The 72,089-nt window shown below is 34.0% G+C and overlaps 3 protein-coding genes and 1 long non-coding RNA gene across 6 annotated transcripts in view; 2 read left to right on the forward strand and 2 right to left on the reverse strand.

The window, feature by feature from the left end:
- Positions 1–7,080, reverse strand: part of LOC130635942 (uncharacterized) — a 9,563-nt gene extending 2,483 nt beyond the window's left edge. The window contains exons 1-7 of one of the 2 annotated variants that reach the window (XM_057445476.1): positions 2,258–7,080; positions 1,883–2,001; positions 1,424–1,594; positions 1,160–1,296; positions 934–1,045; positions 753–836; positions 6–680 (exon numbers count right to left, since the gene is read on the reverse strand). In XM_057445476.1, coding sequence (XP_057301459.1) covers positions 486–680; positions 753–836; positions 934–1,045; positions 1,160–1,296; positions 1,424–1,594; positions 1,883–2,001; positions 2,258–2,297 — 858 coding nt within the window. In that variant the 5' untranslated portion in view covers positions 2,298–7,080 and the 3' untranslated portion in view covers positions 6–485. Of the gene's footprint in view, positions 1–5; positions 681–752; positions 837–933; positions 1,046–1,159; positions 1,297–1,423; positions 1,595–1,882; positions 2,140–2,257 lie in introns of both variants that reach the window. The other variant, XM_057445475.1, reaches the window with a different exon arrangement.
- Positions 7,081–9,553: 2,473 nt separating this feature from the next.
- LOC130636870 (uncharacterized) lies at positions 9,554–10,906 on the reverse strand. The gene is made up of 2 exons (XM_057446719.1): positions 10,857–10,906; positions 9,554–10,802 (listed from the first exon to the last, which is right to left on the reverse strand). The coding sequence occupies exons 1-2, from the start codon at positions 10,904–10,906 to the stop codon at positions 9,554–9,556; spliced, it is 1,299 nt and encodes a 432-aa protein (XP_057302702.1).
- A 907-nt stretch (positions 10,907–11,813) lies between these two features.
- Positions 11,814–50,765, forward strand: LOC130635943 (uncharacterized). Of its 2 annotated transcripts, XM_057445478.1 has the most exons (5): positions 11,814–12,156; positions 30,932–31,314; positions 48,368–48,655; positions 48,727–49,841; positions 50,343–50,765. In XM_057445478.1, the coding sequence occupies exons 2-4, from the start codon at positions 31,062–31,064 to the stop codon at positions 49,089–49,091; spliced, it is 906 nt and encodes a 301-aa protein (XP_057301461.1). In that variant the 5' UTR covers positions 11,814–12,156; positions 30,932–31,061; the 3' UTR covers positions 49,092–49,841; positions 50,343–50,765. The 2 variants fall into 2 exon arrangements, with proteins under 2 accessions (XP_057301461.1, XP_057301460.1); XM_057445477.1 differs by lacking the exon at positions 11,814–12,156 and having other exon boundaries at positions 30,503–31,314.
- A 2,629-nt stretch (positions 50,766–53,394) lies between these two features.
- Positions 53,395–58,522, forward strand: LOC130635944 (uncharacterized). The gene is made up of 3 exons (XR_008982201.1): positions 53,395–54,554; positions 54,661–55,024; positions 56,349–58,522. It is a non-coding gene; the product is annotated as an uncharacterized LOC130635944 (long non-coding RNA).
- The last annotated feature ends 13,567 nt before the right edge of the window (positions 58,523–72,089 follow it).

The raw sequence follows: 72,089 nt of genomic DNA on the forward strand, positions 1-72,089 counted from the left end.
ATTACCTTTCGCATTTGAAGGCTGTTTTGTTACCGCTTCATCCTCCTCGCTTTTCCACGCATTCAACACGTCTGATGTGATACTTACTAAGAATACAACTGACAAACAAATTATATATAGGCTTTAAAAAGTACTTTTTCTAATTAAAGTTCTCTGCCCTCGATGTTTAAACAAAAAAAGTTTTTGAAATAACTTTCTGCGTTCGTAAGTTTAACGGAGAAGTATTCGATAACGATTTAAAATATGCACATGCGTAAAAAAAAACTCTGAGAAAAATACACTTAGTATTCCCGGTCTTAAGGTTGTAGAACATCTTCACTACTTAACATACCTTGAAAGTTTGAGCATATTGCATCAAGTTCATCACAGCACGACTTAATCGTTTTATTGGCTGTTTCATAAAGATTTACCAATGTATTTCCTTAATTAATAAACCTTTTATAAATACTACATGATTTAATCATGTTTACCTCTTTTGCTTTATTCTACCTATGTATACCTATATTGCCCATTTTGATTGATCCAAAATGCATTAAAGCGTCACCCAGTAAATCCATGCGATGAGCGGGGGTCATCTCTTTAGTAATTTTGGAAAACGAGCGCAAGTATGACCAAAGTCTTTCCATTAATTCTCCGTCCATGAGACCAAATGACTCTAGTCTTCGAATGGAGTTCTTTATCTAGGTACACACTACATTGAAGTAACAATATTATGATCTTAAGCACTTAAACAAGTGATAATAATTACCTACCTGGCAATTAACGTTGTGACCATATGAAGGAAACAAAGGTATACCGAAATTGAAATGGTTGTACTTCGTCATGGTTTGTTTTTTCTGTATAAAAATTGTATTATAAAACATTGTTTTATCACTCTGCTGTTAAAGAACCGCTTTCTCATACACTTGATATTTGAAAGTTTTTGTAACTAACCTCTAAGTGTCGTTTTAAAACACATGCTATATCGTATACTATATGCACATTTAATTCTTTTCCATTAGATTCCTGCAAAATCTTATCTAACAGCATAACAGCATAACCCAACCTAAAAAATGTCAGTCACCCTTTTTCCTTATATGAAAAAAACAAAATTTCCCATCATATAAAAATCATGAACATCTACACAATTTAACCAAAAATAAGTATATGCTTAACCCACCTTTCCCCATGGCACATATTTAAAAATAATTTTGAATATTCATGTCGACACGACATGCCAAACACACCAGTAACACTGAGCTTATTTGTCTTCCGCTTAGAACGGATGTTGTTGCCAGCTTGAAAATTACTGCAATCCTAAAAAATATATCACATATACAAATATATATATATATATATATGCACATAATGCCACATACATAAATAACATTTTTTTGATTAAAGTTAAGTGTTTTTGTATAAATATTTTAAATATATTACTCACTTTCCTTGTTTCCCCTGATGAATCGTCGTATTTCTCCATCAAATTAACAACTTCAGTATCTGCAACAAACAACTGCTCTGACCGTATTGGCATCTTTTTTGATTTAGAAGAAGATTTTTTCAAGACCAACCCAAAATTGGCATCCATACAATAAAACAAGCTTCCATTTTTCTAAATTTATTCACAATTAGATATATATATAAACTATTCTAACAAGATCCTAAAGTTGATAGTAAAGTTAATAATTGCTTCATAAGCTTTTTCCTACATTGGGGCAAGCTGCACATTTCCTAAATCCAGAATAATTCGGACTTACTGTCTTCAAATTAAGTTAGCCATAGCGAAATTGTCTAAATTGGTCAATTGCATCTATTTTCAAAAAGCGATAAAGACATTTTCTCTAGAAAAATGATTAAAATTACACAAGCTCTAATTACTATAAAGGTTCCTTTGACTCACATTTGACTCGCACACACAATATTGCAACCGACTAACCAACTGGTGATCAAGAATTCCACTTTTACAAGAAAGTGCATCACAAAAAGATAATAGTGATATTTTCCCTTCTAATTGCAAAGCTATGAAAGTGAAAAGTAGTTCCATAGATACAGCTGTTAGTGGCTTTGTAGGAGTTGCAGGCCATACATTGTACTGCACAAGAGAATTCAGTTCTTTATTGCATGAACAAAAATACACACAACATTCATGCAAATACCCTAAATGAGAAAATTTATGTTTTCATTTTAATAACATATATATATATATATGCTACAAATACGGTTGCTTAGTCTTGTATATATATACAAATTGTTGCAAATATATGTATATACTAACCAATAATTGTCATATTACGAGTATATCTTGACGAACACATTTGTACATGTTTGCTGCACAACGTTCGGTAGTATTTGTACTCTTTTACTTCAAAATGATTCTAAAACCCAATGAAAAGAATCAGTAGATGTTTTGTTACACACAATGCCACAAAGTTGCATCCATACCAAAAATATAAACCTATTATATCAGCCCTAAAATAAAGTTTTAGTTTTGCATGTAAAAGGCTGAGAGTGAACACTGTGTAATAAATCATAGAAATAACTCACAGTAATTTCTTTCATGCAATGAAATGGAATACTGCTATGAAATTCTTTGCAACAACTGCTGCAATGATTGACACCATACACAAGCTGTATTTGAAAAATCTACACCACATTTTACACAATTGGTTGAAAGCATAAGATGATACTTATTTCCATATGCCAATATAGTATCTTCAGTTTTTAATTTCCTTCAATTTTCTTTTCTTTGGACTTTTAGTACAGTCCAGTTTTAACAACAGCTTCGCCACTTATTAGAAACTCACAGACATGGTGAAGTTCTGCATCAAAAATATTGTTGCTAGATGATGAAGGTTGACTTATTGTGATATCATTGTTGGTAGATGACTGATATGGTGCACTCTTATAAACTTTTTTAACTCTGCTATTATGCAACCGACTGCTAACTATTCTAGCACCCTTACGTTTGGTTTTTGCAAATGGCATTGTTAATAATGTATATATATTATATTTAACATAGATCGTTACGAAAAAAAAAGGTATTTTTTATTCATAATGTCAGCCAACATCAATTTTTTATACTGCACACTATTAAAGAATATGTTTTTCGCCAAGTTCACAATCATAATAATTATACTCTCCTCATGTATAACCTCCTTTGCTTTGAATAAACTATCACTTTAGGAGTAGGTGACAAAAAATTTTCGTAATGATTATGAGGGTGCTAATAAGCCCCAAATGCCCGCATAAGAGAGAGTTTGGGCAACATTTTGACTAAAATTCATGATTTCACCGAAAATTCTCCAAATATATCCACACATTCCTAAATTATTCCCGAAATTCAAAATGGCGCTTTCAATCCCGTTGAGCTAGCCACAATAAAAGACAACCCTTGGAGTAAACAGAGTTCCTTTTTTTATATAATTTTTGCTGATAAATCTAGCTAGCTAGCTGCTACCTAAAATATGCCACTCATTTTCCGAAAGTTTCTTGTTTCCATTTGTAAAAATTTAATGTCAATCCGCTACTGAGTATTGAACATCACAGTACTAGACCTAAAGAAATGGTAATTTAGAACTTGCCTAAGCACATTAGTAAACATCCACTTCACATTAGATAAGAAGTAATAAGCACCTAATATGTTGTAGCAGAGGGAGGGGAGAATCCAAACCAAACCTACTAAACCAACTTTGCAAAACCTGTGGAAAACCTATGGAAAAAAGTTCTTAAAGAGTTATAGTCTAACTAGCTAGCTAGCATCGAGCTATTCTATAGTTGTGATGATAAAGCGAATCCGTAAAGTAAATTAAGGCAGATAAATGTGGAAAATAAAACTAAACACGCTCGTTGGGAATGGGTTCGTTCGTAGCATTGCTGTCATCTTTTTTTACTTTACTTTTCTTAGATGTATAATTTCCGGAATCAAGCTTGTTCGGTAAACTTGGCTCAACTGTAAAGCGATTGGGAGCGGTATCAGTTGTCTCCAGAGATACAGACATACAGCTGTAAGCGATGACCATCGTATCACAGTACGCAACTGTTACCGATGTCTATAGATCACACAATACTCAATCGTTATCAAAATACAAACAATTATAAGGTCAATTTTAGTATAGGCTGTTAAATATCAGTAATTCTTGATTAGGACACCTAAATATACTTTAAAGTTCTTTAATCAAGAAGCACCAAATTTAAAATTTATTTAGTGATATAAATATTATATATATATATAAAATTGAATGTATTTGAAAATAAGTTAAAAGTACATAACTGTCAGTTTCACGCTGAACGATTATCAAATGTACAGTGATAAACTACTTCAACAAATTTTAAAGAACTGTGTAAATCCGGTGGGGATATGTACAAGTTATAGACATAAAAGAGCAATACAATTGATAAAAACAGTTAAAAGAAAGACGTATTAAATTATTTGTCCGGAGGCACAGATTTAAAATTGTTCAAATAAAACTTGTTACTATGACGACACTTCGATATTAATTCTGTTCTTTTGTTTAGCAATTTCAGTTTGGATGTTATTATATGGTATTAAAACTTTTGTTCCATGACAAAAGACTTAAATCGAATCAATATTTGCTTTGGTTTAACAATAAATTTCTTTTTGCACTTACTTGAGATATAAGACAAAGTTTTTTGTTCACTTACTCACCAAATTATACACCAACATTAATAAGGTAACATACTGGAGAATGCAAATAAAAAGAAAACCTAAAATTTTGCAACTTAATTGTCTGTAACAAATAGATATATACATGTCTTGCACGCTATGAATTAAATAAGGTAAACTTCTTTTGTTACGGGAGCTTTGAACAGATGGATGAAAGATGCTTTTAGTTGTTTTTAACATGATATATATATATAGTTGGCTTTGTAGGGACGCTAAGCTACAGCTGTAGCTAGCTTAAATGGGAGCTTTAAACACATACTCTAGAACCGTATTTAAGGTCTCTCTGGAAGCATTTGAGAGAAGGTAGATAGGTAGTTAGGTAGCTAGCTAGCCTATCCCTTCAAAAGGGGAGAACCTAAAGAAGCCAGCTAGCTAGCTATATATACATCACACCACCACTACCTAGGCCATTTGCCAACAATTTGATGCTTAGGTCGTAGAATAAGGAACTCGCAAATTAAGTTAATCTTCCATCATAAAGATAAAGGTCCATATCAACCTGAAAAATTACTTTCCAAGAAGTTTGTTGGATCACTTGCATCTACAGTCGCCATTTTGTTTTTAGCCTAACAGGCTGCGACCGATAGCCAGCGTTATCAGCTATCTCCAGAGATACAGACATACGGCTGTATCTGATAACCAACGCGTCACAGTGCACAAGTGTTGCCGATCTATATCACATACAGTTAACAGAAACGGGTGTGCTAACCCGAGGAGAAACAGCGGGGTCGCCCGTTCTTTATATATCGCATATTTCGTGTTTCCGTAGCACGATGTTTTTTTCGCGCGCAAAAAGGCAGACGGAATACGGCTATTATTAAAGAGATTTGAATTAGAACGCACACTTGCAATACAGTTACTGTTGTTGTTGTTAGCATTCGCCGCGGTAGATAACATAAATAAATATTCACATTTTCAGCACCAGAGTTAGAGGATCAGAAGTAGCCATTTTGTTGTTCACTGAGCGCCGAACCCCTAGCACTACTTTTGCAGCAACATGCAAAATGATCGATCTTGTGGCATTTATTACATTTTTTCCCTTCGGCCGGACATGCCTGAGAATGTGGGTAGTTGTTCCCACATCTATAACACGTTTTATGGTTATCTTTTCGGCTACTGCTATTTCCTCTGCTGGACAAGTTCTTACCTCTGAGTGTTTCCAGTTTCTTTGTAAGTCGGTTAATTTCTTTCTGTGGATTCATCAAACGCTCTACATCACCGGCTTGTTGAGCTACATCCTCCAAATGTTTTCCATAAATTATTAAGTCTGCTAAACTAATTGCTGTATTCTTAAATGCGTGTTTACGAATTTTGGTGTAACACAATTTGTTGTTTAAGCTCTTTGTCCAAATTTGTTCCAAAGTCACATTTGTTCGCCTTCTGTTTTAACCGTTATGAAAAACTGATGAATGTTTTCGTCGGGATGTTGATTTAATTTTCCAAATGTATACACTTCATAATCGATGTTTTTCTTAGGTGAAAAATATCCATCAAATATTGTAATGGCGTTTGCAAACGTTTCATCTGTACCTGGTACTAAAAGATCGTATATGTCATACGCCAATGTAAATAAGCAATAAGGCTAATTTCTGCTCGTCTTCTTCAACGCTCAGAGCGACACACAATTTCAAAAAACGTTTCTTATATTCTTCCCTTCGAGATAAGATTGCAGTAAAATCATCCGCATCGAACTTCGGAAAAGTTGAAAGGTTAAAAGTTGAAATAGCCATAGCTTGTAATAAACAGAATACAAAGGAATTACACCAAGATTATTGTCTTCTGAAAATGAAATAAATTTCTGCTGTTGCTTATGATCTTTCGTTAAAAATATAATTTCTCGTCGCCAATGTTAAACGCTAAGGACACGTGTGTTCAACATAATCTATTCTCAAAAATAATTATATTTACAGTACTTTTTTCGTACTTGTTTTCGATATGCTCTCCATCGTATAGGGCTTACTCCATTGTAGTGTATACTCACTATAACAGTTTCTGGAAAAAAATGAACACATTGGTGAATCTTTTACGCGGAGCCAATTCATGTGCGAGATTACATGAGAAACTAAGCCAAGGCGGTAAAGATTTTATTTATAAAGCGGGTCGACATTGAATTTTAAAAGAATATCCTAAGATCTAGTGCTTATAATGTTGTATTTATTATAGTGTAGTAAAGTTTAGCTTAAGATAAACCTATTTCATATTCCTGTGCAAGTATTGCCTCACACCTCAAGTAGCCAGTGTTTGAAACGCGACTTCAGGAACGAAAACTTGTTTGATGGCGCGCCGTATATTCATTTTTGCTCAAAAAGTGCCTTTTTGCTTTCCGTACAAAAGTTTGGTTGATTTTTTGCCATTTTGAGTCATATTACACATGTGTTGGATGTTATACACCGATTACTGGTTACTTATTGTGGATTTTCATGTATGTTTTTGGTCCTCATCTTAGTCTTTCCATTATGGTTTTACATTGATTTCATATCATTTTGCAGCTTAAAACATTTTAATTGCATCATTTAAGGAACTTTTAGCTACCTACTCATTACGCAGACTTACACACTTTGATTCTATTTTTTTATTCTCTATCATTTTATCTTTAAAATTTATACCAGTGTTGAAAATGGTTTTGTATCTTCATTATGATGATACAATCATCTTGAAATTTGTCATTTCAGATGATTCTTCGGCCCAGTATTGACATCAATCAAATACAATTGTAAACAGAGGGTTTCACTTTATTATAGACAACAACATTGTTGGTTACATCACCAATTTATAGCCAATGAAGTCCAGAGTTTTGCATTTGTTATGTTATTGAGATTTTTCAAATCGAAGTGAAATAACCTGCGCATCTACTTTTATATTATTTAGTAGACTCTAGCGTATGTACCGAACAAACAAACAAACAGCTCTAGCGTATAACATCCGTATTAGATCATTAATAAAATAGACATAATTCAGTGTTTCTCACATTGGAAAAACACATCACGGAATTAAGACGTATGTCACAAAATTAGGACGTGTCAGCAGATCCCTTTTTTGCTTAACACGGGGAAATGTCCACCTCTTGTTTACCTGCATTTTTACGTTTATTGTTGTATTAAATAACACATTTTTTGAGAATTAAAGTCCAAAGTACCTGTTTTCAACTTCCTGCCACTACTTCTATTCCGATATATCTTTGTAAAGATTTTTGAGAATCACATCAAAAATTTTTTTATAAATTCCTTGCCTTTCATAAGTTATATTTTTTTCCTCATTCACAAATTTGTTAATTAAAATAGCAGTAATATGATATGGTGATGATACAAACAGGTCTAGCCAATTGGGTTTTGCAGGAATCAATTTTTTCCCTTACCCAGTGTTGTATCTTTGTTTATATCATATACTGTATAGTCATTTGGGTATATTCTTTTGTTATTCATGGTTTTTGAAAATAATTGATTGAAAAAAAAATAAAAATATTATTGATATCTTTTTAAAATTGTATTGTGTGTTCAAACCAACAGGATTTCTTGTTTTGTAGATTTTTAATCAACATCAAATCGCAATTCTAAATACACTCTTTTACGGTCTCAGTTCCGGTCCGCTTTTTACACACTTGTTTCTACGCAACGGAAGAATTTCGAGCAAAACTTAAGGACAGTTGCGGTTAGTAGGTGAGAGAAGTAGGTCGAAAAGTAAACATTGATAAAAAAAAGTTAAAAAAGGATATTATATCCACAAAAAAACAAACAGTATTTTTAAATACTAAACCCACAAATTATTTTGATAAACTCTTTGGTGATTAAAGAAGATGGATGGCGAAATTCCAAGCTGTATCAGCGCCAGTGGAACAGACAATTCTGAAGTTCCAGAACTTGGAGAACTCAGTCTTGAGGATTTCAAGCTGTGGAGTTCTAAGGCATTAAAATCCTTTCTTTCCCTTCGAAATAAATCTGTTGCTGGTTCAATCGAAGTTTTGACAGACCGGTGAGTAAGCATTGAATAACTTAAACTTCAGAGCCAGCCTGTGGCTGTGTCAGTGCAGTGGCTTCTGTGTTGCTTACAGAGCTAGGGCTTTTTTGTGATTATGGATATCAACTTTATGCTTTACTTGTTTTATTTTTAGCGCTTTCGCAGCGTATGAAGAACGTGTACCAGTCGACCAAGAGAGGGAGCATATTGAGAAAACTTTACTCCAGGAATATGTAAATAAACTTTTAGTTGAGGGAGAAAACATTCCAGATCCTTCAGATTTGAAAGCAGGTTGGATAAAAGAGGAAAATGGAATTTCGCAATGGCCACCATTATACCTCAGTGACATTTCAAGATATTAACATGAAGTTTCAAATAAACATGATCTGGTTCAAAGGATCGAATGCGAATATAAGCAGGGAAAGGCATATCGATACTTTTCAAACAATTTTATTGGTGAAGTACAAATTAATTTATTGGATGATGAATTAAAATTTTGGCAAAACGTGCTGAAAAATCTGGTTTGGTTTTGGAAAAAGTTTACTGCAGCAGAAATTTTATCGCAAAAATTGAAAAAACGATTTAATGTTATTCATGAAGAGCGAGATTTGGTACATATTGTGCGAGTGATTCCGAATGTTGATTGTGAGATATCAAGTGACAATATGATACCAGATTTACTTTCCCAGGATAGCTTTGATTTAATAGTGGATTAGTTTATATATACATGTTGTATTTGTAAATCGTTTAGTGATTCAAATTATTCAGAAGGGTTTTTGCGAATAAATTTTTTCTCAAAAACATTTTATATATACAATATATACCTTGAGGAAAAAATATTGCATTACTTTTATTTTTGCAGAAGACAAGTTAAATTCCAAAAATTTTTGTATGACAAAAATTTTATTCTTCAATGTATATATTGTATATTGCTCAGTCAGTATATATGGGATCTTTGAAATTGCACAATGCAGAGCACACAATTAAAATATCATCTATATGACCCAACATAGATATCGGTAGTTCGGTCGCCAAAATGCGAAATGTTTTTAATCGTCTGATAACCTGTTCAACCAGAATTCGTACTTTTGCGATTGAACTTGTTTTGCTAACTTCAGCGGGAGTCATTTGCGATGCTCCTCTACGTCCAGGTGGTACTAGAAAATATAAACATCTTGCAGCACATTCGTCGAATAAGTTAAAACCTTTGTCTGCCATAATAGAACTATATTTCGGAATTTTGTCCAAGAATTCACTATCCAGTGTTATTTGCTTATCGCTAATTCTTCCTGTGTATGCTTTTGATATGAATGTTATAGCTGAATTGGGTGCAACACATACAAGAAATTTCAGTGTATTATGATGCTTGTAATCTGACCATGTTGCACTTTGTAATTCTAGGTCTCTTGGTGTCTCTATAAAAATTTCGGAACAGTCTATAATACCATTTAAGTTTTTAAATTGGTGAAAGCGTCTGAGAGATGACAAAAAAAGTGTGCCAGGATCTGGAATATAAACAAATGACTTCAAATATTCAGCCATGCCTCTAAACCAACAATCAAAAATGTTCACACACAAACTTTCAGAAATTTCAAACCGCTGTGATAAATCGAGTGTTAACAGACCAAGTCTCAATTTCATCAGACACAATATAAATTCATCGCATGAAGTCAATTTTCTATCTGGACCCATTTTTTCAGGGGTAACTTTGAACTGTCTTGTCCCTTCAAGATCATTCTTACTTCTATAACGCCTTCTGACTGACGGTGCAATTTTTTCATGAAGTTTGTAGAATAACCCCAAGTTAGCAATGTTCGTGTAAAAGTTACAATTTTTATCTGTCAATACTGTCTCACAGTGTGTTTTTTTATCATTGGCTTTTAATATTTTAATTTCCTCTTGTAATTTTCTAATGTGTTGTAGAAGAGTGTGCAATAATGATACTAACATCACTTTTAAAACTAAAATGCTTATTTCCTCTTTTTCTTCCCTGGGTACATATTCAAAAAACATGTCTTCAACTTCATCATTAACTACCAGTGAATTCTCAATTACGTCAAAGTTCGATGATGTGGACAAATCACTTGAAAAAAGTTTTTTTTGATTTTGTTTACTACTACTGCTACTAGAGTCTCTAGCTTTCCTCTTTTCGATTGGAGGTGATAAAAGAGTGGCCTTTTGCCTGAATCGTAACCCATATTTTTAGTTGGATTGGGATTTAAAATCGTTGTTTTGCCATCCATAAAATGGAGAGAGCAAATACGAGTATCTTTGCTGGGTTGTCATTACTTTTTACCACTGTAATCAGTTCTGTTCACTAACTTGATCCAGGCATCTCTTTTGTCTGGTTGTTTTCTTTCGGTTGGAAATGGATATAACCTAAAATGAAAATACATATGCAAATTATTATATTAAAGCTAGCCTATATTATATTTTATATTAAGAGTCTTCAAGTTGGCTAAGAAAAAACATATAAAAATCGCCTTAACCAGAATAATACTTAAATAAAAGGTTCCTCACATGAACATGATGATGAAGATCTTAAGCAGTTATGTATTTCACATTCCACTGTCCTCCATTTTCCCAACTTTCTAATGCTATTTGAGCAGTCTTTCACAACACATGTATACGCCATATTTTTGATTTGCTCGAAATTTTCCGTTCGGTATAAAAAAGTGTATAAAAAGCGGAACGGAACTGAGACCGTAAAACCGTGTATTGTGTTTGTGAAAAAAAACAAGTACTGTTCAGAACATTATTCACTTAGTAAAAATAACAAAACTTTAACTAAGCCGTTCATTATCTGCTCTTTTTTTCTTAACAATAGAAATTGTTTCAACCGTTAATCCCAGACCGGTATTTTAAGCATATTCTTAAAATCGCGTGTAGAATTTTTTTTTTCACAAATTTTTATGCCCCTGAAGTATATAGAATTGAGTTCCGTTAATAAAGTTATCAATCTAATAATTCAGTGGAATTTTTAATGTGTTTGAAAGAAAATCAATTCAAACATTTTTCTCAGTGTTTTGTGACTATTAAAAAAATTGTGTAAATAACATAGAACTAGACGACCTTTATTATTTGTTTCTCTATTGACTGTGTATCAGGTCTCCTAAATTTAAAGTGTATTTAAACGCCTGCTTTTTACACGTTTGGATAAAATGTCTAGTATAAGATGGAGTAATCGCCCGTTCAAAGTCAAAAGAGACAAAAAATTGAATGGAACCTTAGCTTATATATACGTATTTTACACAGGAAGTGATGTCTTAAATATCTATTTAATCGTACGGAACTGAAAGTTAATAAGGTCACTCTTAATGAGGTAGCCCACTTATATTAGACAATAACGATATGTAATTAAGAGATAAATTACACATTTAATTTGTGAATTTATTGAAAGATTTTTTTATATGTTTGCTATTTTCATTAACTTAAAGTTTCATATTTGATTATGATGGCGCAAAATAAAATAAAATATAGAAGTTGTATTCATATTTTAGCATCAATATATGTTGTCATACTTAACAGCAAAACAGGTACTACAAATTTTTTTTCATTTTGTTTGTATTTTAAAAATTTGACTCCTTTTTTATTTATCAAATGGACAATATGATATATAAAAGAATCTTTCATAGTCCTATAACTGTAGTTAAATATCTGTACCTTAAAACCGTTGGTTTGGTGGCGTTATATTGATGACATATTGATCATTTGGCAGCATGGAGAGAAAAATGTTAAGCAGTGTGTAGAACTTCTAAATCTTGTCACCCTCCAATTAAGTCTACCGCTACGTATTCTAAAGAAGGAGTAAATTTTTAAGATATCCAGGTTGTTATTAAAGGCAACCAAACTTATCGCTGATCCGTACCAAATGAAACCAACAGATACTCACCAGTATCTGGAGGCAACGTATTTCATTCCAAAAGTTCTAATCCCTATAGCCAAGCTTTACGTCTGAATCGAATTTCTTCAGATTTTTTTGATAAGAGATATAACGAACTGGAGACTTGGCTTATAAAGCGAGGTTACAGTGATAGATTAGTAAGACAGAGAATATTAAAAGCGAGAAAATTTAAACAGAATGACTTAAATAGAGAAATCTTCTGTCGAAAAAGACCCTGGCATTACCTTTAATATAGCTTATCATGCCCAAACCTTTAGTTGTCAGATTTAAACGAGGGAAAAGCTAGAAAGATTTTCTTGTTGAATAAAGCGGTCGTAAGCGGTGTAAGGCACGACGTTGCGATGTCTGCAATTACAGTAAGAATTGTCAAAGCTTTAAAAGTGGCAGTAAAATTTATAACATCCAAAAGAGTTTGAACTGTAATTCCAGTATGACGGTTTATTTGGTACAATGTCGAGAGTGTAAGTAGAAGTATGTCGGAAGTGAAAGTACCAAGTTGCGTCTCCGTTTTACCAGCAAAGATGGAAGCAAGGAGTTTGTTTTATGTTTGTTAACTCGTGATGTTCTATTGCGCGCATGGTGATTGTGCAAGGTATAAAGATAACATGTGAATAATAAATGTCCTAGACTGTAAGTGCTAGAATAACAATAATGGCGGACGAGCCGCGAAGCCGTGATAATATATACAAGTCCTATTTTTTTTTTTTTTTTGAGAATATAGCTAAACATATCTTAAAAAACAACCATATCACTTCAGCTGTCTGTTCAGTTTAATACATAGTCCTGGAATCGCACTGGCATCTGCCTCAATCGTCTTGATCTGCGAGGAGGAGTTTCACCAGCGGTAGCAGTAGTCGGCGGTGCTTCGTGTTGCTCGGTATCGTTATGCTAAATGTCAGCAGAGTCTGGCACAGGATTGATCGCAGATGGATTGAATTTTGGCTGTTTCGTTGGGAGTGTCTGTCAGTGGTGGTGAAGGCTCAACGATATCTGTTTGTCGACACTCAGGCAGGATTTTCCTCAAAAATTGGCAGTTTCTGAGTGTTGTACAACGACTTCCATCCACTACAACCCGGTATTGTCGATGGGGCAGTGCTTCAGCTACGATTCCGGTCCTTTGCCATCGTAGTGATTGGTTAACAGTTGGCTTGTTTTCGATAGACTGTGTGTATCGTTTGCGGAAAGTAGCTCCCTCACATTTGCGAAATCTATCCACTGTTGTCAAAACCGCGTGAGAGGTGGGAGATGATCTTTCAAATGACGTCTAAAGAGGAGATCCGCAGGCGACACGCCCATATCAGGTGCAGGAGTGTTCCGGTATAATAACAGAGCTTTGCTGACTTCATCTGTGTCGAGTGATCCAGACGGACTAACATTAGTCGTGAAAATACGCTTGGTGATTTTTACGGCTACTTCAGCACGTCCGTTACGCTGTGAATATCCAACAGATGATGTATGGTGGGATACATGCCAGAATTGCACGTCGTGTGAATTGAAGGGCGGGCCAACATCTGTCGAAATTTCTTCTGGTACATCGAAACTTGTGAAATATTGTCTGAGTATTGTAATGAGCATTGACGCTGATGCATCCGGTTTGGTTGCAGCAACTTCGGCCCATCCGGATAATCGGTACATTCACCCGACCATATGGAAGAGGTCGGCGACAGTATGTTAGAATGGATACACTGGAAAATTGGGCTCTGTCGGCATATCCTTTCTGTTTGACGGGGAAATTTCGTTGCATCGCTTGCACTGATCCCGTCTATTTTGAATCTGAGCTGACATTCCCGGCATGTCGCGTGATGGGAGATATTGGGGATGAATAAGTTATCGTCGAATCGGGCGTGAATTGCAGCGACTATATCTTCTTCGATTGCATTGTGGCTTGAGGGTAATTGTTATGAGGTTGTCGGTGCGCGTGACATCGCATCAGCGCCGTTGTTATTTTAACCAGGTATGGCGATGACATGAAACTGGAACATTAGTGCCTTCTTTCTACCAAACTGCTCCTGCAGACTATGTAAAAAATACATCCCACAAATTGGTTTTATATGACTCGCGGATGTACTGTCGCTAATTTCATATTTGCTTATACACTCACTTAATTTATACAACCACAAATGTTAAAAAATTGTATATATCTAAAAATATTTTATGCCTTATATTTATACTGTATATTTTAAAATCTTTCTTTTCAAGTTGACATTAACTAGCTTTTATTAGCTATATATGCATTTATACTTAGTCAACTATAAATAAATGAATAATAATAATAATAATAATTCTAATTTTCAGGAGTCTCGGGTTAGATATTTCATTCAGGCTACGGTTGTTGAAGATGCAAACCAAAGGTTCGTGGTCGACTGCGACAATTAGATTATGACATCCCATCATGTATATTTTGCAGCATTCCAATGCAAAGAGAGGAGCATGGGTGTCACCTTCAATTGGTGCGTAGCGGGCCTCTGCGGGGGTTGTAAGTCGGGATCCAGCATAACATATCTTCCAATGTCCATCGCCACATTTTGGGTCGACAGATAGACATTCACAATGTTTTTGGGACAACGTGAACCCTATTCCATTCTTGCTCCAGTCTGTATTAATGCACGTTCGTCGGTTGACTTGAAATGTGTGTACACCGTTTCGAATGCTATCTAAGTTTTCTGATTTAGAGGACTGAAATAATTGTTTGAGTTGATCGTCCCAATAAAATTTCCCATCATGTTTTAGCAGATCACGAAATGGTGACATTATAAGGGTTTGAGCGAATGAATACGACGTTTGATTGACAAGTCCGAACCAGCATCTAAGACCTGTAATATTCTTTGGAGATGGAAAATTCCTAATAACATGCATAAGTTTAAGATTAGGTTGGTATCCCTCCTGGGAGATGTCAATCCAGCAAACTCAAACGTATCTTTGGCAAATGCAAACTTCTTTGGGTTGAAAACTACACCATTATCTGCACACAATTTTATATAGCGAATTGTGTGCCAAAAAGCAGAAGCGATATCCTTGTCCCACAGAAGAGAATCATCGATGATTCGTTTTACTCTAGGGATGTCCTTAGTAATGTCATCAAACCTCTTTGTGTGACCATCATTGAATGCATGGAATCCCTGAGGAGCAGGAAGGTAGCGGCACCTTCCCCATTCTGTGATGTACGTGGTAGCGTCGCGTGTACTTTTGTCGAGCATTAAACTATGGTAACCATTCCATGCATCTAGGGTGGTTTTCTTGGTATTAGTTGGAACAACACTGACAACATCGAAAGGTGACTGGGTGTGGTGGATTTCCCTTCTGGTTGCTGCCTTTTAAATGTTGAAGGTCAACTGTTCTTCTAGTAGTGCCATTTTTCTTTAGTACTGTGATCATACGAGAGCATCATGTAGTTAGAGTGCCGGTAGGGACAGGCTTGATGATTTTCAGGGCGATGTCCTCGTCTAGCTGCCGTTTCACTGCTTCTTTCCAATGATGTGGCAATGGTATTGGCTTGTGGCAAGCAACAGGGGTGGTATTGGGCAAAAACGATTTCTTCAGAGGATCTCCAGTCATTACTTGTAGGCTTTGATGACAGCATGTATTAAATACTCTGCTTGCGAAGTATTTTTTTATCCATCACTCAGTGTCTTCCCTGTATTCCCGTGCTGCAGGGTTTGGTATCTGGTCCGGAATAGGTGGACACGATGAGCGAGCGGGACAACCACATGCGGCAGTTGACTCTTCGTGTGGAACGATGACATTGTGGGTGTTGACACTACTCACTACATGCTGGTTAGGAAACTCCCATTGGATGATGTTTAATTTCCTTAGAGCAGATTGAGATAAGAACATACCGTTGACGTCCTCGCATTTGTAGACGAGCTCAGTCGCGGTTTTGTTGTTAACAGAAATGTCCGGATTCCGCCCGCCACCTTCAATAACTTTTCATAGGGTTGTTCAAATTGAATGAAACTTGGCACACTTATAGTACGTCATAAAAGGAACAAAATGACGGCAATAAATTTTTGCTTGCATCAGCATATTTTCTGTGACGTCATCAGAAGCTTGAAATTTGTTAAAAATGGCACTATCTGCTTAAAATTTAATTACCTTTGTTCTGGAGTGAATTTTTACATTCTGTTTGAAGTTTCCGGAAGCTAAATAAAAGTTACTTAACATATCTTCCGGTTTTTATATGGATCCCATAAACAATTGCCAAAACTTGTCCGAAACTCTGGTTTTTCCCTATTTTCGGGTAAAACCCGACAAAATCGGGAAATTGGATTAGTCACGTGTCTAAATTATGCAAAATGATTCTTCTTGATAAAACAAAGTTGTGTTGAAAGTTTCAAGTTCTAAGGATAATTCTAACAGGAGTTATTATATTTTCCCCATTATAAGGACTTCATAGAGATTTTTATGGGTAGTTTCGAGTAATGGCCAATATCAAGGCCTCTGAAAGGTATGGGACCTAAAAATTTAGCATACACGTGTCTAATAGATAAATATTGAAACTCAGTAAGTATCATAGACATAAAAAAAGCAATAAGGAGTTTTTTAAAAAAAACCGTCAGGGGGGGGGGGGGGGGGGGGGACGGTCAGTCAATCGTGGTAAGGATGGTATTGCTGCCATTTCGCCAAGGATTTTGTTGCGGTGTAAGGAGTTGTATAGTCCTGCTATAACTTGAGACATGATTATATTTTTAGAGTATGATGTCCTGCATTGGGCATCAGCACAGTCACAATTGCGCACAAAATCACAGAGCATGGCCTGTGACTTAAGGCGGGAAATGAAATACGTGATTGATTCTCCGTCGCTTTGACGTATGGTAAAGAATTGTTGACGATAAACCTCTGGGTGTACGGTTTTTACAGCAACGGACTTGATGTGTGCCAGCAATTCTTCTTCGTTGACAATGTTGAGGGCGTCGGGTCCAACAAAGTTGAATAGCATCTTGTTCACATTCGCATCGTATGCCGATCTTAATTCATTGCGTATACTCTGTCCATCGATCAAACGTGTCATTTGCTTGTATCGGTTCCACTCGTCGATAAATATGTGCCATTTGATATCGGTGCTATCAGCAGATATTGTGGGGCGACTTGGTTTTAAGCAGCGACCGGTTGCATTGGGTACAGGAGGTGATTCTGGGATGAGCGTAGACATTAGCTGTGCCATCTGTTCCTGCATTGCTATTTGTTGTCTTTGCATTTGGATTACAGCAGTCATGGCAGCGGTCGTTGCGTCTGCTTAGTCGCGGTGGTCTGCCTTGTGTCCATATTGGCAGCCGTACGAACTAGTAACGTTGTTCGGAAAACAAAAAACAAAGATGGCGGCTTCTAACGATGTGTATATATTGAGGTGGAAATGTTTAAGACAAAAATGTGGGGAAAAACAGTGTTTTGTATTGTAGAAATCCCAGAACTCATGTGACAGTGATAAATAACGTCCAGGGAATACAAAAGCAGCCAGCAGTATTTCTGGAATGTATGTAGGCAAAATGTGGACTGACCACCTTGTTCAGTTAGCAGAAATGTCAATGATGCAATGTACACGAAAATTGTGAATATGTTTGCTGAAAATGTTTGTAAATTGTTGCTTTACCTTTCTGGACTGGTTCGTCTGTATTGAGCGTCGTAAAGGTAATAAATAGTTATAAGAACTAACAAACTCGCAGCGCCATGTACAAGGTATAAAGATAACACGTGTGTCGTTCGTGAAGTATCTGCGTGAATAATAAATGTCCTAGACCGTTAGGGCTAGAATAACAATAATGGCGGACGAGCCGAGAAGCCGTGATAATATATAAAGTGATAATTTATCTAAAATTTATTAATCGTTTACTGCTACATCGACCGTTAGAATTGTGCTTTTGTTCTATTCTCTTTGGACTCTGCTTTGGACTAAGTGTACTACAATAATTATAGTACACTTAAACAATGTGTTACTTTTGTTTCTATAATACACACTCATGACCGAATTGGCTCAAATGTATGTAATTGTGGAATTTTTTTTCACAAAACTAATACAGCGTTCTCAAACTTTTCTTGCTCAACCCAGTAGGACCTAGACCTCTTTTAAAGCAACTTAGGTTTATTTATAGACCATTTCTTGAAATACTTGACCTTTCTTAATAATGTTGTTGTGATAAAATATTTGACAGGTAGTATTGCTAGACCAAGAACCTCTTTTTAGTATTTTTGTAAGTAGCACACCACTCACACTTGGCTAAGAACGGAATGCTAGTTTAGATGAGTGTGCCTCGAAAACTGATCTATTTATTCCAGAATTGCTTAGTAATTTCTTGAGCCAGTGGGAAACAGTTGAAGAAATCATTGCGTAAAGTGGACTGGGAGTTCCTAGCCGCAACTATAGGGATCTATTTGTCTTTTTCCAATCCAACCTGCGTTCATCCAAAGTCTTAACAACACGCTACGTTTAATCCTGTAAAGGCCTAATAAGTTGCAGAAGGAGGAGTTTTTCCTGTTTTCAAACTTTTATGTAACTTAACAAAGAAAAACTATAGAAAGTATCTGTCCTAGCCAGAAATTTTACATTAAGGTGTTAAACTGTGACAACACGTAGGTTACTGACAATGCTAACAAACCAGTTAACTTATACTAAACATCAAAGTTACTTAATTTCTCATTAGCAAATAGTATGTCTATGTAGCTTAAAACTTTGTCAACATTCCTTACAAAAGTAAATTTAAGTTGTGGCGCTCTCAAGTTGAAAACACCTGTGCCCCTTCTGCAGGACATGCAGAGGAACCATAGCGGTGACGTATGATAGTTCTATGCTTCTATACATTCGTCAAATAACAAGGACAAGTAATTTAGTATGATACTTACAGCAGATGTTCCAGACTAAATTGTTGCCTAACCTAGTTGCCTAACACCTGGTTTCTAGAATGTGGGATTTCTTGTTTGAAATTTTTCACGCTATAACACGTAGAGAATTTTCACAATGGATGGAAATTTACCTGGGAATCTTGCAACATATTGGAAAAAGTAAAAACCTTTTACACTGAGATATTTATTCATATTTTTTAAGTGAGCATACCACGGTTATGTTGAAATTAAAATTATGTTGGCATTACCTAAAAAACCTAGGGCAAACGTTTTCAATCGTTAGACTCTATCATTTCTGCTTGAATGGCATTCTACTAGAACATTCAGCTTGCTTGGTACAAATTCTGTAGTAATTGTGATTTGCTTGGAACGATACAGTGTCCATTACCTTGCTGATATCTAACAAAGACTTCTGTGTGTCGACCCCACATTTCTAACAGGTATGACAAAGCTGCTTGTTGTCTATTTGCAAATAAATCGCAATTTTGTAACATGTTTTGGTGAATGTCAGAATTGCAAATTTCATTAGCTTTAGGATGTTGAAATGCAACAGTTTTCCTTTCTAGGACCATCTTTCTCATGTAACTGTTCCCAGAAGGTATGTTTTCTAGCCTTAGGATGATGCATCGCGCTGTATGATTAAATTCAGGGTTTGTGTTAAAATATATCTTTTCATGTATAACGTTACATTTTCAATCCATTAAGCGAATTTTACCATCGTATGGTTTGTCAAATTCATCATTTCCTTCTAAGACCCTTGTCTGAGGGAATACTGAACTTTATTTATACTGTAGTTGTTAATTTTACTATGGGGTGATATTGAAGTGTGTCCTGGCCCTGAGGACAACCTTATGGCATTATGTAAACAAAAAGGACTCAGATTAGTTCACCAGAATATTTGGGATTACTAAGTAACATGACTAACTTCAGAAATTGACATTATTGGGCTATCAGAAACACATAAAGTTAGCAACGACCACACAGATACCGATGGTTTATATGGTCTACAAGGATATTCATTTTTAAAACGGAACCGAAGTACTGGGATATGCGTGGGAATTGCGATTTATATTAAAGATGGATTAAACTTTAAGAGACGACCTGACTTAGAAAATTCCTCAACTGAGTCTCTATGGATATAAGCTTTTATACAAAAATCAATATCACTTTTAGTTGGACTTTTTTATCGTCCTTCTGAGGGATCGAAGTATTTGCAGAGTAACTTTAACGAATTATTAAATTATCATCTAGAATCATTACGAGTAGCAATTGCACTGAAATTGCAATTATGGGAGATTCTAATATGAATTATAAAACAAAAAACACCGACTAAAATTTTAAGTCAATCAATGATGCTTATGGTTTCAAACAATTAGTTAAAAAACCTACACGTATAACAGATACATAGCAATATTAATTGATCTGATTTTTACTAACTATCCACTAAACGTTTCGTTTGTAGAAGTATTACCGACGTCACTATGACATGGTTGGCTGCGTCAGAAAAATGAGCCACATGAAACAGTCGATGCGCACAATCAAATGTTGTAATTACAAGAATTATGATCCAGAAAAAATGCGTAAGGATATAAATGATATTGATTGGCAACCGGTCTACCAGGCTACCGATGTTGATTACTTCAACAATAAACTTCGGAAAGTTTTTGATGAACACACACCTATGCTTGAAAAATCTGACATGAACAAACGTGATAAATTACTTTGTAAAACACGTAAAACAAACGTAAAAAAATGATTGGGCAATTTATAGAAGATTGCAAATCTGATGTAACAACAAAATCAAAAAGGCAAAAGTAACCTTTCAGAAAACCACCTTAACTGAGAATATAGGTAATCTTCAGAAATTTTGGAAAACAATTAAATCAGTGTTTCCGAACAAGACTCGTAACATAAAAATCAGTGGCGCTATTAACGATGATAAAACATCTATCGTAAATAACTTCAGTAATTACTTTAGTACAGTTGTAAAAACTTTGAAAACTGCAGCCATGCCTCTGATGAACTTTGCTCGGCGGGTAAGGAATAAAATGGTACCACGCACTGATAAATTATTTAAATTAGACCTTGTTTTTATCATTTATATGGAGAAAGAACTTCGTTCCCTTAAGCGTACAAAAGCCAAAGGTATCGACGAGTTACCACCAGGACTTCTGAAGGATTGTTCAAATTAATATCTAAACCTCTATGCCATATTGTCAATCTTTCCATTTAAACATCCACTGTGCCATCTAAATGGAAATTAGCCAAAGTTACGCCTGTATTTAAGTCTGGTGTTAGTTCCAAGCCAGAAAATTTTAGACCCATATCAGTTCTTCCCGTTGTATCAAAGGTTATTAAAAAGGCTGTTTATAACAAGTTAATGGACTTCTTAGAGGAATAAAATGATCTGAGTGATAGTACGGTTTTACAAAAAAATGATCCACCAAGTTGGCTTCCATCCTTTTATGTGATAGGGTACGCAGGGAAATAAATAATGGTAAAATGGTAGGTTGTATCTATATAGACCTATCTAAAGCTTTCGACACAATTGGTCATGGTGTTTTATTAACGAAGTTGCAGGCATATGGTATTAAAGGGAATGAATTAGCGCGATTAACAGATTACCTTTTTAACAGAACTCATATTGTGGAGATTGACAATGTCCGTTCCAATGAAGAAGCTGTATACTTCGGCGCTCCTCATGGTTCTTTTCTGGGACCACTGCTATTTTTGAACTTCTTCGACAACTTTGAAACTCAATTAAAAAAATCGAATCGAGTTATTAAATTCGCAGACGACACTGTTCTGTTCCTTTCGTGTAGCAATTTTCGTATAATTGAATCCAACCTTAATGCCGATATGGAAATTGTCACATATTAACTTCTTGAGAACGAGCTAATCATGAACTTAAACAGAGGCAAGACCGAAGTGATGCTGTTTGGTACTTCACAACGGTTAAAATACCATAAAGACTCGCTGCATGTCGTTTATGGTGATACTCCTATCAATGTTGTGTCCCAATACAAGTACCTTGGAACGATAGCAGATAACCATTTATCGTTTTCTAGTAATTTCGATAAAACGTATAAAACTTCCAGTAGTCGGTTAAGATTGTTACAACGTATGACAGCTTTCCTTACAAGTGACGCTGCGCTGAATGTCTTCATGTCGATGATAATCCCGCTCTTCACCTACAACAGCACACTTAAAGTTATGTATAATGCAAGTCAGATGAGAAAGCTGGATACATTGAATAATGGTGCCAAAAGCGGTAGTAAGACAAATAAACGGCTGCCGAAATTATTAATGTGTTGATACGTGATCAATGCATGATGTGTAAAAAGCGCTTATTAAAGGACTTCACCATTGATACTTTCAGTAATTACTTTGATGTTCTTCAACATTCTGAAAGAACTAAAAACTAACTGTTTTCCATCAAATTACAGCGAGTAAAATCCTATCCTGTATAGATATTCAGAGAATAGAAAACATAAAAAATATCGAAATTTTAAACGAACTGGTAGCATCTCTTAAGCAGTCGACGACAAAGTGCCTTTTTATGAATAAAGAGTTAAATAAGGCAATAATAACTAGATCTAGACTAAGAAATAAATACTTAAAAAACAAAAGCGATGAAAATGAAACTGCTTTTAAAAAGCAAAGAAATAAATGTGTCAAACTAGTACAAAAAAGTAAAGAAACCTACTATAACAATTTAGAGATTAAAAGTGTTACAGATAATGAAAAATTCTGGAACACAGTTAAACCTTGCTTTACTGAGAAAGTCAAAAACAAAGAGCTGATAACATTAGTTGAAAATGGAAAAACTATCACTGATGACCTTGAAATAGCATTGATTTTCAATGATTATTTTTGCAACCTTGTTCCCAATCTTAGAATCAAGCTAAATGAAAATCCACAAAATGATAATATTTTTAATGATAAATCTATTGAGAACTCGTTATCGAAATTTGCTAATCATCCAAGTGTTGTCAAAATCAAACAGTTTTATGGCGAGTCTGGTGAAAAGCTTTCTTTCAGACGAGTCAGCCTATTTGATGTTACAAAAAAAATTAAAGATTTGGATAAAAATAAAACACACAGCAGTCTGACATTCCAACGAAATTAATACAGGAAAATTCTGACATTTTTGGAAATGTTTTGTGCAATAGCATAAATTATAACATCGACCAATCCAATTTTCCAAAAAGCCTTAAGAACGCAGACGTCATTCCAGTTTTCAAAAAGGAGGACCGTACGGACAAGTGTAACTAACGCCCGGTCAGTATACTGCCTAATATCTCTAAGATATTCGAAAAATGCTTATACGAACAAATTGAAGCTTTTTTTCAACCTATTTTTAACAAGCAGCAGTGTGGTTTTCGGAGAGGTTTTAGTACGCAGCAATGCCTTATAGCAATGATCGAAAAATGTAAAAAAAGCCTAGATAATAAAGGATCTTACGCAGCGTTATTGACAGACTTATTGCTAAATTGCACGCTTATGGGTTTGACAAGGATGCTTTTAGATTAATACATAGCGATTTAACTGGCCGGAAACAAAGAGTTAAAATAAACAACTCATTTAGTACGTTACTGGACATCTTATTTAGTGTGCCACAAGGGTCTATTTTAGGCCCACTACTCTTCAACGTTTTCCTGATAGATTTATTTCTGATAACGATTGAAACTTATATAGCTAGCTACGCAGATGACAACACCCCATATACGTATGGGTCTGATAAAAATCAAGTTGTAAAAACCTTGAAAAAACAGCAAAAAGATTGTTTATATGGTTTGCTGAAAACGGTATGAAAGCCAATGAAGCAAAGAGCCATCTTCTTTCTAGCTTACCACTTGATACAAAAGCTGTCGTTGGAGACACGTACATTGAAAACAGTGACCAACAGAAACTGTTAGGGATAAAAATTGATCGGAAATTAAAATTTGATTGCATGTAACGGACTTATGTCAAAAAACCAGCCAAAAACTACATGCGTTAGCGCGTGTTGCACCTTACATGGATACTCAAAAAAGAAGAGTTATTATGAAGGCTTTTGTTACCTCTCAATTCAGTTACTGTTCTTTGATATGGATGTTCCACAATAGAACACTGAATAACAGAATTAATAATCTGTATGTAAGAGCACTTCGAATAATCTATTGTGACCATACATCAACATTTAAGGAACTGTTACATAGAGATAAATCAAAAACGATACACGAAAAAAATCTTGAAACACTAGCTATAGAAATATATAAAGCTAAAAACAAACTCTCGCCTGATATAATAAGTGATATTTTTCTGTTCCGTAGTAGCACTTATAATTTGAGAAATGAAAGAGAACTTTGCTATCGCACAGCAAAAACGTCTACTTATGGCACTGAAACTATCTCAAATTTCGCGCCAAAATTGTGGCAGATAATACCATCAAATATAAAAACATCTGAAACGTTACAAGAGTTTAAGTCAAAAATTAAGAAATGGAATCCAGAAAGTTGCCCTTGTAGGTTGTGCAAACCGTATATTAATGGATTAGGTTTTATTTGACAGGCAGACTTTTATTTAGTATTTATAGCATTTTGCGGTTTGTTTTTGTTGTTGTTTTTCCCGAATTTTCTGGCATACCACTTCCTTGCAATATATAGGATCTCAAAAATAAAAGCTATAGTCTAACCATCCTTTATTTCAGGATGATGGTATGCAAAGCAAAGAAGTCAAATTAACTAAATTAATTGCCTTCTTCATTGATTTTAATTAGCGACTTTTCCCGAGAAGCTAGAATTTTTTATATTTTTTTTACACGTCAATGTAAAAGAAATTGTTAATAATATTAATAATAATAATAATTTAGTTTGAAGTGAGGTATGTTTTTGCTGATATATAGTTCTATGCACTGTTTAATTTTGTTCACCGTTTCCTTTTTTTCATCCCAAGAAGTTTTATCCTCTTCAATGTTTCTAACACTGTTTTTTGAGATTGAAAGCCCAGGGTGTCAAGAAGTCAAAATTTTCTTTTACCATGCGTCACATCCGATGCATATCGTCCATGTAGATGGTTGGCCCGAATAGTTATACGCCGTAACAAGGCTGTGGGAACCTTGAACAATTTTGTAAATATTTTCAGTGTAGGTGGCAGACCAAAACAAAGACAAAGATATATTCGTACAAGTTTCCTGACTATAACTTGACAAAATCACATATTTTCCAGATTTTTTTAAAATGGAATCATCTTTGAGTATTATTTTGTACACATAATCGCCTTGCCTTAAAACAAATTTCATGAAAATTAATTTTGTCATCTTAAAGTGGCTATATGGAATAAATTTAATTTAATCTTTTTTATATTAAACACAGATCGGTTTCACCCGCCCTTCTTTGGAATTAAAAACCGATTACTTAAGAATTCCCCATCAACATGATTTACATTATGGATGACTCCCTTCTTTGACATTTTCGCTATTTCTTGATCCACTAATAATTACCGATCCTGAGGTTGTACCTGAATTGGTGTCTCATGGAGAGGAATATGATAGCCTTGTTCAATAGACAAAGTTTTCTTACCGTGGGTCAGTTTTCCCGGAGATCTGAAATACTTTAGCCTTCCTGCTAATGGCAAGTTTTGGATGTACCATGGGAGCATAAATATTATGATTAGACTCACAACTTTCAGTACGGATAGAGAAACTAGTTCCGGAAATCTGTTGGAACAGGAAGTCTAATTTGCAATAGATCAGGATTTCATACCATCTCCATTTGTTGAGCTTCGACGCTCTTCTGATATCTTCCACTACGCCCGTTGTTTTGGTTTTGATTGGTTAAATGACTCTGTATTCGCGCCTAATAAAACATCCCCTTCATTCTGCCGTCTATTGAATGGAAGATTTCAGTGGAAGGGCTTTTTTGGTTATTGTGACCTTTGAACACCTTTAAAAGTCTATTTCATGAATTCTTAGTAACAATATGAGAAATATAAGAACGGAACATTTTACCGAATAGATTTTCCTCATTTCGTTGAAGTAAGGAAGCATTTACCTTGAGAAATTTAGAATTCTTTAGGAAGGGTTTAGAAACATCAGGCCGTCTTAAATACGTAACTGGTCGACACATAACGTAGCAAAGCGGTTCATTGCGTCAGTAAAATGGCTACCTTCTCAATCAAAGCGTTCTATGGTTTTTCACAATTCTGAATATTATCCACTCATTTCCGCAATCTGAAAAGCGGGCCCATAACCTGCAGTAATTACTGCTAAATATTTTCCATAGAGCTGCTTATGTACAAGGTACTCTGATTTAAAGTAAGCGCTTCGACAATATCCTCCAATTTCTTAGCTGCATTTAAATTAGTGGGTATTTGATTGATAGAACTCAATCCTCCTCAATGTCCTTGTCAGAGATACAGTTTTTAAAATGGCGATTTGCATAATGTGCCATACCTCTACGAAGCTTTCATTTATATTCCTCAGCTTTGGAATTGACTAAAGTGAGGAGGAAGAAGAGGAAAAGGCAAAGAAGATTTACTGTTTCTACACTTACTCTTCCTTTTTATCTTTTCATTTACCCGCTTCGTTTTTAGCATGATTATTAAAGACAATGCCTTCGATTTTTCGGCTAGCTCTACTAGTTCCTGGAACATCAGTAGCTGAGACTGCGAGGTGGGTGCCTCTGGCTTCATCTTTAGAACTTCATTTTAGGAGGATTGAGCCTTTGAATTTGGAACTGGAATACTGCTTCCACAGCAAATCTTTCGTTTCATTTGTTGGTTGTGTTCAGATATAATTATGTAAAACAGCTCGGTTATTCATAGATAAGAAAATTTTGTTTCTCATCGTCGAGAACTATGACCGTTTGCTTCGCGTAGGAAAGTTGTAAGAGAAAGAAAGAACAGGGCCTTAGTCGCTTAAGCAAGACATTTTTGAGGACGCAAATAGTTCTGGAAATTTTCAAAAGGTTGTCTGACGAAAGTTTTTTTGGTTAAAGCTGCAATCCTTGTTGGCAATTTTTCTCCCTAGCTATATAATAAACAGAAGACAAAACATTTACTAAAACCCATCACACTTTCAGAAAATAATCATAATGCTAACTATAGTCTCCTAACAAAATTGAGATTTTCCTTACGAAAAGAAAGGAAGATGCAAGATTTTTCTTTTTTCTCTTAGCATAAATGATACGCAAGAACATATATCTATCTAGCGTTGACTAGGAGCAACTTAGTCCTTAAAAAAGTTAGGCAAAATATTATCGAAGCCTCAAATTCATATCTCACCTTTTCCTCCAAATCAACTATCAAATATAGGAAAGGTACCTGGCGAAAAATAATAACCAAAAATAATAGCAACTGTCTTCAGCACAACTCCAAACGCAATCCACTTATATAATGATTATAGAAGAATGGGATATAATAGTATTTTTACCTTTTACCGCCAGTAGATCCCATTCTTTTTAAACTAACTCATTCTCAGTGTGCCATATTTTCCCACGGTATGGCAATTTTAAAGATTTTTTCTTATGTAACTGGCAAAGTGATTGTGTTTATTACCTGTTGATGTAGCCGAAAAACGCATGTCTTCGTTAAAAAGTGCCTAGATTTTATGGGACAACGTCAATGCATCAGTAAAGCAATTACATTTTACTTCCAAGTGTAAGGCTTAATAACTCGAAAACGGGTGGAAATAATTGACGTCATGTCCTTCGTGGGTAAGTAGGGACCACCTCAGACCATATCTGGACAAATTTCTGAACAATACTTCAATCCACTTGTTTCAGACTGGACGGGTTGATGATGACATTAAGAAATTGTTAAACCCCAATGTCTCTGTAACCGTTCGTCAAAAACACATGACCCGATACATTTTCTTCATCAGCATTTCTAGCTCCGCACAATACGGGCAACGGGTTACTGAATTTCTAAACAAACTTTTTGTCAGTTTTTGCCTATGTAAGCGAACTTATATCTTCTATACTGCTAATTAAAACTATGTGATTCTATACTTGGGTCAGCATTTCCAGATCTACGCAGTACAGGTAACAGCTAATGAAAAATTGCGAAAACAAATTTCTTTGTACATCAATGGGTCATTTTTAGCATTTAAATTCTTAAGGCGAAATAACTTGTAAACGGAGACGAAGGAGAGTCCATAACATGTTGCAATACAGCAGTAGGTTGCGAAACCTTAACCTCTCTACCCGTCAGTGGCGAAAATCCCATGTGTTCGGACATGCGAACCCTAAAATGGCGAATAGACTTGCCATAATAAGTGACATTGCAGTCACTACACGTAAACATATAAGCAAGTCCGGAGCATAGAAGTTTCGGAATGCAATGTTTAAATGAAAATAATTACTCAGGCACATATTAGAGGTAAATACTACTTTAAGTCTGCAATGAGGTAAAAACGAACTAAGTAGTTTAGATAATCCGGTCCGCATTTGTAAAGACACAGGCCCTAAAAATGGTAGCACAATACACATCTCTTTTTTAGGAACAGTGGTAACCTTTCTTTACGTTGAAACATGTTGTTGAGAAAGTTACGTATGCAGAAATCGACAACATTATCAGGGTAACCATTTTTCCGAAAAATGTTTTTAAGTTTGTCCACTTCGACATGAAATAATTTAAAACTAGAGCTTAACCTCAAACTACGATACAATAAAGTAGAAATGAGACCATGTTTATATTGCATAGGAATAAAGCTAGTAAAATTGGTTCAAACACCACTAAATGGGGGTTTCCGATAAACATTAGTAACAAATCTGTTTTAATTTCTAGAAATGAAAACGTCTAAGAAAGAGAGTTTGTCATCTGCCTCTACTTCATAAGTAAAAGAAATAGACTTATGGCAAGAATTTAAATAATCACAAAATGGTTGAATATCATATTTGGAATTAAACAAAACAATAATATCATTAACGTAACATTTAGAATACTTGGGTTTGAATTCAACTGGACATTGGTTAAGCCAAATATTTTCATAGTGACACATGAACGCATTAGCTAGGGTTGGTCCCAATGGTGATCCCATTGCAACACCATCAACTTGCTTGTAGAACGAGTCATTAATTTAATTCTTAATTTTTATTTTATTTTATAACGGTATGAATTTGTATAACGCAATGTCTGTGATCATGCTCGCATGAAGCGGGCGAAAGCTAACATAAAATTGTCGAAAAAAATACTCGTTTTTCTTCTTTCTTCAAGATACTTATGTTGTAACAATGATATATTCAAAATGGTAAATATTAGCCTCTGTTGGGAGAATTTGTTTACAATCAGAAGACTATTATTAAATGAAATACTGGGATTATAAATAGCCTTTCTTTGATTTTCTTCACAAAAGTCAGCTAATAATTAGGACTTGAAAGTTGCTAGTTATTAGTATTAGGATTTTTCTGTTACACACATGATATATAAAAAACTTGAGAAAGAAACTATAAAATTGATAACGTACTTGGCTCTAATAGCTGGTCTGTATTTTCTCAAATTCCGTCTGCAAAATATACCACCTGTTTTTTTTTCACCAAATAATAAATACAATACTTCATATATATACTCTATATAAATGGCATATAAGAAGCAAATCTCAGATTCTTTACCCACTGCAAAAATTACTTACCCCCGTCATAATGACTAATATTTTTCCAAACATTTTGTACATCTCCGTAATACCAGATAAAAGTTAGAAAAAGTCACGGAAGGGCAAGGAATATAAAGCATTCGAAAAAAAGTTACAGCACATTGAATATGCCGCGGGTCATTATGCCCCTCCCACCCCCCGGGCTTAATAGAGTTAACCGTTTTTTTGAAACCACATGTTCTTTTATATACATTTTTATCAGCGTTTAAAGCAGTAGAGGCAACGGGTAAACAAAATTTAAAAAAATATTTTGTATCAAGGGTCCCTGCTCTGCATTTTAAACGTGCTGATTACGTAAGGAAAATCTTAATGTAGGTTCTAAACTATTACTGAAGACGTTGTCTTGTTAGTTGCTGTTGTGACAATTTTACTCCGGATATTTATTAACACAATTAATTTCTTTAAGACTGTTTACTATGTTACTTGTAAATTTTGCTCCAATGAAGAATGTTTCAGTCTTAGCGTTCATGTAATATATTTTAACTAATGAGAATTAAAAATTGTTTTTACTTAATTCGTTTTTTTGTCCTAAAAATGCTATGGTAGCTCGTCGTAGTGATGTTGTCACAACGTTGCAGCAAATTAGTTGGCGCATCGTAACACAACTTTGTCGCGATAATAATTCGCAACGTTTAGCAAAGTTGGTGGAATGTCACAGGTTCATGTTGTTGATACGTTGTAGCAATGTTGCTGTCCTTCTCGCGCTGTAGGCCTTTGCTTGTTGTGAGGAATGTTTTCTACCGCTTTTTCATGTTATGAAATATATGATATGTATAACAGTTGTATTTTTCCAAAGATTTTGTTTGGCATGTAACAAGACACTGACTACAATAAATTCAAGTTCAAGACAACCTTCCAAGATCTTTATAAAATCTATCCTTACAAAATCAACTTGTATTTTTTTGCGAAAGATTAGTGGTTCTTATATTATTATTTACAGTTTCCACCGGAGATATTACTGCCACAAGTCAAAGTGTTGAAGAAGCAATAATTAACACTACTGTAGTAATGAAATGGCAAGTAACACCTGGGCGAAATCAAAAAGTTCTTTAATGTAAAAGTTTTCTTTAATGCTGTATGTTTTACCGGATTATGTAATGGTGATTGCAGGTAAACATTTGCCAACAGTAGCTGCAGAAGGTAAATCTTTATTTCAAGACAGATTAACCGCTACCTTCAATACAGCTGGTAAAAATGAATATATAGCAACTTTGGAAGGAATTCAGTTCAAAGACAATCACACATATCGGTTGATAGCCTTCTTTGACGATACAATAAATATTGAAAGAAAACATGGTGATATTCAAATAAAAAAAGTTGTTGGTACGTTCTGTTTTTCCGTGTTTATTTTTTATTGTTTATAAGTAGAGATAGCGGATCGCAAATCCGCACTAATAAAACAAAGCGAATTAAAACAAATGATATCTATAGCTATTCTGTACCATATCGAATTCGTTTTAAAGAACTGTCCATTGTGAAAACCCGGTGAAATCTCTTATTTAAACGAGTAAGAATTTCTCTTTATTAAATGTGCATGAGCATTGACAGTGGAAATATGGTAAAAACAAAACACCACAGTGTAAACAGTTTATCTTACCCATCCACGATGTTTCACTCACCTGCGCATATGCAGCAGTGCAACAAAACAAAAACACCACTTAACCCTATTCGGTCCGCGGGGGATGGATAACTCCTTATTGCTATATTATATGGCTTTGGTACTTACTGAATTTCAATATTTATCTATTAGACATCAGCATGTCAATTGTTTAGGTCCCATGCCTTTTAGGTGCTTTGATATTGGACATTGACTAAAACTATTCCTAAAAATATTTATGAAATCCTAACTAGAAATTAAAAAAAAGGTTGCGAAGCATTTCGCAAGTTGCAAGCAAAATAAATCTTACCAATACTTTGTCCCTAGCGCTTCTCGTTTCTCTGGCGCTAACATCTCCCGAAATACATCAAATTTGAATATCATAGGGTAGAAGAACCCTGAGGACTAGGCAGGGAAATGAACGCTCTGCAGAATAATTCGTTGCACAAAAACAGTTTTTTTTTGCGAATAGACTGCGCGAGTTTTTGATGTGCCTGAGATATATCTTTTCAAAATGTGCGAGAAAATTAGATTACGCGAAACTAACAAAAACGAAAAACGCGTATTAAAATTTTGTATGACCTTTTCCCACAAAATGATAACAGTAAAGAGCGCAATACAAAATTACACTTCTAGCAGTTTTCTGAAAGATATGTAATACATCGAATTGTACAACCCGCAGAAGTTGGTCTTAACGTTAACGATTTCGTAGATGACCTTACAAGAAAACAGTATTTTTCACGTAAAAGTACCGGTACTCTAGAAGCCATAGAATCTGCTGGAAAGAATTTTGAAACCTCACGGGAAACAATTAAAACAAAAACAAACAAATCAAAACAGTTTTTTAACTTTATCAAGATTTATTAAATAGCTTCAATTTTAGGCAGAAAAAACACTAACGGTTTCGTTTTCTTTTCACCACACGCATTGGAAGATTACATCACTCACTCCCATTGTACACAATCTAAAAGAAAAAGAAAACATTTTCATATAGTGAAGCTTCCAGTGCCTTCAAGGGATGGCCAAGTCAATGGAATTAAAAGCGCTGTTTTTTATCTCGTAAGGCTAGTTCGGTAAAGTGTAAAAGAAAAAACTAAACAATTTGGCGACTTTACTAATATTAGATGCAAAGTTTCAACCATACCAACAGTTTGCAAATCTGACAAAACATTATAAAAGTTTTTTTTTTTTCAAGATTTAATTGATGCAAGGCCAGGGAAATTAATTAATTTATTGTCCTAGACACATTCCAAAACACATGCTTCTTATCTTTCCTTTTTTTTTTCAACCAACATTAATGCAATCACCCAGAGGAAATTATAATGTCTCTTGCCTGTGTTTTAGAAGCTAAGCACACAAATACAAAAATATTACAAGTGCTGAACTTTGGCAATCATATTTTTCAATCAGACCCTTTTGAAAACTATGCTGAATCATGTCAATTAGTAAACTCATCACTATAGAGTAGCACCTTGGATAAGATTCTTTGTTGGATGAATAAAATGACTGACAAATGGTTTATCGTAAATAAAATGTGGGTTGTTCTCAAACACACGTGGGCGGTGGACAGAAAACTGTGATGTAAATTTTCTTCGTGTATTATTCTTGAGAATATTCTAAAATTACAAGCAGTTTCAAAAATGCCGACGACTTTTAAAGAACGTGTGCGGCTTGGGCATCCTTGGAGTTCTGTTTAACCGAGGGTGCCGACTCGACGGAAACGTCGCAAAAACCACGGGGGCTGTCGGACGACTTCCGGCGAATTAGAAAAAACTAATTTTCGCCCGGAGAAACCCGAATCAACCCGAAACAAAATTTTTTTAAACATTTATTTCCATGTTTCATTTATTCTTTTAACGTCAAGCAGTGGTAGTGAAAGACTGTTTTTTATATCATTTATTCGCTAAATAAACTGTACGTACAACTACAAAATGGCACATTCCTTCTTCTCGACAAAATTTAAATGAGAACAATGAGCTCTCCCCACATTGCATTACGGGCGCAATTTGGGCACTTTTGTCCAAAAGTTCAAAGTCCAAAAGGGTCCAGTCTTTTCCGGGCGGTTACAGACGAAAACCCTGAAAAAAATACCCGAAAAAACGCTTGCGGTTGCCCTCACATATACATTGTTTTCGGCGAGTTGCCAACCCTCGTCTACTGAAATGACAGTTTTAATGTCGTTCTAAACCTTGTTCTCAGGGAGGGCGTACGGACAACTAATTCCTATTGAGTATTACATTGCTGTTGGTTTGATAGCAAAATAGGATATTTTCTTAATTACTGTAACAGGTTACTTAATAAATAAAAAATTGTGATGAAAAACAGTTGGTTGGCCCACTCTAACACCCAAAGCTATTTGTTTTTTCTGCTGCCTACCAACAGGTTTTGCTTTATCTGGCTATCAGTCAGGTAGTAATACACAGCTTCTCCACATGTATTTTACAAATTACGTTCAATTATTTTATACAAAACAGAGCTAAAAATCTCTATGAATTATCTTTAGAACTTGAAACTTATAACGCAACTTTGTTTCATCAAGAAGAATCATTTTGCTTGTTTTAGTCACGTAAGTAATCCAATTTCCCAATTTTTTTGCGTTTTAACTGAAAATTGGAATAAACGGATTTTCGAATGACTTTTACTTAGCTTTCAAAAGCTTCAAACAGAACGCAAAAATGAATTTTAAGCAGATAGTAGTATTTCAATGAATTTAAAGCTTTTGATGACGTCACAGAAAATGTGCTGACGCAAGCAAAAACTTATTGCTTCCATTTTGTTCCTTTTGTGACGTACTATATGTGTGCTAAGTTCGATTACCGACTGATAGCCTTGTGGTAGAGCGTTCGCTTTCAGTGCGGGAGGTCTTGGGTTCAAACCCCGGCCGAGTCATGCCAGAGACTATAAAAGTGTAAATCTATCCTTTCTGCTTAGCGCTCAGCATGAGAATAGGATTGATATCTTAGGCGGTTGTCTAGTTGAGCGATTGCTGTGCTTCCACGACCTTCGTAGCTCAAATGGGAGCTTTAAATGCGCTAGGACCCCCTTCGCAGGACCCTCGTTGATAGCAGTACCAATAGGAACTGAAGAGGCTATCCTGGGTAAATAAGAGTAATAATAATAATAATAATAATAATAATTCAATTTTGACAATCCTATGAAAAGTTATTAAGGGGTGGGGGGGTCGGATTCCACCACTCCCCCCTGGTCATAATATGTTCGAAAAACCCCGGACCTAATAGGGTTAAGCCTTACCTTGATTTGGATAAAACCAATTAAAATGGATAATATTGTTTTTACATCTTCTTAGAAACAATAAAATAAAACACAGCTCGGCGCGTTATAATTGTACAAATTACTTCAATCTTTCTGTAGAAAAGGTAGCTTACACAGGAGCTTTCCGTTCCAACTCAAATCTCCAGAAAAAGCACAGCAACAAAAAAGCTTAAAATATACAAGTAAAGTTGATTAGAAACAGGGCTAGCAATAAATTATTTCAAAATAAGAAAACAGTTGCAATAATATTATTTTTCATTAAAATACAGCTATAATAGTATTAAAAGCAAAATTGACAAATAATTTATTTATTCAATGACTAGCTATAATACGAAGAACTAAGGCATATTTCAGGTCTGTAAAATATAGTGTCTAATATGCCGACTACCGTTTCTTGTTCACATTATATTCCTCTCTGCGTGTTTCAGTTCGGCGGACGTTTAATTTGGACCAAAAGACGGGGAGAGGAGGGGGGGGGGTTAAAATCCGGGGTTCGAAATCCCCGGACCGTTTAATGTTGCCAATTTCGTTCTCTTGTGATTAAACAATTTTTTTAAATTTAAATATGTACAAGCATTTAAAGCGTGAATGGACCGTCCGCGCTCAAAATTACGTCTTTTTTTAACTTAACGATCAAGCAGTGATATCAGGGGTTTTTTAAAAAACATCATTTAAAACATCATTTTATTGCTATAGTATTCAGTAAAATTTCTTACTCCGCTTACGCAGTAACAATTGACTATATTTTAAGACTAATATTTAAGTTAACAAACGAGTAAATTATGTCATATAACTGCTGGAATGGAAATACTATGGTTAAGAGGACAAATGATACAAAACCAGCATGAAGTCGATAATAAGATTATGTTACTTCACTGGTTTTGTATCCAGGAAGATGTTTTTTTTACCTGTGCAAACAAAGTCACCCTTATTTCTGTTCAATCCACGTGAAATTGGCGCCAAGAAAACAGATCTATTTTTTCAAAAATGTTGATGTCCATGCAATTAAACTTGGTACATGCTTAGAGATTTGCAGATGTGAGAGGCCAGAAAGACCATATGCTTGCTTGATTGTTGAGTTAAAAAAAGTAATTGAAGTAAAAAGAAATAAGCACGGACAGTCCATTTTAACCGAAAAGCAAAGAAATCGGTACAATTGATTTAAGAAAATAAGTCTGTGGCTTTGCTAAGAAACCTTTAGATAAATTAGCGTGTAATTAACTCTTTATTCCAAATGTTGATGAAACTTGACCAGACACATATGCATATTCTACAAAACGATGTAAATAGAATTAACTCCTGGTATTATACCATCATTTAATTTATCGTGGCCATTACTCTTTAAAAGATAACAGTTGTTGTCTCTAAAACAAACAGTTAATCAATCATACGACACTTACAGTTAGCCCTGATACATACACAACAGACAAAATATAGGATTACTTGAAACTTAGTTCTGCGAAAACGGCGAACTGATTCTCTAGCGTAATTTTTTTTTTAAGAAATACAATTTTGCTACACTAGAATTTAATTTCGAGGGGCCATCCAGATTCAGGAAAATTGTAAGAACTAATTAAGCAATTCAAACCACCTGCTCTGGTATATCTTATAAGAATTTCTAGGGAATGTGACAGGACTACGCGCTTTTTTATGTAAGAACAACTGTATAAGGACAGGACCCAAATATTTTCAGATGAATAGAAACAAAACTGTTTTTACAACTAACAACCTGAGACTGAAATTTTTTCAGAAAAAAAGAACAAACCAGAATCTAAATTTTCTTGTACTTCTTTTTTAACTATCGTAAAGTCTCATAAGTGAGAACAAAGTAGGACTGAATTCGGAAGTTGTGTAGGCATTAAAACAACGAAAGAACAAATCAGACGAAAAGGGGTGCAAAAAATTATAAAACAAAATTTATCTTCAGGAAATTTTAATTGGGTGGGTTTCGAACATTTCTGAAAGCATTCTAACAGTACAAAACATTTAAAATTAACTTCCATTTTTTGTAAATAACAAACGTGATTTTGAATCCAATCTCTTAAATCTAAAAATTTACAAAATAATAATGACAACATCATATAAGGTTTAAATTGTTTGTTTAATCACGTCTCGTACGTAGTTAAATTACATTCTTGTCTATACATTAAACTTCCAGCCTTCCGGGGTGTACCTACATGGCCTAAAAAAAACAAAAAAAACGTAAGAACCCATAAGAAAACGACAAAAACTATTTTAAAACATCATCCATGTTACAGGCATCATCACAGAGATATTTTACAAGTTACAACAATCCTTTTTATACATGGATGTAAACACACAAGGTCTAGTGTCATTCTAATAAATATCAGTTTGTCTGACTTAATGCAAATAAAACAAGATGCAGGGGCTGCATAAACTATCTCGCATGTCAATGTCAATTGCACATCACTGCAACAATATATTTTTAATTTATTAACGGGGTCATTTTAAAAAACCTAAAAATTGATTTACAGCAGTTCCTGGCGTGAGGTATATGATGCATGGCTAAGATTCCTATGAAATCTCTATAATGGAGGAATTAATTAGGATTATTCTTAGAATTTAAAAGTCACAACACAACTTTATTTCATTGAGAGGTATCATTTCCCCCAAAAAATTCTTAAAAACTTTTTTAGAATTCACAAGCTGTTAAATCGTCAAATTAAATATATTTACTCAAGGCGTGATGGCTCAGTTGGCTAACGCGTCGGGACGTGAACGCAGAGGTTGTGGGTTCGGACTCACTCGTTGGTAGTTTTTCTAACAAAAAAAGTAGTATGGGTGGCAAGTACCATTCTTCTTATAAATTCATTAATAAGTATGTTTGTAGGTTAGATATGTAAAGAAAATGATGAAGCCTGAATTTTTTACCTTTTAGAACAGAGATATATATTTTTTTTTCACAGAGATATATATACATTTTTTTTTTTAAATAAATAAATACAATCTAAAAATTGTTACTTCAATACAAAAGCGTTTAACAAACATAATAAACAAAATTTTTTTACCTTTTTAAGTATTTTTATATATGTCCAAACTTAATCTCCCAAAAACAATAATTACATTAACCGTCGCCGCCCTTATCGAACAAATGTTCACTTCACACGTCGTACATAGCTCACTTCTTGAAAAAATTATTGTGAGATTTGAATATTGAATAATTTAACAACATGCAAAAGTAGGTAAACAAAGTAAAAGTTCTACAAAAAGGCACCGTTTGATAAAATAGTTCAGATTAGGAACATATATCATTAAAAAGACGCTAGTAGCAACAGTACAAATGTTTTTTAACCACAAATGAGCAAATACCTTAAAGAATGAAGAGGTATATTTTCCCCTGTTAGTTTTGGATTTATTTCCACGATGCAACAAAAAAAGAAGCAACTTGAGTTTTGGGAAATATTTAAAAATAGTATAATAAAATTTAAAAAGAAAGAGTTTTGTTAATACTTGTGGATTGAATTTTCTTCTTCTGATAGCTAGATGTAGCTATCTAATGATTCCATTGAAGGATGACAGCAAAAAATATATTATCCATAGTGGCCTCAGGCACCAAAAAGTAATTTAGTTATCTAGCTACATCAAATCAAGGAAAAAATGTAAAAATAACTTTTAAATAATCCATACCACAAACATGCCAATTCAAGTTGATAATTTGGTACGTTTAAATCTTCTTTTTAATGACGCCAAAAATATAACACGTTTTTGCGCATTATAAATGTTCAAAATAATATAGTGTGCCTTCAAAGAAAAGGTACAAGCTTTCCAACTCAAAATATTAAGAGAAAAAACATGCCAGCTAAGCCATTTATTGTCAGCGCCTGGTATAAACTATGTATTTGCGTTAGGTCTGTAAAATACACGATAATTCAAATTAGCTGATAGCCGTTTTCTGATTGCTTGAGTGTACTTCCCAGTCTTTCCCTTGGGGCAAACGAAAAATCGAGAGGGGGTAGGTAAGACAGGGGTAGGTGGGTACAAAGCCAACTTATTGTCATTTTTAGCTGACTTTTATTACATCTGCTCGGTCTGAACTTATTTTTTTTAGTAGAGAGAAAAATAACCTACTCCTTTGTAAGAAAATATCAGTCATATTTCCTTAATCTGATTTTATATGATTTTTTTTCAATCAAAATTTTAGGAATTTCAATAATTCCTTTGGTATACCTCGCGTCTAGCAAACATGCTCCACAATTTCGCAATAATAACTTTACTGTCCTTCATTACTGCTGTTCTAATGTGGTGATTTTTCGGGAATAAATAGTAGCATAGCACGTAGTTATCTTCCAAGGATTAGCAATGCTGGACTCAGGTTCGTTGTGATATGAGGCGTGTTTATGTATGTGATTATTGTTTCGTTCAGTGCAGTTTTCTAGTGCTTTCCTTGTATAAGGGCGTTTCGAAATATTTTCCCAAATATTTTCATAAATGATTCAACATTTCCATTCCTTCGGGGCTATAACGGAGTTATTCGAGCATGTTTGCTTGTGAAGTAATGTTTTACTCGCGCGCTGTTATCGAAACGTATAGATACCGCGTAACCAAATATATTGAACAAACTTTCGAGTTTGTTGTCAACATTAGTTTCTGTTCTCAAATTCATTGATTCTACGGACGTGAATCGTGAGATAATTTATTACAAGTAATTTTAAGCCGTTACTTACTGGATCAAAAATATCAATAGATATATCGACCCATGGTATATCTGGTAACTCTGAGTTGGCGGTTTGGTGGTTGTTTAATAGGAGTTGCTACTACTTGGCATGTGAGACAGTTTTTGATGCAGTTTTCTACATCAGCATCCATGCGGTACAAGTAACGTAAGTTCTTAAAAACTGTTTAGTTTTCACGAGCTCTTGATGGCTTTCATGTGCCACTTTTATAGCAATCTTTTGTAATGTGTGTGGCATGATTACGCGGTTAAATCGAAGAGAATTTCGTTATTTTAAGAAAATTTTGTTCTTAACTTTTCATATTTCTTGCATTCGTTTGTAAAAATGACTGTGTGAATAAACTCCGTTAGTACTTGTAGTTCTCGATCTTTTCTAGTTTCGGTTCTCTTCTCTTCCAGGGTCATAGATAGTAATGCGGCTGTCTCGCTGATAAAGTTGATGCAATTAGTTATATAGTTGGAGCTTTTCCTTTAACCCTGTTCCTGCTGGGCCTTTTAGGGGGTCCTCAATGCTGGGGGGGGGGCTGATTGGACCTCCCTCCCCCTGCGTAATTTCTACAATTGTTGTCCGTTGGATTTGAAACTTACCACAAGTGTTGTCCAGGTATTAATAAACAATTTGGTGAAAAAAATTGATGACGTTATCATTTTTTGGTGATGACGTCATAATATTTGGTGACATATAGAAAAAGAGCACTAACTTTGAATTTTGTTTATTGTTGTATAATTGCGATGAACTCAGTAACAATAATAATTGAAACACAAAATAATATAACAATATAAACTAAGAAGTGACATAAGCTTTTAAAAACATGTAAAAACATTTTATAGGAAAAAAAATTTTTTTTAGAATTTTACTCAACATAAATAAAGTGCTGCCATTGCAACACTTCGGCATAATTCCCAAAAAATTTTTTGGAAAATAAAGCTAAATAAAAGTTGGGACAAGTCACCAAATTTGAAGGTATAATTATAAACACATAAAAAGTTATTAAAAAAAGTTTTGTCCGCATAAAAACTGAATTTTTTTTATAATAGTCTCAGCGGTTTGGTTACTTTCGAATAATTTTCCATAAACTGCAATAGATAGGTGCAGATACCGAGAAATGCCACAACTCTTTCTGGGTTTGGTGATACACTAAATTCGCTAACGATTACTTCGTAAAAGGGTAATTCTTGTTTTCCTATTATGCACTTTTTAGTATTAATTTAAACCCGAGTTCTAAATGTTTGCTAAATAATTTTTCTAAATGTCTTTTGTGGTCAGTCATGTCTTTTAAAGAAACAAGTGTGTCATCGGCTATGCAGCCTTATACTGGGAAGTTTCCAACTTTAGATTGTAGACAATGCTAAATTATATTGCTCGCGTCGCTTATAAGCAGATATTCAGCTTGCGATATCAACAAAGCGAGACTTAACCGCGCTTAATTTTCAGTTTTATCATTCACACTTGGAAGGGAATAGGATGACAAAAAAAAATCATTTTGTTTAACACAAACAGCAATTTTTCAAACTCTAACAGACTAACACTTCAACAATTTTCTTGTTGTTATGAAACATTCGCGCTTCAGTTATTTGCAGCTCTCCATCTGATTGCTTATTTGTGTGTACTACTATTGAGAACAATAAAAGAAGGAGTGCGATATAATAACATTTGATAACATTTTTAATTAATTAATTTTAACTCTCTATCTGATTGACTTGCATGTAATTTTATAAAGGAACTATTTATATAAACAAAATATTGTGCCGGAGAAACTGTCGAATATCTTGAGCAGAAATTCGATATCGGATATTTGCTGAGATATTCGACTCTTGGCTAACGACTGCACGAATATCCAAAAATATTCTGTCAGATGCTCCCGCCTGAGGTGCATGATAATACTGTATATTAATCGTTTAAATCGAAATATGCCGTTGTGTGTTATAAAGTTTGTAATTTTTCTCGAGGTTTCCGGATAGTGTTATTTGCGTGTATGCATCTTTAGATCAATTATTGAAAATATTTTGGCTTCTTCAGTTTCTTAGTTCGGTCGTTTATGGTTGGGAAATTTTTCGTATATTATTGCGCGGTTAATTTCTCTGGCATTTGGGTTACAACCACATTGGATATCCATTCTTTAGAGGCTGTTCATATGATGATATAACTTTTACTTTCTGTTCATATGGCATGGGCGAGAAAACTTCTCTTCGGGTAGAAAAATACCATGTGATAAGTTTCTATTGTTTATTTTGATAAGAATCTATTGTTGTATAAATTATGCCGAATCGACATCAATTTATCTCGCCTGCCGAGGAAACTTCTGTTCATATGGAAAAATGCATTACTTGCCTTCCGAGATCTCGATCATGCGCACCCATCTCGGTAGGCGGGTAAATTTTTTTTCTCACATGAACGCAACTAGATTTTGTTAAAAGTTTGTTAACAACCCGAGATCTCTACTTGATATCATGCTGAAACATTTACCCGGTTCCCGAGGAAATATTTCCCATATGAAGCGAGTTTACACTTTCGATTACTTCATCAGCTTTGAGTTGTCTAAGTTTGTTAATGATGTTTTTGCGCAATGAGAAAGGTTGTTTTGTACTAATTTTTTGTCATACGGTGGTAGTAACACGAAGAAGTGATAGTTCCGCGGCCGCTGTCAGTTATATTAAATTTTTCCGAGACCACATACACCCGCTTCACTGTAAAATTTTTGTTGTTTTCAAATAGTGTTTCGAAGTAGCCAATCATGCTCAAAGCCATATGCAAAAATGCGCCTATGCAGTGCCGTAACCACGAATTTCGTTTTTTTTGGGGGGGGCAGCCTAGTTTCAGTGTCTAAGGAGGCCCAACCATGGTTGGGGCCGACGGGCCAAGAAAATTTTTGAATTTTGAGTGCGCTAGATTGGCCTTTTTGAGAGTACTTTTTAAAGAAATTTAATCACTAGAAATCACGAAAATAAAGGAAAATACAGACAATTGCTCCAGTTTTCTGAGTTTTTTTTTTAAATCAGGGAATAAACGTTTACATAAATTTCATGAACAAAAGACTAAAAATGTTATCTATTGTAATAGCCAAAAGTGTCTATTCTGCTTTGGTGTTTATCGATAAATTCATCTCCTATTTGAGTTAAATCCATTTTGTCAACGAAATCAGTATGAATATGGAGGACCATCAAATTGTTCAAACGTAAATTCGTGGTTGTTGATCTAAGGTACGTTTTGACTCGTTTCAAAGCAGAAAATGATCTTTCGCTGATGGCGTTTGTGGACGGCATTACCAACAACAATTTCGCTATTTTGACAACTTCACTTAGAAGAGTTCTTTGAGATTGATCAAAACTTTCTAACAGCTTGATTAGATCGGTTACTTTGAATTTCTCTTTGTCGTAACCAAGGTTGGATGCGATGACTGGGAGTAGCGGTATTTGGACTTTAGCAAGTGACTCGTTGATATCTCCTTCGTAGAAACGACAAACTGCTTTTAGATGACTTTCCCATTCCTGACAAGTGATCGATTTTAAAAGAACTTCCTGTAAATTGACGTATGTCTTGTAATCAGGTTAATCGAATCTTTGTTGGATGTAGTTAATAACTAGATCGAAAGTTTCAAAGTAAACGTGGCGATAGTGATCTTTGGCAGTGTCATGAAAATGATATGTTCCAGGAGGGCCATCTGATACTTTGTTAAAATAATCTGGCATCTTTCTTTTTCGTGGGAGTTTAGGATCAGATACTCCGAGTTGTGATTTCCAGACAAGAACTCGCTCCCAAAATAGCTCAAACAATTCGTTGCTTCTGATCTTCTCTAACCCAGCTAAGACTTCCGACACCCGTTGCTGTCCCTCTACTGCCGAAATATCTCCTTGGAGAGACCTGCTAAGATTATCTGTATGTTTCAATAGGGTTTCACCAAGACAACAGCAGAAGACAAAATTAAAACTAGACATAACAGTCATTACTCCGTTGATTCTCGCTCTCATATCTGGAAGCTTAACATTCGATAATGACCATGTCCAAAGCTCCATTAATTCCTTATGGTTTTCAAGAAAGGATTCAAGAACCTCACCTCGCACAGTCCATCGTGTAGGAGAAAACTCATGGACCGACTTGGATTCATTTCCTGTTGCTTCTCTGATATTCTTTAATTGTGTGTCTCTCTTTGGCGATTTTTTGACAAGTTTACATATTTCATAGGCAGTTCCAAACGCTTCTTTAAGTTCAGGGATTTCTTTTATCACATCGCCAACAGCTAAATTCAAAGCATGTCCGTAACAGTGTGTGTACAAACATTTTTCATTCAACGATTTGATTTGGGTAGCAACTCCAGATCTGTGACCAGCCATGGATGCAGCTCCATCATAACATTGGCCGCGAGCATTTTCTAATTTCAAGTTCATTCGTAAAGAATATCTTTGATTATAAAAACGATTTGGTCAGCACTAGTATCAGGTAGTGGATGGAGGCCAATGAACTCCTCGTGAGCCTGTAATTCATCATCAACCCACCGAATGCAAATGACAAGTTGTTCCGTATTTGAGACATCCCCTGTTTCATCTGCAAGGATTGTGAAAATCTCAGCTGACTGAATATTTTTTGCAATGTCACGTAAAATACTAAGTGCTTCGATTCGCAGCATTTCGTTTTGAATAGCCGGTGACGTGTAGTTTTGCTTTTTTGCAAGCCATGCACTCAGTTCCTTATCATCTTCACATCGGAGTAAAAGTAACTGGTGGAAGTTCGAATTCAACTCGCTGTGTGTTTCCTCATCCCAATTGCCTCGAAACGGAAGTGATTGTCGCCCTAGATATCGAACGCTTTGCAACAGTTTTAACAGCATTCGTCTATTCCTTTCCTTTGTGGCTGCAAGATTATCTACCATGATTTCACCAATGTCCTTTGATGTACCTGGCGCAGTAATCAGTCTTTCAGTGGCTTCTTTATGGGAGTCGCTACATTCGTGTTTAGAAAATCCTCTTCCAGATTCAAGCGCCTTTTTCCAATTTCGGTAGCCGGTTTCAGTAAAAACTGTCTCTGCTTTTGTTGCAGAAATCATGCTTTTTCTAAGAGCACTGAGACAAGTAAAGCAGAAAGCAGCGTCTTTATTTTGGTCGTAATGTAACCAGAGGAACTTGTCAAACCATGTTGGGTTAAACAATCTTTGTTTCGAATCTTTACCAAACGTTGTTTTTGGAAAACTCAAAGAACGAGGTTGGTTCGGTTTAGATGGATCACTCGTTGTTTCCTTAAAATTATTCTCCGGGTTTGTTGGTGCTGTCGTTGTAGGTGTCGTCGTTGTAGGTGTTGTTGTTGCTTCTTCGTTTGTTCGTCTGAAAAGCAAAACAAGTGTAAAGGTTGCTTGGATAACAGTTATGGGATGAATTAAAAAGCAGTGGTGGGGTTAACGAAGTATTTAAATATTTATTTATTAATAAGTCACTTTCTTTTCAGGTCTAATGAGCCATTTTGTTAAATCACTTGTTTTCTTCGGCATTTTCACTCTGTTTCAAATTAGTCCGTTACTTTGTTAATTCTATATTCTTACATGTTTTTTTTTTTTTTTTTTTTTTTTTTTAAGTCAGTCCAACTCGTTCTCGTCTTCTCACAACACTATTTTCAGAATGTAGTTTCCATCCAATTTCATCATCATTTCCATGCAGCAAACACTATCAGAATGTAGTTTCCATCCAATTTCATCATCATTTCCATGCAGCAAGTATTAGAGTTACGCGTTTTAAATAAATAAAAGAGTGGAAATCGGTTATAAATCATTCTCAATAAGTGTTTAGTTTGTTTATATATAACAAATGGTCTTTAGACATAAGACAAAACGTTTTTCTTAACTTGTCATAACCATCTTTAAAAAAATTATTGGGGGGGCCCGGGCCCCCCTGGCCCCCCCGGTGGTTACGACACTGGCTTATGTATCGGTTTTTACGCTGTTCTTTTCTTTACTAAAGCACGAATACGTGTTCCTATCTATTATGTTATTCGGGCTACCGCTGTCGGAATTTTGGTTGAATTAAAGAGACAGAAAACCGTCCGTTAACGCCAAGCTGAGTGCTTAGTACAGGTAAAAGATTTCACACCTTTTTCAAAATAAAAGGTTAATCGCACCTTCAGTTTAATGAAAACACAGGAAATACTTTACGACGTCCAGCTAAAATAATCACAACAAAATTTTATTTGTAAATTAATTTTATATGACAGAAATAGAAGATGTAGTTGCCTTATTGCATCCAGCATTATAATAATCATTAGGAAGTTTGTTGTAGCCAAATTGCATTTAGCTACTTTCAACTTTAGCCGGAGGTAGCGAAGAAGCTATCTAGACAGCCACTGCTCCAACATATATATAAATATTGATATAATAAACCAAATAAAAATTTTGAAAAATAGAAAAAAATAAGGTTAACTGTACTGAAAAAGGTCCAAGTCAGACCTACAAACTTGGCACCATCACTTGAAAAAATGGCCTTCGTAGCATGTTTCCGGGTTTTTTTCAGGTTCTTTCGTGATTCTGAAATTAAGCAGCGAGCAACCAAAATAAAATCGGACTCTGCGGGAATTTTCCAAAAAAAAGCTGAAGCGCAACTCTTTTGAACAGAAAACGGCTATTAATAAAGAGACTAGACGAGAGCCCCGAAGTGAAATAGGAGCTGCAAACTGTGTCACACATGGAGCGCTTCAGTAAAAGTATGCAGTTTGTCATAAATTGAGTATACGCACACAACAAATTAGGGTTTAAAAAAGGGTTATCGCCACTTCGGTTTCAATAAATATACAAAAATTAGCCCGTTGTGATACCCAGGTTGAGCGTTTACACCATTTTTCATATCTAAAAAGGAGGAGCACTTACGCTTTTCCAAAGAACTTTAATCACAACCTCCATTTAAATAAAAACGCAGGAAACAGTCTGTCGTTAACATTGAACGCTTAATACAGCGTACATTGCACACCTGGCCCAACACTAAACAATCACTCAGCAGTTTTAATTTGCAGAATAATTTTTCATAACAGAAATGTGTAGCTACCTCTAACTGCATGTAGCACAAGTTATTAACTAATAGTTTTGTTTTTGCCAAACAAAACTTTTCAACTTTTAATTTTTAGGACTTTAAGAGCTACCTATATAGCAACAATCCTAATATAAAAATAAGAAATGCTGGTTTAGGATAAAATTCTCAAACTGAAAAAAAAACATAAGAGCAATAAAGCCAGCTATATCTAACTATCTTGTTTTAGGATGCTCCTTCAACATCTACCTTTGTAACCAAAATCTTACGATTAGCGGATTAAGAGTTAAATGTGCCTTAGAAGCCTGATATAATTACCTAAATATGTAAAAACACACAGAAAACAAATATTACTAAAATTAAAAGCTTCTTGAAGCCAAAAAGGTCAAACAAACCTAGAAACCTGACACTAAACACGACCACCTCTAAAGTCAAACTGGCCTTCGTTGCTCAGAGTCACATTCCTTGTCAGCATGTCGAGGTCGCGAAAATCTCGGACTGGTTTTTCAAAATAACTAGGCGCCATGATTGATTGATGCACCCGGGAGATCAAAACAAAGGTAGTTAAAATATATCGCACTTGGGTATTTTGTGCGCATTTTAAAAATATAGCCATTATTACAGAGGCTATAGCGCGTGGATAATTCCACGGGGTAGCCCGTTCTTTCTTAATGCAAATCGTGTTTCTCGCTACTTGTAATACGATTTTGCGCATAGGAAGACAGACAACAGCAGGTATATTTACCGCAATTTACCCTCCCTTCCTTGCAGAGTATGTTTACAAAGTTCATATATTACAAATCCGAAAAGATTTGCGGGAAACTCAATAGTAGCTAGAGGCACCAACTTAACATGTCGGCAATAATATCCGAAAAGATGTGAGAAAACAAGTCAAAAAAGTATTAAGTCAGGAGGATTAAATAGTATTAATCAAAAATCTGCTCTATAAATTGCAGATATTCTGGTCGGCAAAAAACTAATTTATCGTATGGTTAGAGTTTTCCACGCTCTGTGAATGGCCAATCTATAGGAAATATATGCTATATTATTACTTTTCACCAAAACACGTGTACAATTGTTACTTATTTTTCAATTCTATAGTGCAAAAAGCTGATATGAAAATAATACGTCGTATAAGTCGTCTGTCTGTCACGTAAAATGTTAACCGCATTAGCGAGACCCACAAAATGCGGTAAATAATCAACGACGAACCCGTGGATGTATCCACGGGCTACCAACTGGTGATCACATATTATCTTGCAATAATTTTTTTTATTTACTGTTGAACTTCTATGCTCAGTTTGTATGAGAAACTAGTTATCGCATGTTCTTAAAAATATCGTCATGCTCTTTTATTTTTTTATTTCTCGTATAAAGCCTTGTAAAACATGTGAACGAAAACATAAAAATGAGAAGAATATTTTCGATTTTCTCGGCACTGTGCCATAACTACTACACAAAATAAATTCTATTCGAAGAAGCTTGGAAAATTGCAGTGAAGTAGACCAGTCCTGATTTGTTTAAGCTATGTTGGCAGCACAAATTAATACGTACCCTGGTATGTTTAATACTTGGCCGATTTATCACAATAACTCAATGTGTCATAATAAAAAAAAATTATTGTTGATCTTAGGACATGATTTTCTCAAGATGAACTTCATGTTATGACTATAAGTAATGAATGACTTTATTTATTTATTTTTAGGAGAATAACCCAAATAATATAGCGTTAAAGAATCATGTTTACTACTGCCATTATTAAAATAGTCAATAGCAAGTATCCAGCATGACATTCATTTTATCTTTCATAGGAAAACCAATGTTTTGTGGCAAAAAATTAGATCAAAATTATACTATAGTAGAGGGAGAAAGTTTAAATGTTAGGCAAGATGTTTGTGGACACCCGAAGCCTGTTGTTGATTTAAAGATAGGAAGCCGTAGCATTAGCTTATCGAGTTCTTCTAGCAAGAGTTATGCGACAACACAATACAATTATACCAATGTGTTAATAAAACGCAAGGATTGTGGCAGACACATGGTTTTTACTGCTGAAAATAAATTAGGAAGAATTAAAGACAATGCCGTGGTTGGTGTTTTATGTAAGTGTCAGAGAAAATTTATATATTCTTTCAATATATCATTTACTGATCCGTTTTTAAAACCTTTTTAGTTACACCGTCGACCGTATCAGTAAAATATTCATATCGCGACAATAACAGTTGCATATGGGTATCATGGGACAGTGAGAACACTGGCAATTGTGCTGTTGAATATCATTTACAGTTTGAAAATATTAGAGATGTTTACAATACCTACAAAAAGGATTACATTTACTGCCTCACGCCGAATGCTTCCAATGTCACTATTTGGGCTTCATATAAAGGAATCTCAGGCAAAAAGGTAATTGCTGAGATACAGCATGTACCGCCAACAACAGAAGTTGTAATACCAGAAAAGATTATCGTGCAAGGTAACGTTAATTTCATGTATGAACATATGACGCGTTGCCCTGTAGTTATGAAGCTCGCTCTATAATCAGAAGGATGTTTCGGTCCACAATGCGGCCATGTTTAATAAGTGTATTTACCCTAGCTATAGCCCAGCCCCTGTACTATCTGAGGCAAATTGGTTGGGCAATTCCATGTAATGCCTAATGCATATATTGAAAACACAAAAACCACACTAATAACAGTAACTCTAACACTGAGTGGGTTTATCCTGTAAAATTTCGGAATAATAATGATAATAGTAATTGTGGAAAAACGGTTTTTAAGCAAAAATATGATTTTTTTTTAGAAGCGCAAACATGAAGAAGAACTTGTAATAAGAAATTTGCTGAAGAAAAAACACATTTTACTCTACTTATTGTCAGAAATAAATAAATAATTTTTTATTGGTGTAAGACATTTGACATTTAGACTTATTAAAATATCATACCCAGCAGAGTATAAAAAATAGAAAAGAAGCTTTTGAAACACAAATAAACTAACTACTACGAATTAATAAAGTTGCTAAATGCATTGATAACATATTTCCTAGGTTATAGTAGATTTATTTTGTTTTATGAAAAATTAGATTTACTTTGGAATCTACTATACGCACACTAAGAGTACTTTTTTTGCGGACAATGTAGGAACAGAATAAGTGATCTCGTACTAATAATATTCTTTATTTATTATGCAGATAAAAACCGATTCCCGAAAAAAATAATCATTGCAGTGACTATCACACTGGCTGTATGTGTAATAATTAACATTACCACTTGCTTAATTCTGAAACGCAAAGGTTCGTACACCTTTCTTATCAGTTATCTTGAATTAGGTTTCGAATTATTTAAAATTACGTCCACAAAAAATGAAAAAGAACTACTTAAATAGTATAATTTTATCCAAATCATGGTTTCCTCTGTCTAACTAAGCTAGAGTTTAACACCCACTTTTTTACGCTGCACCATAAACACGATAAGTTATTTAAGATTGACATTTTAACATCTGGGATGATGGTATAAGTGAGTTTTATAAAGAAAATGCTGACATTACGTTTCTCTCAATAATTAAATATTAAATATGATTTTCCTTCAAGTAAAAATAGAAATAGCATTTTCCATATTTTTATGACTTCAATTAATTTCCAAATGAAGAAAATAGAAGTTGTTGATGGGTGACGCAGTTTTTAAGTCGAGGTTGCTTCGCTATGACTTTTTGCTCACAAAATTTGTAAAGCAGTGTCCTTAAAATAACTTAGTTTTTATTTTCCTAATACATATTTTATTTGGTCTCTATTTAGGCAATATTTCCTCCAAAATTCACCATCGAAAAAAGCAGTCCGTGGTCACAAGTAATATTGATAATTACGAAATTATAGAAAAACCCACATCCAATTATGCAGACCTGAACTTACACGGTGTGGAGACAAGTTTGTATGCTGATTTGACAACAACTGCTGAAAGCACCAAACAAGGTAGAGGCATAGCTCCAGTCGATTTGCAGAGAGACGTCTATGAGAACGCCAAAATGTAGAATAATCGTTTAGAGAGGCGAACCTGTAAATGCGTCAGATTTTTTAAATATCTTTTAAGTGATGAATGACGGGTAATAATGATGACAAATAAGGATGACAAAAAAGAGTTACTTCACTGTTGTTAGCATTTGTTGATGCATTTATATTTTTATTTGTTGCTGAAAAATGTCATAATATATCATTTAATAAGTTGTTTTGTTAGTTGCCTTAGATTCAATCTATTTCCGGGATAAAATTAGCAAAAAAACGGGTGATCTTCCTCACAAAAAGGGCTATCGGGGTGTGCATAACTCCGTCCAAATTTCAAAACAAAATGGTGCTTTGCAGTTGTTTTTGTAAAATTATTGCCAATATGTTGGTATGTTGATAAATAAACCAATCAGAATTTTTCGACAAATATTTTATTTAATTAACATGAGTAAACTTCGAAGTTGTTGTTGTTGAACGATCAAAGCGTTGGAATAGGCTTTGTAGAACAGGGACAGCAAGGCAATTTTGAAAAAGTGTATTTAGATCTTAGAGTTCTAAGATGTTGTTTTTTATTTATCACAGCGGTATACACCACTTGAATAATCTCATTAGATTTGTCGAATTGGAGTAATGGGTCGTGTATCACGCTAAATATCGAATGCTTTTAGCAAGATTTAAACGTATTTAATTAATGTGAGATTATAAAACCAACCAAAACACAGGTAAAATTTGTCAATGCCAAAAAATAAAATTGTTTTCTGCAGGTCATTTTGAATGTCAATTACACCAAAGTAGAAACCAATTTTCCATGAACAAGCTTTGATCCTCTCGTGGCGTATTGTTTTGAAATATCTTCTTCCATTAGCCTAAACATGTGGCCTACTTTGGCAGATTGTAACCGCAGAAAATTAAAATAGCCTTTTCCTTGTTGTAATGTAAATGCATTAAGAAAGATATTGTATACTCTTAATGTATTATTTTTTTTGAACTCGTTTCCTTTACCATATTAAAGTCTTGTGTTGTTTCGATTATGTAGGCAAGTGGTATGCAACGGCCATTTTCAAAAGCTCCTACGCCTTTTGTTCGATTTTTATGATGCAATAGTTTTTTTTCCAGTGAATCTGTCTAATTTAGATTCGTGCATTATAAGTACTTGCACATTTTAAGCCCCTTGTTAACAACCCTAGACGTAAACTTTTCTCCTAAAGATAACGACCACACTTTAATTTTTTACTCCATTCTCTTGGATTTTTTTTGTGGGGTCAAACCTCTGTGAAGTTGTTTAATAAAATTCAAAGCCAAAAAATGATTTTTTTTAAAAAATGCACTACATTAACGCTACCTCTCAATTCCCGAACCTTTAGTTGAATTTGAGCCTTAATAGTTTTATGTGTTATAGCCAAATGGATAATATATTAGAAGATACTTTATTTGAATCAACAAAATATGATATTAGGAAAAAATATTGCTCATAAACACATTTTAGCGCATGATTTTTATTTGTCATGCGACGAACATAAATCAGGACCAATTCGATGAATTATAAACCAAAACTTAGGACGTTCAAGGGTGGTCAATTTTTTCACTTCCTGTTCTGGGACTCCGCTTAAACCCGGTAGCCTGCCTTTCAATAGGATTAACACTTATTACTATTATTTTTCTTGTGTTAGCTGTGCTAAATATCAGTTTCGTTATTAGAATGACCGCCAATAGTTAACATTTCGTTTTAAAATCTGATACGTTGGAAGAAAATTAGTAGATAATCAGTAACCACTACAGTTAAATACTTAAATGTGTAACTTTTTAAAACTACAATTTGTTTTAAAATAAACATTATACTTATCTCGGACCAGATAACGCATCGGGCGCACATTGTATGGTGGGAAGATGCTTATTGAAAGAAAGGAGAGGCTATGGAAAGGGTTGGTTTAATCGAGTGTTATCAATATTTTCTTAAAGGTGACTTTTTTTCTCACTTTGAGAAATAAATCTTTAAATACTTGCCTTTTAGTTAATTACTTTGTCATTAGTTCTTTTAAAGTGTCATGTGACTGCAAAGTAACAGACATTTGTATGAAAATAAAGGCAGAGTCGTTACAGAAAAGAAAACTAGTTATAAATCATCAAAGAGATAAAAATTGAGATAACTTTGACTAAAAGAACTTTAAGAACGTGGGAATGTCATATCAGAAGTTTTGAGATTGAAAGATCGGTGTAGTAATGTATTTTCTTGGTGGATCAGAAAAATGCGTCCTTATACATCTGTGTGTTTTCTTGTTGCTTCATCGTTCAGGTTAGTGAAACAACATTATATCACGAAGCTTAGACGAAGTCTTTTTTAATTTTGCTTAAACATTCAGTTATCAACACAATTATCAATATTATTGTTTTACATCGTTTGAATTCAGAATCAACATTGTCTAAGTTGTCGGGTGCTTAAAACAAGGTGGGGATGCTTATTAATTTTCAGATTTTTTTCCTATCCACCCACACCTTATTAAGACCCCCCGCTTATTAATTTTGTCTAATGAATAATCTCCTGATACTCAAAAATTTTCTTGGAAAATATTTTTTTCTGTGTGTTTGGTGGTATTTTGACGAATCTTTTTTTCAAATGTAATTTTTGTTGGTTGTAGGAATGATGTATATTGCTGTACACTGCAGTCGTTCCATGTATCTATTGTTCTGCCCCCCCCCCCTTGATTAATAACCCCCCCTCCCCCCCCCCCCCCCGGTTATTGGTTGTGGAAAAAAAATCCGACTATTAGCTATTAAGCTATTAAGACTCCACCTTCTATTAAGCACCTTACAGTAAGTAAAGGAATGAGAAAGTTTTTATGTTTTTCTTCTCATACCAGCAACGATAAGAAAGCCCATAGTAATCTTGGAGTACCGATATCTGTTCCGTGAAATAATATATGGTCTAGGCAAAACAAAGTATCTCAAGTCTCTTGAATTTATTCATGAATTTGTTTGACTTCTCTGAATGGAAGGTGTTCTCACCGATCTTTTTACTTGTCGGCCTTCTTTGTCATTAAGGCAAACGTTGCATTTTCGCACAAATATTAAACTATTTATCGCACGAAAACCTCGTACAATATGACATTATATATTTCTTGTTCTAATTTTTTGCTTTTAGGCTCGGAAAATAACCACACAAAAAATATCGGAACTCCAAAAACATATCCATATTGTACACATATTGTACGCGGTTTGATATAGTACTTGCTCAGATGTTGTAAAACATTGTAACTATTAACGTTTATCCTTTAGGAAAATTCTACATTCACGAATAATGACAAAGTCTGTTACAGGACATTGCTTTAAACCACTAAAGTACTTTTTCAAAATAAGAAATGGTATAAATTACGAAAATAATTATAGAATGTCTGCGCACTGAATCCACAAAATGTGCTAGACATCGTTAATTGAAGTGTTAAACGAAGAAAAGCTCAAAGAGAATTATAATAGGTCAAAATATTTTCTTGAAAATATTTGTCTGAAAATATGAAAAGCGTTGAATTGCCTGGGTTTCAAAATGTTACTTTCGCATTTCTTTCTCGTTGTATAACGCTTGAGTTCTAGATAAAATTTTACGTGCTGAAAAAACAAGCTTATCTTATTATGATGAAACTAGTCGATAAGGCCCATGGCAAAATCCACTAAGAAAGGACAATGGAAAAATAAGTTGTTTTATATTTCTTGATGACGTTAGCAACTCATCCACAAAAAAAAATAATTTAGAACCCTGTTTTCACGTTGCCTTTATTGTGTAGATCTTAAAACGCATTTCAAGAGAATGTATATGTTCATGTATCTTTGACAAACGGTTGCAGCGATATTGGGGTTTAAAGGTTTTTTGATGACGTCAACAACCCGTCCATTCCGAAACGGATTTGGGAACAAAGGAGGACATTTAAATTTAAAATTGATGTCTTTCTTAAAATTACTAGCAAACAAAAAAACACGCAAAATTTGACTGTTGTTGCAAGTGGAAGATTTATAAAGGTAAAAATGTATTTTTATAAGTCTTATAAGTGAAGAGAAATACTGTAGCTCGATACTTACTTAATGTTATTTGATGATTTTGTAAAATTGTATTTTAATTGTTTAGTTTTCTGTGGGGATGTAACACACTCAAGGTCAAATATTATTGCAAAAGTGAACAACAACCTGGTAATGGTATGGAACATAAAACTTGACTCAAACGAAATTGTGACTGTTCGTCATTCCGAGAGTGAAACCTGTTATTGCTGGTGCTGACAAATTATGCTTACAGCGACAAGGAAAAGAATTATTTGGAGACAGATTATCAGTCACTTACAATCTAGAAGTGAGTAATGAAGTGACAGTTACGTTGCGAAAGATTCAATTTCGTGAGAATTACTCATTTGAGTTAAAAGTATCATTCGAGAATGCCATAACAGGAAAGTTTGAACTTCAAGCGTCTGCTGTAATCAATGTGAAAGATGTTCTTGGTATGTTCTCCTTCTTTGATATTAATCTCTTTGTAGATTTATTATGTTCAAATAGTCTGGTATTTTCACTTATTGGACATTGTTGAGTTTTTAGGGCATGTGGTAGAGGGGGTGAGGAAGTTCGTTCGTGAGACCCCGTTATATCTCCTTAAAAAGGAGAAAAAGACTGCTTGACAATTTATCCTTTTAAGGGATAATGTATTGACCAGAAAAGTAAATAACGACATATTTACGATTTAATGAAGGCATATATATTTCAAACATTAAGTTTGTTTACATGTTTTATTTAAACTTAAAGGGTCGTTTTACAAAATTCAAAGTGAATAAAAACAATAAAGTTTTACAGAGATAAATACAGACAGCAGTACTATAGACGAAATTATTACAACAATGCAAACAATTCCATTTATTTCATTTCTTTTTCTTCAATTGTTTTTTTTTAATGTAAAATTCAATGTAAAACATTGTAATGCAATTATGGGTTTTAATTTTACATACAATGCTACTACGTGAAGGATGTGTGACAGAGGTCGGTGCACCATCTCGCTATTACTAGTGTATCTCTAATTCAAATGACACGACACAAATATGAATGCAACTATTTTCGAAGCAAACAATATCAAATTGTAAAAAGAAACTTAATTATTATCTCTTCTACCTAAAACTGGAGTTTATTTCATAATCTTTTTACTACTCCGAAGTGATGAAGTTACATGTAATTCGTATAATGGCAAAAATATAATAGAAACTAGAAACTTAATTATTGAAGCAACTCTGCAATCACAAGCGACAACCTTGCTGTGCTTTAATATTTCCTGTCTCTTTGTTGGCCAATTTGGCAGCCAGCGGATTTGTCACCAAATCGTCATGATAGTCGCACTTATAATCATAGTAATAATCCCCGGCCAAATAAATTTCATTACTTCATGCTAAAAGGCGGGAAAATGCACGGAATAGCTATGCGAGAATTATGTACGACGGATGCTCACTCACGAAATTTTCTATAGTCTAACGACGAATTATTCCAACTACTATTTGAAAGCAAAGTAATTTAAGGCTTTTTACCGGACGCTATGTTGTATTTTGAGTCATATGAATTATATCTCACAGTCGCCTATCTAAGAAAACTACAAATTTGGACAAAATATGTAAGGTCTTTTTAAATTCCCCCTTTCCTCCAACTTCCAGATTGCATTTACTCGAGAACGTATTGTCTTGTCTTCTAGTCTTGCGCTGCTGTAGTGTTAAAATTTGAGACCTTAGTGCCGCACTTACCGATTAATTTTAACCCTTCTTAATTTAATCATTATTTTCTTGTTTTTAGCACGACGTCCTAAAAGAGAGCTAGATTCACTTTGATCAGAAAATATACATCTGCATAATCTGGCATTTTAATTCTGCATAAGACATTGTTAACATGAATAAATGTTTAGGAATATTTGTAAAAACAAGTATTAATTGCGATAACATTTATGGACTAATTCAAACTCAAGAAAATGAAATTCTAAGCGAAAATGTTTAGAGATAAACTCAAACCTCACTATTTATACAAAAACAAAACAAACAATGCAAAGATAAGCTATACGTCCAAACCCAAAATTGACATAAATACAATGTAAATGTTTTAACGATAAAATTTTTATAAAAACAATTGTCATGGCTTCTTAAACTTCAAGCAACTGAAACACCAAGATCGTTAGCAACATCATCTTTGTCAATTTCCACAATGCCTAGATGGAGATTCTGTATCACACTTGTCCTCATCGCTCCACGTGTTTTTCCATTTTACAGTAAGAGCCATATGTTTTAGGTGGTGGAGTACCTAAAACACGTAAGCCCGTAAAGCACGTAGAGCACGCGAGCACGTAAATTACGTGAACACGTAAAGCACATAAGTACGTAAAGCACGTAAAGCACGTAAAGCATGTGATCACGTAAAGGACGCGAGCACGTAAAGCACACGAGAACGTAAAACACGTGAACACGTAATTTGACAGACTGTTGTCTGTCTATTAAAAATTAATGAAATACTTGTATGTCAACTTTCGTTTATATTCCTATGCGGAGAAAGTAAAAGTTAACGTAATTGTGTGTACATGAGCTTAAACCTTTTCAAATTCATAGTTATGAAAGGAAAAAGCAGAGTTGTTAACAGTTTTTGTTGTGTGAAGAATTTGCAGTTTTTATTTTGTGGAGTACCTCATTCACTGTTTACGAATATTATAGCTAAGCTTGAAACTCGTCAAATGCGTCAAAAAACAAGATGTTTTCAGAGTATTTACAAAGCTCATGGAGTATCAAAGATTTTTCAAATAATCTTCGAAGAAAAATTCTATTTTTTCTTTATAAAGAAAATGAATTGTAATATGTAATTTAAACATATGTCTTTCTCAATAACACAAACCGAAAATCCAAGTAAAAGTTGGTCTAGCTTTCAAAAATTACAAGTTGTGTACTGAAATATACTGCTATATATAGAATTGAAAAACACAATTATCACACAAGCAGGGATGTTACAACACGTTGTAAACTGTTAGCTATTTTCAACCAATTTTACCCTCGTAATATAGCTGGCTACATATAGATTCAAAAAACAACTTAAAATAAATCCAAAACCTCGCATCACTCCACCTGAAAAACCACAAGAAATGTTAATAGGTTTAAACCAATACATCTTAAATATCAACATCAAACGCAACAATACGTAACAAGCAAAATGGCGTCGAATTTGTGTGATAGACTGATGAAGAATAAACTTTCGTTCAAAAAAAGTTAGGAAAATTCTTTACATGGATATTCGAATGTTTTCTATTAGAAACCTATTAGAAAAATTAATACAATGAAATTCAAATCAAAAGTTTTCTTCCTTACCAAAAATTGATTTTTACATCCTTTTTACAAGTGTGTCCTTAGAAAATAATTCTGGTTTCTACAAACCCAACAAAAATTGCTATCAGTTAACAAATACAATGTTCTACCTATCTTTTCCGAGAAATATTCACCTCGGTCAGCGTATCGACCATGCAAGCTCGGTCTATACTTTTGACCTCGGGTAATATTTCTCAGTATAGATAGACAAAACAGATTATATTTTATTGGCATTAATTTCACACGCAGGATGCAAAGTGTTAGAAAAGACGAGGTAAGAAAAGTAGTGAGCTGAGTTCACTTCTTTATAGATGAAAGTCAGTGTGAAAAGTTGGACAGAATAGCAAAATAACTTTAGATAACTTTAGAATTAAGAATTATATACCTCTTATATAATTATATACCTTTTGTAATGCCTCTACAACATGGCTTTACGAATGACAATTTCTAACAATATTGAAGTAAAATAACAAAAAACGATTTTTAGAAAAATTTAAACACACTGTTTATTTTAAAGCTTTAACATTTTCTATTTATCCCAATTTAAATTTAAAGTGAAAGTCAAATGCAACAACACTTGTTAAGACAGAAAGAAATTTACAAACTATTATTTATTGAAAGTTATAATTCCTTGTGTGACAAATTCAATTTAAATTTGCGGCTACCCGTAATAACGTAACAATAAAATGTTTGATATTAATTAACGTGATAATTGTTATTTAATTCATGAGAGTAACTTGGGATTAGCAAAAGAATACCAAGCGTCAGCTACAATCAACGAATTCAATGGTAGTCCAGCCTCGCCCAGAACTTATTTTTTTTATCTGTTTTGGCGTCTGATAATCGCTTAATACTTATATGCTTTTCTAAGCAAATCACTTTCATAACTTTATTTGAAAGCATGGGGTTGATCGTCTTTTATTCCAAAACGTTTTCAAACGTATATCATTTTTAGCTTGAATTCTTTTTATAATATATAACTGTTTGATTTGTTCTTCTTATACGTAAGTCGCCAAGTAACATGCTTTTTTAAAGACAATTATGAGATTTATGTAAAACTCACATTATATCCAGTTTTTACTGATTTTTGTGGGTTCAAATATGACGTTCCTGAGTTTCATTTTATTGAAGCAGGTTTCAACCTTTTTCAGTTGAATGAGATGAATGGGGGAGATATGTCCGAATTCCAAAACCTAAACGAGATTAATTTATCTGTCATTTTAAGAAACTAAACAAGCGATTTGGTAATCACATTCTGATAAAGTCCCTAAGGAACACAAAACGAGGAATATGTAAAGATGATACCATCAACAGTAAGAGTAATATCTCTTAATACCTATTTTGAAAAGTATATCTTATGCCAGTTCTAATAAATTATTTATTGTAACTTTATTGGAGAAATTTTAATCTTCTGCTTTAGATGAACACCAATGCAAGTACCAAGTCATTGTTGCTGTTGTTGTAGCGATTGCTATCACAATGATTTTAATCACACTTTTTATTGTTATGTTACAAAAAAAAGATTAGTAGCTGTTAAACTTTTTTAATTTTTTTTTGGGTCGATTAACTAAAAATGCTTGAGGGTATTGATTCAAAGAAAATAAATATTCGTTGCATTTCCTCACTTTAATGGGGTGCTGATATACTGGATCGCTTCTTTTGACACGAATGTTTTTCCGTTAAATCAACAAAAAAGTGGAATGCTTGATATTCTTTTTAATTGTATGTGCTGACATAACAAAATTATTAAATTGACCCTTAATTCGTCAAAGTGATCCAATGGCATTTTTTTGTTTTCAAAAGTTTATGCATAAGAACATTGAAAGGGGAAAGTATTTATTGTGCACGTAACTATCAAAAAAAAAAAGAAAATCGTTCTCCAGAAGTTGCGTGCCTGCTGTTCAAGTCCTTTCACTTTCGTCATTTCAAATATTTTTGTATGTCTAAATTAATTTTAAAAAACGCATTTTTTAGAGCTATGGGTAAAACTATAACTGTATTGATTTTGACAACAATAGACTTGGTGCATGTGTAACTGAAATAAGTAACCAGCTCTTTTAGCCCACACCTTCCAAATAGTTCCACTGCTCAACAAATGTATTATAATACCTAAAGCCAGTGTGTAAGCCAAAGGTGGCAGTTGCCAGTAGCTATAGTCTTTTAACCGGTGAAATATTATGGATTTTTTACTGATTATGTCTTTATTATGTGTCAAACGCCCACTTTACTAACAATGTCGACATACGTGAAAACTTAAAAAGTTCTTATAAAGTTTCAAGAAGGTCTTCCAATATTTACATTTTCAAATTTTGCCGATAAACAAGGTAGATTATGTTTTCATTGGTATGCGCTGCGTAACAAATTAATTTTTTGTTCAGATGAGATTTAACTTTTCATTACAATATTGAATTTTTTTGCCATTAGTAACCTGTAGTCATTTATAATAATAACTAGATACGCTAGAAACATTTCCAATATTTGATGGTTAGTTTAAACGATCACCTTCAAGCTGTGTTTGTGCAGACACATTGATTTGCTCTTATACAGATTTTGATAAAAAAAATGCAAGTTAATAAATTATTTTATGGTTCTCACTCGCACTCTGAAATTGAAGCACAAGAATTTAAATGGTTTTTCTTTAGGTTTTGTAATTGTTAATAATAATTGTGGACAACGCCCACAACGCGTGGAAGGCGCAAATATCGACGATTATGAGACAGTGAGACCAACATCATCTCATTATACAGATCTTCAACCTGCGAAACCAAGCGTTTATGCTGATTTGACATCAACATCTAATCAATGCAAACAGTATGCCGAAATTGAGTTAAAAGACATACATTAACATCAAGTCGTAACAATGAGCTCTTAAAGCACTAGTAACTACAATATACGAAATTAATTTTAAAATTTGTACCTTTGACAAAACTAAGAGTCAGTCTTTTCAGGTATGCCGTTAATGTCGAAATACAATTATTTGCATATCCATTTCGCCGAAAATAAAAACTGGCCACTTTATTTTTAAGCTGATTTTAAATAAATTTGGTTGAGGAAAGGATTTGGTGGATGTGTTCCTTTCGCCGTATTTTTTATTGGTGAAATTGGCACTTTTAAAGCCCTTTATCAACATTGTATAATAAAAAGTATGTTGTTTGCCATTTTTGATTTATAACAGATTTGTTTCCAACAGAATTTGGAAACATTTGCAAACAAAAACCAGTCCAACTATTTCTTACCTAAAACAACATAAAGAATATATATGAAAGTAAACAAGGACCTATAAATATCTCCTTAAAACTGAAAAAAGATTCTTTACCGTATCTCACAGTAAAAAAAAGTTTAACCCAGCATTTATTTTAATCCAGGAAGAAATCTTTGGAATCCTCAATTTTGAGATTCATAAAATTTTAATGAGACAAACGTCGTATTAAGTCAGCGTAAGCAAATATGAATCATACTTTTGCATCAAAAGCTAGGGTAAATTTCACTAGCAAAACAAATAACTTTTAAACCAAGAGACACAAGTCTAAGTCCAGTAAAAAGAGAATTAGTAAGGCTCGTACCCCACATGCCTGGATTTTGACCGCCCTCCCTCCTTTTTGTGCAGATTGTACGTCCACCAAACTTAAAAAGGTGGAGAGAAATTGTGGAAATACTAGATACATATATTTTACAGACCTGAAATATGTTTCATTTCTTCGTACTTTGACTAAAGATGATACTAACATTTTATCGCTTTTTTCGTAATTTTTCTTTTTTGTTCTTTTCGTTGTGTTTTGATTAAACAGCCGTTGTTTTCTTGTATATATATGTATAAAAGTATTAAAGACAATTTCTGGAGTGAACATGGAGTGGCTGCAGCATTACTTAACTGATAGCTACAAGCTACAGGTCAACCAGTAGCTAGGCCAAACATAACATTATCTAGTGCCAGCGTCACCTAATCAACCCAACTTTTCATCACAATGTGTGACATATTGAGTCGGTAACCTGTTACAATAATTAAAAAAATTCCCTTCGCCTATCACACTACTATCAATGCTTTTCGCTTTAGAAATAAGTACTTCGCCTTACCTCTAATGCACACACATCCTTCAAGAAAGGTGGGTTTTTTTTGGAATGTTCGGCACTTTTGAGTATTAAGTGAAGGGAAATTATAGCGCAGTTTCTGGTCCAATGTTCTCATGTATTTTTAGGACACATATAAAAAGTTTATTAGTTTTAAAATATTAGTTATCTGTGTAAAGTTTTTTATTCTGTTTGCTATAAATTATTTGTCAGTCATTTTCATAATTTTTTTCACAACAGCCACCTTCCTATCGAAAACCGACCAAAATTTAAACTGCTATGACTTTCATCTGGTTACGGTTATGGGTATGGTTATGGTTATAAACTTTGAAGAAAAACCTTTTGCGTAGTTTTATTTTCTTAAATGACTATTTTACCGATGTCATTGATGGCTGTTAGGCACGACGATGAATTAAAAAGAAAATGTATTTTCATTCTTCTCCAATATTACGTGATGTACGTCAACTATAGCAAAAGTAAAAATATAAGTGACTCATAGGACGTTTCGTGGAAAAATATCAATACGTGTTGAGTGGTAAATACTGGTATAATTACCTGCTAGCTGTTTTCAACCGGTTTATACAGTAAATATGTGGCGCTGATTGTCTAAAATGCCTTAACGAAGGGCTTTATACAGAATGGTATAAATTTTACACTCATACAAATCAAAATGGTAGTCATAAAAAACAACATTGCCGAAAAATCTTTTAAATGTAGCTACATACATAACGGCTTAAAAATCAATTCGCAGTAAATCTAAAATCTCGGATAACTCCACGAGAAAAAGAGCAAAAATGTTGATAATTTTAAAACCATGTTCAAAAGTGCACACACATGAATAACTGCGTCATACATCTAAAAAATTGAAACAACGAAATTTAAATCGCACGTTTTAGTTTTTAAAGTGTTAGTTCTTACAATGTTTAGAAAATAATCCTGGTTTCTACAAACCCAAACCAAATAGCTCTCAGTTAATAAATACAATATACACTATTTTATCTACACCTTTCCAAAAATATTAGTCTTGGTCAGCGTATCGCCTTTGCAAGGTCTGCTTCGCCTATGAATACACGACATTCGAATAAATTATCTGCATGCACCGCTAACATATTTTCGCCCATAGTATAGTGGATTCTTTTGTGACTCCCATTTCTAGGAACCGCAAATTGAATTCCCTGCTGCTATGCAGAATGATGATGATGCGCAAAGTAGTTCTACTTGATATTCTCCTGAATATACTCGCCCATCATGATCGATCGATCCGATCAGGGTGAACCGTTATCAATTGCAAATAAATACACGGATTTGCCTTGATAAGGATCTACCAATATTAAAAATTATTTTTTCTTTTCTAGAAATGAAGGTGTGTAGTATTTGGAAAAATTTGAAATTGCTTTTTGAAAATTCACAAACAAATTTCTTAATTCAGCTGTAAAAAACAACGTCATTTTCAAATAAGATTAGTTTTCTCGAGCATTCTAATTCTTTTAAGACTAATCATGTCACATTCATATTGGCATAAGCATAAATATGGATTTTGTCCATGTAATGCTGAAAAACTGTTTTTTGGATGTGATTTAGTTATTTGTTATTAATAGTTAATTCCAACGTCTTTTCCATCTTATTTTTTCAGTTAATGGGAAAATTGATGTACATGTAGCTAGCAGTCAAAACTTTGCTGTGAAAGGTGATAACTTTAGCATATACTGGAAAATAAGTAATGCGTATTCAATTTATCGATTGGGCTTGTATAAACACAAAACAAGTGTATTGTTTGATGGTGCTGCTAACTGAATTTCTTTCAAATCATTCACTGTCAACAAAACCTCTGTTTCTATAAAGAGCTTCGTGGAAGGTGATAAAATGTACTGCGTGATGACAATACACAATGTTTCATATGATGATGATGCAAGTGAATATTTTATGAAAGTGACATATGTAACTCTCGAACTATTTGAGAAATTAGAAGAAAACGCTACGTTCCGTATTAATGTTACAGGTATAATGTGCTTTTTTTTACTTTTTTTCAGGCATCGTATCTGATTAATAGAATCCGTCACAGCCCCCCGCGTTGATCGCTATATTCCGTTTATTTAAATTTTTGAAGACCGCCAGTCGAGTGTAACGTATTTTATCGTGAAGAGGTACGTTATACTAAGAACAAAGTGTAGATTTAATTTCTTCGTATTAAAAAGAAAGTTTAACAAAATAATAATATTTATCTTGTTTATCGGTTGAACGTGTAAAGTTAGTAACAAAGCAATAACTGTACCTAATTTGTTATGAAAGAAATTATAGGGTGCTCTTTTGATTCTGTTAATTACAAACATCTTAAAATTGTGATGGTGAATGTTAAATTTATATGCTTCAATAGCTTTTCATTCCGAAGATATATATTGCAAATAGATTTGATGAAAAAGTCTGCGGATATTATAACGGTTTCTAACAATTTTCAATTTCCTAAAGCCACACTGATATTTCTTAAGTATATTGAACAAGACGTATGATATACGCAAACAACCTCGCGAATAAAGTTTACAAAAAGCTGTCTATCAAATTGGGATTTTTATTACGAAGTTAGACACGACATATTTTACTATTCAGATACGCAATAATATTTGTTACACACTTATTTTTCAAAATTGATTTGTGAGACCTTCCTGAACGGAAAATTCTTCGAACTTTTAATTTTCGATGGGTCCGTCTTGGGTGAACCGACTGACAGGAAGAAGAAAGACCACAAACCCACAAACCCCAAAATTTGCGAAATTCATTAATTCAGTTAATTCTGCCTCACTTTTAAAAAGTTTGGTGGAAACACCTTTATTTACTAGTTGGTTAAACAAGTGTTTTGAACACTTGTCTTATCTTTTTAAAAAAGAAAAAAAAGTAAAAATAGTTACCAAGATGAGATTCGAACACACGACGACTCCCGTGTCGGTGCTCAGAGAGGCAAAAATTTCCATTCTTGTAGGACACATTTGCGTTTTAATACAAGCTCACGAGCTTGTAATAACTTAATCCGTGTTGTAAGAGGTCTTTGGAGATTCTTTGGAGTGATTTTGCGAAATGTAACTGACATAAACGAGAAGAAAACTGAAGTAGAGACATGTGGAAATCCAAAACCAGAAATAAATTTTATACAACTAAAATTCCAAAACTACCTGTTGTGTGTAAATTAACAGAAAATAGACTAAAGAAATACAAATGCAAAGTTGAATTAACAGATGTGCAATGTGGCGAGATGATGTATTTGGAAAGTCGTGGCTATCGACATTTACATTTGAATTCGTCGTCACTAATAATTTCCAACTGTAAGTGTTTTAAATCGAAAAATGCGCCAATTCTTGAAAATTGTGATCACACCCAAGAGAAATAATACATGATCGAAATTTTACTTGCACAGGTTGGAAATTGCCGTAGTATACTACATAATAATTCATGCGTCAGTCATTTTAATTTTTAGGCGTATAGGTAAAGTACGCCAATTGGCGTCGCATAAAGAACAAAATGCTGACATGTCCTCTATTGCGAATAACTAGTGATTAATCATTTTGAGATATCAAATTAGGAACCTGTATAAAGGACAGTTTCATTTCCCATTAAGAAGTTGAGGCATCACGTGGAATAAATAAGGTTATAAGGCGAATAATTGTCAGTAAAAACAATCAATATCTCAGTTTTCCAAAAAAGATTCGCAGTCTAAGAGTAAGAAATTGTATGCATAAGAAATTCGAAAAACCTGCAATTAGTTTAAAAGAGCTATCATGCAAAAATCATACCGGCTTATCTTAGGTTCCTAAAAATAATCAAGTAATATAAACTTTATGGATACACCGTTGAATATCAGTTATAAAACAGACTGGAATCGATGTCACAGTATTGCATGGTCCATTCAACACCTTGGAATGAAATGCGTTAAAAAAACGAATTGAAAGTGCTTCTTGACGACGAGTTGCCACTAACAAATGCGACAATAACAGCAACATCAACCAAATTCTATATATGCTATACATCGATTCAATATGTTAAAGTTCGAGATGTATCTTTATGGAACGATAAAAGTAATTGGGTTATACAAAAAATAAATGTTCGAACTATCGCCCAGCGTAAAAGTTACATACTTCATTTACACAAATATTTCACTTTGCTAACAGGTCAACAGGTATGCTGCTAAAACTTGGTCGTCGCGTGTTTGAGGGTTTGCGATTACGATTGCCAATAGGGTTGCCTATGGTATATTGTAAGTTGAGTTTCCATGCTTGTTTCCCACAAGACATTTCGTTTTCTTTTACGGATAATTTATGTCCATGCTTTAGATAACTATCCTTTTGTAAAACAATTATTTTTTAATCACTTTTGTTAACACAACAGAGTCCCGTTCCTCAAGAAAAAGAAATCTGACAATTGTAAGAAATAAAAAAATTCGTATTATTTTATCCACAGATAATGATTTATGTCATGGAGTCATTATTTCCGCATGCCTCGCGTTTGTTTTGGTTGTTCTAATTATTTTGTTGCTTATAAAGAAAGAAATTATGCAAAAAACGTAAGTACTGCATATTGCGTCCATATAAGGAAAATTCTTTTCGATCTGCGTTTATGTCCTTGTGTCAGCTCTGAAGAAAATGTTGCTGGAATAGTAGGTAAAATTTTAAAGATAGTTTTTTGAAAATAATGTTGCCATCTATATACACATTTTATTAATAAAATACAAACTGTTTTGTCTACCTATAGCGAGAAATGCTACCTAAGGTAAACAGTTTAGGCAGGCGCAAAACATTATGGTTTTTCCGGTGTAATATATTTAAAATAAATAGGCGCACAACATTATGGTCCTTCTGGTGTACTATATTTTTAAAAAAGTAACTTTCCACAAATTTAGCTGAAATAATAACAAAGTTCACAACTCGTTGCTACCCTGCCATAGCTAAACAGTCGACAGTTTATTATTTTTTAGAGAACGTTCCCGCTAAAAGTTCAAAAATAAATAATACTAAGGGCTGAGTGATAATACAGGCAAACAATTTCGCACATCCATATAGTTGTAATACCCTTTTTTGAAAAAACTTTATTGTAACTTTGGTTAAGCAGAAACACAGGAAACAGCCATCATTAACATTGGACTGAGCGCTTAGTACAGGTAAACTGTGTCGTCAATGCGTTTAGGCGTAATACCATTTTCAAAAAAACTGTTGTAATTTCGGTTTACACAACACAGGATGTACACTCTGGTAACACTTCGCTACGCGCTTACTACGTAAAGGTTAACCGTGTCACATATCCATGTAGGCATCATACCCTTTTCAAAAAAACTTATTACAGCTTCCATTTAAACAAAAAAAAGCAGGAAACAATCTGTCGCCAACAACTGGCTGAGCAGTTACTACTGGTAAACGGTGTTGCGCATGTGTAAAGGCGTAATACCCTTTTCGAAAATAAATGTTATTGCAACTACTGGTTAAATAAAAACACGGGAGACAGCCTGTCGTTACCATGTCCAGCTATAAAAATCACTCACCAATTTTATTTTGCGGAGTAAGTTTTCAGGACAGTAATAAGAGGTGATGCTACCTACCAACTGCATTAAGCATAATAAATATTGATTAAGAATTTTGTTGTAGCTAGCCAAACTGCATTTGGCTAATTTTACTCTTCAGACAGAGGTTTACAGAGGTACCTAAAGAGCTAGCTAGAGAGCCACAACCCTAACATAAAAATAAATAATAATATACGAAACTTTAAATTATTAAAAATAAATAAAGCTTCAGATAAATAAGGCAACAGAATAATTAAGGCTACAGAGAGCTGACTTCAGCAGGATGCTGCCTTGAAATCTACGCTTGTAGCTAGCTGAAATCTTGTTTGTTTCAGATTTTCACATGGCTAGAAAACGTGATGATATTTTCATATTAACATGTGAAAACATACACACAACGAAGAGAATATCTTAAACGTTAGTAGAATTAAAATTTAGGCAATTAAGTAAATATACCAACCCAACCAAATGTGTTTCTTTGTTTTACAAAAACTAGACTATAATCAATATGTCTTCCTTGAACTCCGTCTCTCGAAAGGAACGACTCGTACCTTATCCCCTAGAGCTCGGTTTAGTTGAACAAAATATGCCTCGTTGAAAGCATAACTGGAACGAAATTTTCAAGGAGTATCTAGCATAGCTCATCAATTAATATTAAAATAACAGTCTATAACAATATTTGTGATCAAATTCGTAACGCAGTCTTCATTCTTTCCCAACTTTACGATTATCAAGATACGCACACAGCCGGCGTAGCATTAGGTCGCGGGGTGAGGTCGGACTTTTGAAGTCGTGACGTTACGGCAATCGGTTAATATATCGGTCGAAGAAGAAGAAGGAGGAGAAGAAAAAGACCGGCCGTTTTAATAAGTTCTCGGATGTAATCCGAAATCTTAAAAACTTGAATCATTTTAGCATTTCTACCGCATTATTTATCTAACATATTGAAAAGAACGGTTAGCATTACAGACTCAAACTCAAGGCAAATGTCAAAAATGAAAAAATCAGTCATTTTTCTTGTATATCAACCTCTCTCATCAAAGCTTAGACAAAATATAACTTTTTTTGATTATAGTGTCTACTCTTTTCTTTAAAAAATGTTCATCACAAATTATAACAAAATAAATTATTTCTACCTTGCACTCCAAAATTTTAAATCTATAAATTCCAACACATAAATTGTATATTAAGTAAAATCAGTTATTTCTGTCATTTGCACACACCTTCTCATTTAGCCCGCGAAAAAAAATCACTTAATTAGGGAGACAAATAGTAACTATTTTGTCAGAAGTTAGTGAAGCTTAAACAAAATGAAAGATCATTGTGTTTAAGTTAAAGCGCTGATCAGAATAACGTGCTTTCCACGAAGTTTTAAATCAATATTATAGTTGAAAAAATTGATGAACTTGATAATGTCACAAGGCCTTTTATATTTTTTTCCTTATTTTTATTTGTGTAAAGTTAAAAGACATATTCCGTGAAACTCTTGCAAAATTTTGTGGATGTAAGCACAAATTCCAGCATGTATAAATCAGGCTTGACAACATGCAGAAAATCTTTCAATTATTTTCATAGAAAGCAGAAATAAAGGTAAACTTAGCAATGTAACATAGTCACATGTCAGAGCAGAACAGGTCGGATCATTGTCGCCTTTTTATCTTATCAAGAAAACAATGCAAGCGTTCCATGCGTCATAACAATGCAGCGTTTTCGAATTTTAGAATTAAATATATTTTAAACGATCGTAACATAACATATGTAAACATGGAGTTAAGTTGTTTACATTTTCCTATGTTTATTATAATAAAAGGATAGTTTTTAATAAACAATGAGCAAGTAAACTTTAAATTTTGTAAATCATACATATTTTCATTTTTAGAACAAAAAACAATCGAACTTGGACATATTTTTATGATATTCTTAAAACATCTGATCTATTTTTCAGAGTTTATTCTTATAAAGAAAGCATGTCCAGAGTTAAGGTGCAACATGGAAGTAAATGTTTAAGGAAAAGTTGAGATCTGACAGTTGTTGCACAAGAATCGTCACACACCTAAATTCATTTCTATACCAGATACTATAAGCAACAACACACCAACCTAATACTGTACCTGCTTTTCTTTGGCTTTCTCAATATGCAGGAGCTTGTGTTCTCTTATTAGTTTTTTATTTTAATTTCAAATTGAAAGGTAGTATTTTTTATCATCACGACCTCGTGCAGTTTTACCACGAGAAGTAAATATACCCCCGTTTTCAGATTTTTTTTAATTTAGCAAATTTTAGCGTAAGGCATATCATGAGCCGTAAGAAAGTGACTAGTAATTTTTGTGCCATGGACTCACATGCACACTCACGCAAGGAAATTGATATATAAAATGTATGGAAAGAAATTTTGTTCAGTAGAGTATCCTTGGTTAAACAATTTTTAGCTATTATATACAAAATCTATGCCTCATTACTACTTTCTTCTTGTGATTAGCTTCAGATCGGTAAAGATAACGCAAAAAGAAGTAATAACAATGGCCAGCGTAAAACTCACTTACACCAAACTAAATGGAAAACCTAAGAGTCAAGCAAAAAATAGCAGCTAGCTGGCTGTCTGTCTATGGCTATCATGACACTGACTACGTTAGTTAGACTACGATTACATCAGTTATAGCCAAGTTAATAACAATAACTCTTTTGAGATTTACATGGCTAAAAAATTTAATGATATATTTTGTAGCATGTTGCTAAAAGTATGAAAAATACAAAGTATTTCCATGACAAAAAGATGGAAAAGAATTTATTCTTAACAAACTTAAGCTATGCAACTTCTAAAATGGCGGATTAACCGACAACTTTACTAATCGCGTCAGATGCACCCTTATTATCTCTTAAAGTTGTGGAGTTACGTCTGAACTGCATTGCTGTTGATTATCCATAAAAGATGTTACTGCGTTATTGTTATTTGTCTTGCTCTAACAGAAAGGAATGTATGTTAAAAGTAGTTTTGAAAGTTAGGCAATGAGCCTTATCAAAATGTTTTGTAATAGGAAAGGTTATAAATGAATCGTATTTTTAACAGTTGGAGACGGAAACTGTTTTGTAACTGAAATGTTTATTAGATGTTTCTAAAAAGTAGACCCAATTGCGGGTAATAGGCTTCGCAAAGTTTTAGCAATTTACTAAAGGAGACCCTAACCTTCACTAAATTCCCAAAAAATTAGGATTTTGTGCGAGCTTTCAGTCGGAACTAAAAGCAGTGTGGTCCACAGCTAGTAAATTAGCTAGCAATCAGAACACGATATGACAAATGTATTAAATAGAATGTTTAACTCTACTCCTGTTCATTAATACTTTCAGAGGAGAATTTCTGTTCAATGCTAGAGGGACAGTGGGCTAGTCCCCCCTCCCTCTCCGTAAATTCTAAATATTTTGTTTATCTGACATGAAAGTAACCATAAAGGTGTCCCGGTTCCTAAAGGTGGTTATCCACTCAGGAACAAATTGGAAAACGGATCGGAACGAACAATTGTGATTAACGGAATCTGTCTGATTTGTTGATAAAATTTCCCATTCCAATCTAAACTTAAATTTAAAACCATTTCAACTCTCCTAGGAGATAGTTAACTATTTTTTTTTCTTTTGTTCTAATCCATTTTGGTATTTATTGGAAGTCCCCTTCAAGTAACGACTTGTCACAAAAAATTCGGCATAGTAGCTAAGAACAGAATTCTCGGAAATAAGCTTGGTAAAGGTTAGGAAAACTAACACAATTACGTGTAATTATTGCCATCTCATGGAAAATTATCGAACAAAGTTGAACAGAAGAGTGGGGGTGGGTGGAAGTCGAATATAATTAAATACAACTAGCTCAAAAAAAGGAAAAAAATACATAATAAAATTACATATAACCGTGAACAATATAAGGACAATACTAAAAAAAGTAAAAACAAACGACACAATTTTCCTAAACGTGTAATTTTTAATATAACCATCTAACACTTGCATGCTAAAAATAACAAAACCTAAAATATATGTAAGCTAGCTCGCAAAACAACAGTCTAAATGAAATTTGCTTTATTTTAATAGCATACAAGCTAGTCAAGGTTCTTAAACCTGTTTATTATCTCAGTAAGCATATAGGAAAAGAATTTGTCCGGATATGCCCGAGCTTGAAGAGAGAATCATTGGCAGACCACATAGAAACAATGTTTTTTTTTGGAAAAAGAAACATTACGAAAAACTTAAGTGTATATTCATTTATATTCTTTCACCAACACGACAAAGGTGACGAAAAATTACATGCATAATCGGCAAAAAGCACTAGGAATAATGTGCTTTTGTGAGGAAAAAAAAGACCTACTGACGAGCTTAGTTGTCAGATAATAAAAATTATAAAATCGTCGTTAATATAAGCTTAGTTGACAAAAAATAAAAATTAAAAAAACTTCGTTACTAAATAAATTATACTTTAACAAATGTTCGTGTTCTTATTATGCCGGCATCAGGTTCATCGGGATTTGCTTGTACAGAGACCAAATTTCATTTCAATCCTAGACTAGTTAACTAAACTTTCTTTGAGGATATTAAATTTACTTCATCTCA

Source organism: Hydractinia symbiolongicarpus, chromosome 3, assembly GCF_029227915.1.
Source record: "Hydractinia symbiolongicarpus strain clone_291-10 chromosome 3, HSymV2.1, whole genome shotgun sequence".
NCBI classification, from domain to species: domain Eukaryota; kingdom Metazoa; phylum Cnidaria; class Hydrozoa; order Anthoathecata; family Hydractiniidae; genus Hydractinia; species Hydractinia symbiolongicarpus.

Bases quoted from the DNA above. Each gene is read 5' to 3' on its own strand.
- LOC130636870 (XM_057446719.1), bottom strand. From the start codon at position 10,906: ATGACAACCCAGCAAAGATACTCGTATTTGCTCTCTCCATTTTATGGA. The intron at 10,803-10,856 runs GCAAAACAACGA...GTTACGATTCAG, and splicing joins CTCTCTCCATTTTATGGATG to GCAAAAGGCCACTCTTTTAT.
- LOC130635943 (XM_057445478.1), top strand. From the start codon at position 31,062: ATGCTGTATGTTTTACCGGATTATGTAATGGTGATTGCAGGTAAACAT. The intron at 31,315-48,367 runs GTACGTTCTGTT...TATCTTTCATAG, and splicing joins TCAAATAAAAAAAGTTGTTG to GAAAACCAATGTTTTGTGGC. The intron at 48,656-48,726 runs GTAAGTGTCAGA...AAACCTTTTTAG, and splicing joins TGCCGTGGTTGGTGTTTTAT to TTACACCGTCGACCGTATCA.